We start from the raw sequence: 72,089 nt of genomic DNA, 5'->3' as shown, positions 1-72,089 counted from the left end.
ACATAGAAATATATAGGAAAATCTTTGAAAATCTTCTTCTCAAGAACCACTGGGCTTTAAAGCTGAAACTTATGTGGAAGCATTCTGGTATAATGTAGATTCTAAATTGTTCAAATCATGACCCCCGGGGGAAATGCCCACAATGGGGAATCAAAGTTTTACATAGAAATATATAGGAAAAATCTTTGAAAATCTTCTTCTCAAAAACCACTGGGCCATGAAAATCTGAAACTTATGTGGAAGCATTCTGGTATAATGTAGATTCTAAATTGTTCAAATCATGACCCCCGGGGATTAAAAACATTGCCACAATGGGGAATTTCAAAGTTTTACATAGAAATATATAGGAAAAATCTTTGAAAATCTTCTTCTCAAGAACCACTGGGCCAGAAGCTGAACCTTATGTGGAAGCATCCTGGTATAGTGTAGATTCTAAATTGTTCAAATAATGACCCCCTTTTATTTGCAAGGCCACAATGGGGAATCAAAGTTTTACATAGAAATAATATAGGAAAAATCTTTGAAAATCTTCTTCTCAAGAACCACTGGGCCAGAAAAGCTGAAACTTATGTGGAAGCATTCTGGTATATTGTAGATTCTAAATTGTTCAAATAATGACCCCCGGGGGAAGGGCGGGGCCACAATGGGGAATCAAAGTTTTATATAGAAATATATAGGAAAATCTTTGAAAATCTTCTTCTTCTCAAGAACCACTGGGCCAGAAAAGCTGAAACTTATGCGGAAGCATCCTGGTATATTGTAGATTCTAAATTGTTCAAATAATGACCCCTGGGGGAAGGGCTGGGCCACAATGGGGAATCAAAGTTTTATATAGAAATATATAGGAAAAATCTTTGAAAATCTTCTTCTCAAGAACCACTGGGCCAGAAAAGCTGAAACTTATGTGGAAGCATCCTGGTATAATGTAGATTCTAAATTGTTCAAATGATGACACCCGGGGGAATTTCAGATTTGCCACAATGGGGTATCAAAGTTTTATATAGAAAAATATAGGAAAAATCTTTGAAAATCTTCTTCTCAAGAACCACTGGGCCAGAAAAAGTGAAGCTTATGTGGAAGCATTCTGGGGTAGTGTGAATTCTAAATTGTAGAAATCATGACCCCCGGGGGCATTTGTCGGGGCCATTATAGGGAATCTTTTACATAGAAATATATAGGAAAAATCTTTGAAAATCTTCTTCTATATTACCACTGGGCCAAAAGAGCTGAAACATATGTGCCCATGGAAAAATCATGGGGTAGTGTAGATTTCAAAATGTCTAAATTATGATCAGTGGGGTAGGGAGGGGATGCATTATGTATAACAAGGGGGAAATGTGGTAAAGAACAGAATGGTCAAAGCTTCTCAGGTGAGCGATGTGGCCCATGGGCCTCTTGTTTTAGCATTAAAGTTGTGTTTTGCAACAATCCTTGCTTTTTCTTTGTGTGAGAAGAATTTTCAATTTGAAAGTAAATTAAATGTTTTCATTCCATCCTCTCAGATAATTTTCAGTTGTATATAGGGGGAAAATTTTTTGATGTATCAAAGAATTATGGATAGCAGCTCAAATGATACATTTTTTTCTCGTTATAATTACATAAAAGCCTAAAATCGAAATTTTCTATTGTATCCTTATCACCATGTTTGTTAACTTAAGAGAGAAAAAAATTTGATTAGTGGCGAATTTTTTTTTTCTTATAATGATATTAAAATAATTCTTTTTGTCTGCATACTGTGATTGATTGAATTCCCCCTTTCAAAGTTATGTGTGTTCCTTGGTAACATTTCATTGATGAATCTTATTTGGTATTGTTTACCAAGTTTCAGTTTATTTAAAATAATTATCTGACAAATGACTAGTTAGACTACCATATAATTTTGTTCCAGTAGTCATATTGAAATATGTAGATTTGTATTTTTAAGGTGTTTCAATCCATCTGTTATGTCTTTGCAGTCTTGACTTTTACAGTTTATAGTGATGAGCAATAGTAAATTTAACAGACATTTCGTTGTGAAAATTCCTGAAAAATGCTTATTAAAATACCAAATGATTTGTATAATTCTGTTACATCATTACATGCAGAGATTGTATTGCAAAGTATGGAGAAAACTTTTAAGAATGATGATTTGAAGGTTTTTCTGTTTTTGATTTTTTTTTTTGAGGTAACAAGAAATGTTCAATGTATTTTATTAAAGTATTGTTCCTTGTAGTTCTGTCATAAGCATTAAATAAAGGAACTTGAAATCTTAAATGCTGGCCAGGGAGGCTTTGTATTCAATTCATGTGAATAATATTTAGTAGACTGCAATTACATACAGTCAAGCCTCCTTGTGTTGCTGAAATGTACACGTTATTAAATATTTTTTATCATAATGTGTATTTATGATCCTGTCTCAACATGCAATCCTGATTTTGGTAATGTTGTTTCTTAATTGGAATATAACAACCTGTGATTTATGGTTTTCAAACTTATTTGGAGTTAAAAGATTATTAAATTTTGAAAGTCAACTAGGAATACTTTTCACAAGGTTTTCTAAAAATGTAAGTATGAACAAAGATAATTTTCAGTTGTATACAGTGTGAAAAGATAAGATATAAGACACTTTTCCACACATGCTATGCTCAAGTTTTCATTTAGGCAGCCTGAATTTTACATTATATGTTAATCAGTATACCTAAATGTGATAATTTGATGAACATATTCATAATTTTATGTGCCATGTAGTGGAGGTTCATAAATGACTTGTATAAAGTTTAATATTACCATAAAACTGTAAAAAAAATTGTATTCATTGTGTACTATTTAAATTTGCATAAAAAAAATAACCAAAACCCCAAAAACAAAAAAAACAAAAAAAAAAAAAAAAAAAAAAAAAAAAAAAAATAAAAAAAAAAAAAAAAAAACAAAAAAAAAAAAAAAAAAAAAAAAAAAAAAAAAAAAAAAAAAAAAAAAAAAAAAAAAAACACCAAAAAAAAAAAAAAAAAAAAAATAATAAAAAATAAAAAGTTGAGAAAAAGATTTTTTGTTGTTACAGTAAAAGAAAAAAAAAATGAAAAAAGGGGGAAAAAAAAGTTAAAATGAATGAAAGAAAGTTATTGCAAAATGTTTGATGTCAGAGTAGGGACATTTATAGTCATGTACATATTAAGTGTTTTTTTAATGTTTTTTTCTTTTCAAAATTATATCAAGATGCATTATTTGATTAACTTAAGTATTCTTTTCTCTGTAATAATATATTCAGGTAAGTATTTTATATTTTGTTTATTAATCAGCCACATACATAAATAGAACTTCAAGGAATAAAAAACGTTCACCAAAAATGTAGTTATGTTTTTTCTTCAGAGACGTGTGAAATGATTTTGTTTTTATGCCATATGGATCAGGGGCCTGTTTCATAAACGTTTCCTAAGATATGTAAGACTGGTCTTGCTTAATAATTATAATGAAGAAGATTTGTTACTGAAATTTTAAAACGGAATGAAATATTGATGCGGAAATTTTTTAATATGAAAATGTCAAAATTTTGCAATTAATTTGATACATTTACCTTTTTTCTAACTTGTAAGAAAATAGATTATATATAAAGCACTAAAATGACCAACGACACGAGCAATTAAAATTTTCTGAGAGAAAAAAAGTTAAAAAGTCATACAAACAAAGAAACATAAAACATCTAGCACTACTACTAAACTGTTTCTTTGCTTCCTTTGTATTTATGACTTATCTTTTTCTATAAAATATTGTTTCTATAAATCATGTAAACATAATAATTCAAAACATTGAAATAATCATTTATGTCCATATCATATATTACTATTTTAAACACATTTTAAATTTCCATTGAATGCAAAGTGTATTTAGATAATTCAATTATACAAATTAATATCATTACACTTACCGAAAAAAGTTGTTAGTTATAACAATAACATAATAATATTAGTACAAAAAATTTGTAACCAAGTTATCTGAGTTTGGAACCACCTGTTTTAATGAGTAATATTCTAGTTAAAACTTAGTTACAAAAAGTTTTGTAGACGTTTTTATCTTTATTTCAACAGAAATACAGTATGCAAGTGCATAAAAGTAACAAAAAAGTTACAACTACAAAAGTTACACTTAAGTTACACAAAAGATATAAAAAAGATACAGTAATTTTTTACTTAAACATGTGGAGATAAACGGTGGAAAAAATTACAAAATGTTATTCCCAAAACGTTATTAAAAAAAGTTATAAATATATACATTTTTTGTTGCTAAAAGATGGTGGCAAAACGTACATGATGTTTGCTAGGATAAATTGTATGCCAAGAGACCTTCAAGGGGTGCTGAATATGATACCCTTTCTTTCTGAGTGATTTAACAGGTTCTTTCATATTTTTTTGAGCAGGTCCACTCTAGGGTGCGATGTAATTTACTAGATTACATATTTTATGACGTACACTTGCATTGGTGATGATCAGATAAACCTTAGAGACTGAACTTTATGCAATTTTTATGGATGATAACCAGATTAAAGTTTGTGGAGCATTTCAATTACCAGATAATTAGATACATGTATACTTTATGCCTCTTAGTGACTTGCAATATTATGTTTAGGTGTACAGGTGTATATATCTGTTTTAAATGCTACATTAAATTATATTAATAAGATATAGAACAGTTTTTAAACAAGTCCATACCCAGGTAATATTTTATAACATGTAAGATGTATGGCCAAACCTAGGGATGGACACTAATCAAGCTATCTGATACTGCATCTGAGTATATTCTGTATGATTATAAAGATGAACAGTTGGCATAATACAAGTTACATGTACATTGAGATGTAAGTATAGTTCATAAAGCTCATTTTGCATTTATTTTGATTAATGCCCAATATAAATAGATATTTTTGGAAAAAAAATTTAATATATGTATGTGTACTATATTTAAAAGAGTTCATAAAATTAACAAAATAATATATTATGAAAAATATGCAAAGGGTAATAATTCCTAATACCACAAGTGATTTTGAATTATATTCTGTTCAATTTGAGGTGTGAGTATGAGATTACAGTAAACTTAATATTTTTGTTTTAGGTTTGGAATTAAACATGATTTTCATTCCCCTGGAGTCTTGGGCATCATTGTCTTTGAGAAGACATGTTTTAATATCATGCAAACTTTTATTGTAAAACACTGATTCTCTATTTTCACTGACTTAACACAATTTATAATGTTGGTTTAGTTATTGGGCATCATTGTCTATGGTGACATGTTGGAAAAATTAAATCATCACTGGTAGATCAAGCTTGTAAACACTGTATGGTATTTTCTGACTTAGTACAATATTATAATGTTTTATGGGTTTAGTTATTGGACCAAATACTAGTATATGGTAATAGGGCAAAACAAAACTTGTTAATTTAATAAATTTTGCATATTATATTTGTTACAAGTTTAACACCTAAACCCATCAGAATTATATATCTATCAGAGGTCCTGGAACATCGATTTTTTTTGAAAATGCAATATATAGAATTATAATATTTTTATAATCAAAGGAACATCGAATTTTTTTGAAATGCAAAATATAGAATTATTTTTAAAATACAGACCTCTAAGTTATATTACATTTATATTATTATTATATTATACATGTACTTTTATACAATTGATTTAGCAAATATGTTATATCTACAAGCTTTCATTCATAATTAATACCCCGATATTCATTTTTATTGCAGTTCATATATATCCATTACAGCTCGAGGACAAATCTTTCATATATCTGTACCAATTCATTATAGATTACAAGAACGATGTTTGACTAAACAGAGACTTTGTACCCTCAATACAACCTTCAACAACATTCCCTTCCCCCGGCGTCCTATTCTATCTAACCCTCATGAAAGACCAGAAATTAAAGGCAAATGTAAGTAACTAAAATTTTAATGGAGACAAAATTAGCAGAGCTGATGCCTCTTAGGATAATTTATACATCTGTTTTGGAAATGTAAGCCCAGATTGTTAAACAAGTTCTTTAAGGACAGATGACATAAACAAACTTTGTCAAAATTCCTTGAAATAACAACATCAGTTGTATTCATATGAGTATTTCCATAATATAATTTTTTAATGAAAAAAAAAAAACATTGTATAGATTAATAAGGATGGTTGCAGAAAGGTTGGATTTTGAACATGCATGATCATAGAAAATTTAGAAATTCTTAATATTTAAGAAATTTATTAGCCACATAATTTACATCCAAATAGGTAGAAAATGTATATAAATTAACCCAGAAATAGTGTAAATTATATATAACCTATTTTATGGTGTTTACTTGCATTGATGGTACATGATTAGATATATATGCTTTATAGACACTATTAGAGAAGAAACTTCTCTTTAACTTAATCTGAAATCCTAAAATGGGTGTCACAAACATTATTTGAAATTAATAATAATTTTAAAGGAATTCAGTAGAAATTTATGCAATTATATTATTATCATCACAATCCCTTTCCTCGGCATCCCCATCTATCTAGCACGTTGCAAGATCATACACAGAAAACAGACACGGTGATTAATTAATGCTTTTATGGTGACCAATCTTGCAGAGATGATGCCTCCTATGAGATATTATATAAAACTTTAAGACTGGTTAGTGAAGCTGGTTCTAATTTTACTTATATGATTGAAAGGTGCATTGCACTCCAACTTGAAAGGTAATTATATAACATATTTTGTGATCTATGCTTGCATGGATGAGGATTAAATTCACTTTAGAGACTGGGCTGGATCTTATCTTGTTTTGGATAACAACCAGGTTAAAGTATTTGGAGTAGATTAAATTCAAGATAACTTTAAGTCCTTTAATAACAATTCAAACTTACATCAAGATGCACAAATCAGCTTTAGATGTCATAATATCAATGTTTTCTTTATCATTAAAATCTTATAATTATTAGACTAAAACAGATCTATTTCTAGGAAACTTTTTAATCCTCTTTGAAAATAACCATATTAAAGTATTTGGGGATGCTAATTGATGCTGCATAACTGTTTCCTTTAATTAAAAAGGTTTTGAATAGGTACATAAGCAATTTTACTAAAGGTTTTATGGATGCACAGGTCATCTTAAGCATTATAATCTTTGTTTAATTAGAATTGTATTAAAGTCAGCTATCAACTGGTCTTTATATACATCCTCTGTGAGTTTCAAAAAAAAAAATTTTAATTAGTTTCATTGCAATTTTAAATAGGTGTACATGTACATGTATATCTTTTTGTAAACATTTCAAATTTATGTAGAAAAAGGGAAAATTAATTATTTTTAATCAAATTGTATCCCCATTCTTGCATTTTCTGTAGTTAATGTCAACATGGTCAATTGGGAATTTTGTTTATCATTTGTAAATTTACATTTTTTGAAATTTCAAACAAAATGTCTGATCAAAAGTAGTTTTTCAATAAATATGATAATGTCTGTGATATATTTTAATGCCAATCTGTATTTCTCTGATATTCTAAAATGTTTGCCAACCTATACATTTCCTCTGATTATTAATGATTTTGAACTGTATTCAGTAGAAATAAATGTTCTGTATTTTTCATTTCAAATTTGAACCCATATAAAAGTGTGTGTATGAAATCACCTTAAGTTTTCCTTTTTTTCTTCTTAGGTATGGAACTGAGCATGCTCTCTGATTGTTATCATAGATCAATGATTGACCAAGAGAGAGGCAATCAGTCGGGCACTCAAAATTTTTTCTTGATTTATAAACCTACTGATGTGCTCCAGTTTTCTGTAATCTTGGCCATCATTGACTTTGGTGACATATTGGACAAAATCATCATTGGCAGACAAAAAATGGATACTTTTATCACTTGTTTTGTACAATATTACGCGAGTAATTTTTTTTATCAAATACTAGCTGGTATGTGGCAAGATTTGATAATTTCACGTAATTATTATTATATATCACTTTGGTTACCAAGCGGAGAACAATCAAATGATTATATTATTCTTATTAAAAGAAAAAAGAATTATTTTCAATAGATAAGCCTAAAAATTTTCCAGTATTGAAGTACATATAAAATGAAAGTTTTATATAGCATACAGTTAGTAACTATATGTCGAGTAAGCATTCAAAAGTATTATAAAATATTAATTAATTTTTCAGCAAACCCACACATCGTTAGGGGAGCTTACTAGTATGTTCAACTCTTGGCGTCCCAGATTAAAGGTTTGAAAACAGATTTCTTTTCAAGTACTTCTCAGTCCTTTATTAATAAGAGATGCATGGAAGAAAGATTTAAACTCTATTTTTTTTTTCCTTTTTTAGGTTCGGAATGATCATGCTGTCTGATTGCCAACAGGGATCAGTGATTGACCAAGGCAGAGGAAGTCAGTTCGGTACTCAATCCTTTATGTTGATTGTTATATTCTCCTAAACTTTTCTAGAATCTTGGGCATCATTGTCTTTGGTGACATATTTGACAAAGTCACAACTGGTGGGACTAGTCCGAAAAATCTGACGTTGTCCAGATTTCTTAATGATTTTGATATTTCATAAGGAAAAAATCTGGCACGTAAAATATCAAGATCGTAAAGAACCCTGGACAACATAAGATTTTTCGGACTTTGGTGGAACAAAGCTAAAAAGTGAATATTTTTTTTTCTGGTAATTCTGTTTTTGCAGGTTCATTCAATGGACCAAATGCTTGTATATGGCAAGATTCCCCCATATTAATGAAATTTAAATATTTCTTATCATCTTTGATTCTTTGTTCAAAAGACCAACAGAAATTACAATCAAAGAGAGATAATTTATTTATGCAAATAGGTATATTTCAATACACAAACTGCTTAATTTTATGATATTGAATGATTTGTATTAAACTTAACAGGAGTAAGGAGAGTAGCTGCATGCCAAATAAATTTTAGGATTTTCTATTGTATTTCGATTTGTTTTAATACAAATTACATAATAGAAATGTCATTGTTGTTTAAATCTATTCTATACTCAGGGATAATTCTTTCTAATATCAGTACCAATTCAAAATGCATACTGTTTTGAGTTCTTGTTTATCGGTGTCTTCTTCTATCTAGCACATGTCGCAAGATCATACGCCGGAAACAGATTTAGTGATTAAAATTTTTAACGTATACCTACACATTTTATATTTTTTTTTAGATTGAAAAAGGTCTTGGCAGCGTGTAATAATATACACTGTGACCTTTTTTGTGATCTATACTTGCATAAATTTCACACTATCTTGAAAGACGGGACATTATCTATATTCTTTGAATGATGAACAAGCCCCAGGGCCAGGTTAAAGGGTTTGGAGCATGGGCATTTCCATATAACAGACCTGCTTCAGGTGCCAATTTTTTTTCTTTACAACTTTTCGTAGAATAAGCTTAAAACAGGTCCACTCACAAAACATTTTGAGTTGACCAAACCTGTAGTAAAGACAGGGATGCGCAATACTGTGCTATCTGATGTTGCATCTGAGCTTTTCCTGGATGATTTAAAATACTTTTGGACTAGATCCATAACAATGTTACTAAATGTTAAAAATGCGTACTTGTCATCAGAAACTTCATACATAAATGACAGCGTTTTTTTCTTTTCTGAATTGTAAATATATACCTCTTTTTATTAATTTTGATAGCTATAACAAAATACTATAAAATGACTTTGAAAAATTGCTTTTTACACAAATATATGTACACCTTTCCCATTTTTGCTAATTCAGCATTATGCAAGATTTTAGCAATAATCCAATTGTTCATTGCACCAGCTTAGTTTACATACCGCATCTATTTCTAGTAAGGACATTCTATATTGGAATAAGAATGAATGATTATTTGTTGTTTAAAGTTCCTCTCGAGAACTTTTAACTCAAATGGAGTCCCCTTCACTCGCCGGCGGAGGGCTACAAAGTCGGCCTTTTACTGCGACACGGGCGAAGTACGTTGTTGATCCTTACCTCGCGGGTTCGAATTCCACTTTGGGATGGGACGACTGGTCTTTCAATGAGAAAACCAAGATCCCATGTCGCATTGGGCGCTGGCACAAAAAAGATTCCTCACTGTTTGCCATAAGTATTCAGTTTAGGACAAGGTTTGCAACTCTCCAAGGGCAAGTGGTGGCGTTTCCATATGAGTGAAAAATTCTCGAAAGGGGCGTAAACAACTTATGAACACACAAACAAACAAACTGCGACACGGGACCTTGGTTTATACGATCCGGCTACGTAAAGATCAACCCCTTAAACCCCAGTCACATTACCAAAAACGACCAACGGCCGACGGTTTTTGAATCAGAAATGGAACTGTTTGGGTGGCAGTGGGCAGTTCATGGGCCGTTGTCTTGCCCGATTTTGACCACTCTATTTGTCGGTCGACCAATTTTGCATCAATCGGTCCAAGTTATATTTTTTTCTGCGTCGGCGGCCCATTTCTTCGAATGAAGCAATCCGTCGACCAATCTTCGATCGTCGTCCGACCATCGGCGGTCAGTTTATAAGGTCGGTCGACCGTCGATCAACAATAAGGGTATCCAAAACTTCGGCCGACGGTTAAAATCTAACTGTTGCTCAGAGCTCGATGATCGGGTGACGATTGGCCGACTTATAAATATTTAACATATATGAAGGATACATAACACAAACAAAATTTTGATGCATAGATTAGTACATATTTTTTGAATGGAAATGACATAAATAATAAATCTGTAAAATATAAAGAAATATTAAGTTTTCTTAACTGCTTCGATGTGCGCCTTTTTGTCGTTTTCTATGTTATTCTATTCAAAAGTTTGCGCATATTTTTAGTATTGTGTCACAATCTTACAAAATTCTCTCACTTTACCTTGCAAACATTACTCAGGTTACTTACTTGAATATAGATCTATGAGAAATATTTCTATTTCTGAAGAAAAAGGGATTTTTGTGTTATTTATAATCTAACTCATCGATGTTCCTAGGAATTAATGTGACTGCTCCGTGTTGCCCGATACTCGTGTCGGCCGATCATGTTCTTTCAGCCTCGAAGATACAAGAAAAATTTGATCGCCCGACCACCGGATTTAATGTGACCTATTCGTCACTCTGCGACTCTAAAACCCCAGTCACATTTCCAAAAACGACCAACGGTCGACGGGTTTTGAAGCAAAAATGGGATTCTTCGGGTGACAGTTGTCAGTCCATCGGCCGTTGTCTTGGTCGATTTTGACCTATTTTTTTGTCGGCCGACCAATTTTGTATCCATCGGTCCAAGTTATAATTTTTCATGCGTCGGTGGCCGATTTCTTCAACTGTAGCTATCCGTCGATCAACCTTCGATCATCGTCCGACCATATCAGCAGTCAGTTTATTAAGTCGGTCGTACGTCGTTTGACAATAAGGGTGTTGAAAATTGCACCAGACGGTTAAAATAAAACTGTAGCTCAGAGCTCGATTATCGGGCGATGATTGGCCTACTTGTGACTATTTAACCTATTAAGGATACATAACACAAAACAAAATTTTGATCCATGGATTGATATAAAATTTTTGAACGGAAATAACATAAATAATTAATCCATAAGATATAAAGAAATCTTAAGCATTTTTTGCTGCTTAGATATGCACCATTTGTCGTTTATGCAATTCCATACAAATTTTGCACACATTTTCAACATTGAATCACAATTTTATAAGATTCTGCCACTTTACCTTGCAAACATTACTCACGTCATCTATCTGAATATAGATCTATGAAAAAAATATTGCTGATTTCTAAAGAAAAAAGATTTTTCTTGTGTTATTTATCCAAGTCATCGGTGTCCCTAGGAAATAATGTGACTGCTCCGTGTCGCCCGATACTGTGTCGGCCGATCCTGTTCTTTCAGCCGACAAAAAATATAGTCGCCCGACCATCGGCTTAAATGTGACCTAGGCATTAAGCAGACGCACGACGCGGGCGACGGGACTTGAATGATTGATTGATTGATTAGTTGTTTTACACCGAGTCGACAATATTTTAGCTATATTTCGGCGACGGAACTAAAAAACAATTTCAAACTAGAGGTACTGTGAGCACTGATCTCGCTAAATGATACCCCCGCCATATGATTTTAATGGTGAAGTCCATGTCTCGCTATCAGAGACCTAAATATGTGTCACATCAAAAAGTAAAATAGGAGGGGGAAAAAATCCTGTCTTTAAAAAATGTTTAAAGAAATATGTCTTAAAATTGTTGCCATTTGCTTTACATGTATTATGACAGTGGGGATATTCGATCATTTTTCTGTTATGTAGTCATTTACATTTTGTATACTTGTCTGAATCCATATTTATTAATATCCCCCGCTTGAAAATTGGAAGGGTATATAGTGATCGGGAAGTCCTTATCTTATCCGAAACTCCACTTATACCACTGAGTAAAATTTTGACACTTTCACAGATTCTTACATACTAGTAATGCAGTTGTGCACCTTCTATTTTGCTTTTGATCTGACACATTTAATATTTTGGGTTTCCCATAGCAAAAGTAAGACACTGCCATTCTTTCTTTAATATTGAAGGGTACATGTACCTATCTCTTATCCACAACTTTTCATATACTACTGAATAAAATTTAATGATACTTTCCCAGAATCATTATTACATAATGCATTTGAGCATCTTTTATATCACATTTTGAGATGATACTTATTTTGAATCTCCCACTAGTTATTCTTCTTTACTCTTTACAATAAACAATAGATAGAGGGCAATTTCCCATAGCAAAACATAGACACTGCCATTATATTCATGTGGGAGGCGGGGGTATCTCATTGCTAACAGTACCTCTAGTTTGAAATATGATTAGAAGTGTTCTGTTACTGATCATTAGGGTTTGCAAATTTTCATGCATCTGGGGGACAATCTGCGTTTAACATTTTAAAAACGACTTTCAAACATTAATTTAAGGTCAGAGACGTTCCTCAAAATCTGTTTTGTATATCTTCGTAATGAATGAAAAATATTCAAAATTTTAATAACATTCTAATTTCTAAATCAGTTTCTAAACGTTTTTAAAAAATCCAAACAATTAAACATTTGAAATTGGAAAATTATTTTTCTTTCCCAAAGGATTATATAAGAAAAACTACCCCTGGTATCTTGCAGAAATGCCTGGTAAGGTACCTCAATTTTTTGTGAGTAAACATGTTTAAGTAGCAATACTTCAATGACAAACTCATAAAAAAAATTATCTATTATTAAGGAACGTCTCTTCTGTCCTTAACTTTATTGCGAATTATTAAGGTGCATTCCAGTATATGGTTCAAAGGAGGAGAATCTGTTTTATCGATAAAGCATGTTTTAAATTTGATACAGATATAAACGTTTTTACGAGGAAATCCTTAGCCTTTTTCATACATGTATTACAGTAATGAAGGAGGGGAAAGGGTGTCAAATTAACAAAATTAGGTATAGTAAAATCACATATTTTCGTGGGGTCAAATTTTCGTCGTTTAAGGACAAAATTCATGGGGGTTTGATTTCGCGGATAAGAAGATTTTAGTAGTTGAGCATATGAAAATTTACATTTCGTGGTGGGCATGAATTTGTTGGTCTCTTCATACCCCGAAAACAACAAAAATTAACCCCCACGAAAATTAGTGATCTTCGTATTTTAGTATCATAACACTTTGCAAAAACATATATTGATATTACAACCCTATTTCTAATGGATAAAATGTGATGGAAATAATAGACGAATTTCACATTCCTGAGAGTTATCTCCCGTTGTCGGCGTAATGCTCATTTTTCCCTCTTTGTCCTTTGTAAGTTACCTGTTGATATTTTTAAAATTCAAACGTTCTATGACAATTTCGATCTGTACCTGTATTGCCAGAGTATGGGGCAACATGAAAAACATAATGAGCATGTTCATATAGATTTTATTTCTAGGACCCATAAAGTTGGTAAGGTTATAGAGGGAAAACAGCGTCTTACGCCAGTTGAGTCCGGATTGACCCCGCAAAGGGGAATAACTTTTGTAAATGTGAAAGTCGTCTATATACTCATCTATGTATCTCTAATTTTTAAATCTAAAACACTGAACCGGTTCATTGTTCTTTTAAGCGTCGTGTAGAACATTGAACTGTCCTTGATTTGAATATTTTTATTCAACAGATTATCATTTGCTGCTACATATGATTTTAATCTCTTTTTAATTGAACCTATGTATTTTATATTTTTCTGAAAGATCTTACTTGGTCATTAAATAGTTGCGATTGATTTATCATAAGCTATATCATCTTCGACCAATTATCGTTTAGAAAAGTTAGATTGAATCTGACGTCTTCTTAAACGGAGACATTGAAGCATGTCATTCGGCGGAAAGAATTTGCAAGTATATCACATTTAAATCTTTTAAGTTAAATCATTTAAGTATTTTAGCATGCCCGAGCCAATGCATCAAAGCTCTCAACAAAGTTGGTCGTATATCCGTTTATTTAGCTGTTGTTCATTTGCATGTTTTAATTTGTAAACAACTTGAATTAAGAGGTCTTCTTTAGACCCCAAGAACCAATTACAACAGAAAATAATACTAAACGTTTTGTTGACGTATAACTGATATGAAATTCGCTTTGAACAGAAAAAAACCTGTTAAGCAGAGCTATTAGTACGGTGAAAACTAGGGTCTGATTTGTAAAGATTCTTTCAAGAATAGAAGTCATTGGGAAGCTTTCTTATTAAATGCCAATTTGACCACAACGCTAAATAAGATAATAGGGGAAGTAAATACATGTACTAGTGAATATTGAATAACAACATGTGTTTCTAAATTATGCCTCTCGTATGGGAGCCTATGTGGAAGGTTAATTTTATTAAATGCAAGTCTCCAAACCCCATGGTCAAGAAATCACAAATGTAGTTTTCTAGGGAAAGGGTTTGTATTAATGAAAACACCAGCAGGGAAATATGAAGCCAAATCATAAAGCGTTATGGCTTAGAATTGTAAAAGAGTTGTAAAGGAGTAGGTCAAACTCAAACATATGTCAAGGTCAATTTGTCAAAATCATTGATATTCAGGGAATTTGAGAGGACCTAAAACGAACACTATCTGTTCCAATGTCATGACCAATTTTGACGTATTTAGACAGAAACAATACCAAAAAGGTCAGAATTATTAGTTTTGGTTCAAATCTTAATACCCGCATTCAAATTATGTTCTCAATTAAAATAATCCTAAAATTTGATAGCCTTATTTCGGTGGATTTGAAATTTCACAAAGTTTAGATGGTGGGGTATGTAAGAGTAACCAGTCTGGAAGTTTTAAAGTTCTTTTACGCTTTCCTGACAGGAATTGTCTGCCCCCTTCCTTTGTTTCTTATGAGAATAATTTTTACAGTAAACTCTAATTTTCTGTCAATAACTGTAAAATAGTCAATCTTAGTGAAAAGAGGAAAACAGCTGCATGTTCTAATGAATTTTCTATTTCATTTTATCCCCGTGGGGATCCGGGTTAGAATAGGTCCTCAGTACCCCCTTGCTTGTCGTAAAAGGCGACTAAATGGGGCGGTCCTTCGGATGAGACCGTTTAAACCGAGGCCCCATGTCACAGCAGGTGTGGCACGATAAAGATCCCTCCCTGCTCAAAGGCCAGAAGTGTCGAGCATAGGCCAAAATTTGCAGCCCTTCACCGGCAATGGTGACGTCTCCATATCAGTGAAATATTTTGGAGAGGGACGTTAAACAGTATTCAATCAATCAATCAATTGCAATCTCTAACCCATGATTTGAAAAAAAATCTATCAAACATGGAAATATTTACATGATATACTAATATGATGTGAAAAAATTAGTTCTGCTTGTACTTCTACATATTTGATCACGTTTTTCACTAAGGGTATTTTGGCCACATGTAATGGATCAATGTTTAACATAGCATTACATTTAAATGTTAGACCTCTTATAAAATCTGATATAGAACAGCGATATCATATAGATCCCCATTATTAAGTTTAAATTTGTTCGATCGAGACATTGTTCTCTATGTTCGTGTTAAATGTGAAATAAAATCAGGTAAAATCTTCAATAGAACAGTGTGCACTAGGTGAATGAAGTGAGCATTGTAGCCAGTAGACCTCCTTATGTACAGAAGTTATTTTACACCTTGTGTCACGTATGCTAACACGACAAAAATGGAATGTAACAAAGTTAAGATTGAAATATAACCAAAATGGAAGATTCAGCTCCATTTGAAATTCACAACAAACTTTTAAGCGATCTCATCACAGAATATCTAGATTCTTCAGTTAAATCCGATAGAGAGAGGAACTTTACCAAATGGAAGCTGGCGTTTAGAAGCATCAAGGATTCTCCTTTTCATAGAGATTGTCCTATTTTGTGGGACTTTTTCTTCTTGGAGGACACAAAACGTATTGGTATTGGGGAATACAACGTTTTGAGACGTCTTATGACAGACATAGGACATGCTGGAGACAGAATAGGACAAGCTGAGAATTTAATAAGAGAGTCGTCAAAATGTAGCCGAGGAAAACAACTTGGTGAGTGGAGAGTGGACTTTACTCTTTGAGACAAAGTCTATATGGTTATTTAAACACTTTTAAGTTCCAACACTGAAAAAAAGTTATTATTACAAGTATACAACATTTGGTATTAATAATTTCAAAATATAACTTGTCTCTGAGAGAAAATGATTAATTCATGATTATAATATAACTTGTCACTGAGAGAAATTTATTAATTCATGATTATAAATGTATTTACGGTATTTTGATTCTATTTCATCGAAAATTCATATTGCTGTCCGACTTCATTAAACATATTTTCTGCTACTGAAAACTAGTACATAGACAGACCTGTTTACTGGCTAAGAAGACTATAACAATTTTTTTTTCAATTTACCCCCCCCAAAACAGCAACTTTTTGCTGAGGGGCATAGAGGGAAATAATTTATGTTTAGGGAGACAATAAATTTGCTATTGTCCGAATAGTAAGTAAAGATATGTTTTACTATACCAAAACAAACTTGACATGCGTCACTTTTCAATCCTAATAAAACCAGAAGAGTTCTGAGATGAAATATATGGAAAATTGAACGTTGCGGGTAAATAGTTCGATGACTTTTTAACTTAGGACAGATACTATAAGTTGAAAAACTATTTAAACTTAAATATCCCGATGTTTCTTTAGTTAAATTGACTATAAACTGAGTCTGAAATTTTAATTCCGAGTCGGTTAAAAAATTGATTATTGTTTTAAATCTCGGTTATCTATGAAACGCTATTTATTTAAATAGTATAATTTACAGGAAAGTCCTATGTTTATATAATGTAACGAAACAAATAGAAGGTTCTTTTTTGTTTTAGTTGATCTGAACTTATCATAAGTACGCAAAAAATGACTTTTACATTTGGAAAGTACCAAAAATTTTTAATTCTACTGATTAAAAGTAAATAAATTTCTTATATTTACATTATTTTTCTGATGACTTGCCATAAATTTACGCCGTTCAACTGTCATTTTTAAAGCATAACAGTGTGCACTATATTTTACGTCAAGTTCTGTAGCATGACGTAACAAGGGAGATATTCATGCTTTATCGTGGTACATATATGATGTAGTTCATGAGAACATAAACTGCATTTTATTTTACAAAGAAGCATAGATGAAATTTATTTGAAATGTAAATATTTAAAAATACAAATTAGAATATGTATTTTAACCCTCCTTTGATATCTATTGAAACAAAATTGATATATCTTTCAATTGTTCAATTTTTCTGTTTCTGCATTATATGTTTAAATGCATGACATTTTGTGGGTTTTTTTTTTTTCATATAGTCATTTATAATGTAAATGAATGGCATTTTTCAATTCACATAATCTTATTTTTGTTTCTTCGTATCAAAAAGAGTTAAACTATTGTCAGTGGATTTACATTAATAAAAATTAGAATATGTTTCTTTCAGATTATCCCATTGTACTGAAGTCTCGCGCACATGACCTTTTTTATGGAGACAACGTGATCATTGAAGCCGATGGCTTAAGGAGACCGGAGCTTGACTGGTGGAAAATAAAGGAATCGGAAAGACTTCCAAAAAAGCTAGATTTACGAATGGCAAAGTATAGTGAAAGTACGTGTGAAGGGAATCAATCAACCCTTATCTTGAAAGATGTTACTTTTGAGGATGCTGGACTTTATTACATATGTAATAAAACGGGAAAAAGGCAAAGTAACCAACTCCATTTAAAAATTAAAGGAGGTATAGTAGGATAAAACTGGTTGAATTAAATGATTTGTGCAAAACATTTTTAATATATTTTAATTTTTAAATTAATCAGATACCATATGTATTTAAGAGCATTGGCAAGGATTCTGACTATCGTATGACATTTTTCAAGAACTCGAGGGGTATTAATGGCACTAAACATGTTATATATATTCTGCTTCTTTGAACCTACTAATTCCCGTTTCTTTTTAAGATTTTTCCCAAGTTAATGTTTTCCACAATTCTTAACGCATTTCCTGTGTAAAATATTGATAAAATGACCTACGTAATTTGTCATCAAAATAAGATTTCTTAAAACTCATTTATTTCAGAAATATATACAGTGTAGTTTATATTTTATATACATTATTGTATCGTCATTTCCGATGATAATTTAAAATGTTGTCTGAAAATGTAACTATTGAACAGAGAAATATAATAGCCGTATCTTTTACTTCAAGCACACTGTGATATATATAGAAGACATATGAATGGAAGTAAACATTGTTCATTGATGTTACGTCATCGATTTATCAAAATTGCGAGTTGATTGCCACAGCAAGTTTTTTTTCATGTAAATGTTGAATAAATTCCTTTTCGTATGAAAACAAAAATAGGCCTGCTAATAACAGGGCACGATTTGTACCCATGGGAATACGAACAGATTGTTTGAAGACCTGGCCCCAGGATCATGAAACAAATTTTCAATCGCCTATAAAATATTCATGAATTATGGAATTTATTTCAAAATATACAGATAACACTTTTGAGAAGCAATATCTATCCTTCTGTGTTCAATAAACCAGAAGTGAAAAATAGAATTAGATAGATTACATGATCAGTACGTACTTGTTTCTGCCGACAAAGCAGGTAACAACATTGTCTTCGTTTGTAAGGCTCGTTATATAAATTGTATTTAGAAGAACTTGGATTAAATTTTGCAAGTGGTAATCCTACTTATACTCATACCTCCCTTTCTAAGGAAGAAATTCTTCAAAGTCATTTGTCAGTTCTGAATGTTTTTAATATTCAACAGAGCCAAAATGAATTTGAACTACCTTATATATATATATATAGGATTCCGAAACTTCATAAGAATCCTTACAAAGATACATTGCGGGTTCCAGTAAATGTTCAACCAAACCTCTTTCGTTACTTCAAACTAAGATATTGACAGTAGTGAAGAAAAACTTAAAGAGTACTGTGCAACTATATATTCAGGAAGTGGTGTGATCCAGATGTGGATACAAAAAAAAATCCAAAGATTTTTTTTACAATTTGGAATCATAAAATTTTACCAAAATCAACAGCTTAAAAACTTATGACTTTTCAACTTCATACACAACCATTCCCCACGATAAATTAAAATCAAGGCTTTTTGATACCATGAAAAGCTGCTTCTTCAATACAAATGGAACCCGTAAATTTACTTACCTGGCCATTGGTCATTTACAAAATTATTTTGTTAAAACAGATTCGGATTGCACCCACAAGTACTCTGAAATTGACATCAAGAAGATGCTTGAGTGTCTGATTGACAATATCTACATGTATGTGGTTTTTGGAGACCAGGTCTTCCAACAATCTATTCAGATTCACATGGGTACAAATTGTGCTCTGTTATTAGCAGACTTATTTTTGTATTCATATGAAGCAGAATTTGTGCAAAATCTTATGCATGAACAGAAAAAAACCACTTGTTGTGGCCTTCAGTTCGACTTTCAGATATATCGACGACGTATTGTCAATTAAAAATGGTCATTTCCATTTCTACGTCGATACGATATATCCAGGAGAGCTTGAGATAAAAGATACGAAAGAGTCTGACACATCTGTTTCATACTTGGATATTTTACTTGAAAAGGACGTTAATGGTGACATAACAGCCAGGCTACCGGTATATGATAAACGTGACGACTTTAACTTTTCTATTGTCAACTTCCCGTACTTATGCAACAATATACCTTCATCACCTGCATACGGGGTGTATATATCTCATTTGATTCGATACGCAAGAGCATGTTCTACGTATGATCAATTTATAAAACGAGGTAAATTATTGACAGGCAAGTTGATGAAGCAGGAAAACCAGCAGTCTCGCTTAAAGTCATCATTTCGTAAGTTCTATGGTCGATACAATGACCTTGTTAGCAAATACAGTTAATCATTGCTGACTGACGTTTTTCATACCAATTGTTAGTCCATTATTTATACACTGAAATGACGAAAGATTTTCCCGTTTCTTCTTTCACTATCGTAACAAGGAGCATATGGCGGGTGTGACCGGTTAGCTGGGGATGCTCAGTCATTCATGGCAACTGATACCACCTCTAATGTTTTTGAGGTCCGTGTTTGCTATTTTGTATTGTTTTATGGACTTTGAAATTGAATACTAGTACTGTTCGCTATCTCCATATCCTTCATTGAAAAATATTTTAATTTTGTTCTGTAGACTTCTACAACATTTCATTAAAAAATAAAGATTTTGACCTTAGCTAAGATTTTTCATGATCCCAACGCCTGATCTCAGGAAAACATTGACAATTATCAGAAACTGAAGAATCGTTTTACCAACATCTTCAAGGTACTTGTATGTGCAATCAGAATGTTTTAGCAAAATAAAGTTGCAAATGGCAAATTTTGAAATTTAAAGGGAAGTTCATTAAGCTGGTTTTTTTTTATATTAAAAAAAGCAAATGTCTTGATTTCGACAAGCCTGTAATTTAGCCCTTAGAATGGTTTTATAAAGTTTTGAAAAGTCGTAAATTTTTGTGATGTTGATTTTGTTAATTTGTGATTCTAAATTTTCTTGATGTTTATTGGAGTTATTAAGTATGCAAATCTGATTTCAACTCTTCGCAAATATACTATTATACAGTACTAATCAAGTTCTCTTTCTTTGCTGCTAATATTCTAGCGAAAAATAAAAAAGTGAGGCTTGGTGGTATATTTACAGATGTATTTATGTTTGTAAGGATTTATATCGAGTTTTTAGAATCCAGCATAGGTATGGTAGGTGAAATTCACTTTGATTGCTGGAAAATATATTTAATTTTATATATCAGTTATATTCTATGAAAGGCCTTGTCACAGCAATTACATACATGTATGTGGAGTATGAAAGTCATAACCATAATTGTTTAAAAGTTATGTTCAAGGTAAAAGTTTTCTTAAGGACAGATGATACAAACAATTTTTTTCTTTGAAAAAGATTTGATATCATGTTACAAGTTCAGAAATGTGGATGGTTCTTAGAATTTTTTTCTCCTAAGAACTGGAATATGAAAAAGACTTGGAAAATATTAGTAATATTTTAATGAAAAAACAGATATAGGACAAATCACATTCAGTAAAGGTTTACAGGTGAAAACAAATTTCAGAAAATGTTAACATGGTGATAGAAGTGTAATAAAAACTTAAGAAAAATATACCAAGCCAGGTGAATTTTAGTAAGAAAAGCTAAATGGTAAAAATCAGCTTATGTGATATTGCTAATTTTTTGTCATTTTGATCTTCCTCTTAAAATTCACTTGGCTTGGTATATTTTTCTAAAGTTTATATTGCACTTTTAGCGCCAAGATAACATATTCTGAAATTTGTGTTCTCCAGTAAACCTTTACTGATTTTGATTTGTCTATATTTGTTTTTTCATCGAAATATTACTATTATTTTCCATGTCTATTTCATTTTGTAGTTCTTCTGAGAAAAAATTCTAAAAATCCACTTTTCTGAACTTGTGACATGATATTAAATCTTTTTCAAAGAAAAAAATTGTTTGTATCATCTGTCTTTAAAGTATAGGATAAAAGCTAAGGTCAAGATCAAAGGGTAAAAATGTTTGGTATTTCATGGAAGGTTTTTTCACAAATATTGCTAGGTGAATTATAAAAAGCGTGAGTCCTCTCGTTCAAAAGTTATAACGAAGGTTTAAGTTTTTTAAAAGTAGGTTAAGGTAAAGGGTCAACATTGTTGGTATCCAATGAAAAATCATGTTACAAGAAACACATATATGAAGTATGAAAGCCCTAGCCTCATTTGTTCAAAAGTTATAACCAAGGTTAAAGTTGGCTAAGAGTTTGCAAAACTGGATCAAAATCGAAGGTCAAAGTCAACAGGTCAAATTTGGTGGTACCCAAAAAAGGTCTTGTACAAAGGAATATACATGATGTGAAATTTGACCCAACTTTAACCTTGGCTATACCTTCTTGTATTTCTTGTAACAAGACCTTCCGTTGTTGGTATTCTTCCACACATATGTGGCCATATCCTCAACGAATCAAAAGTTATGGGCAGTGTTAAAATGTTTGCGGACAAACAAACAACAGACAGACACATTGACAGGACAAAAACGATATGCCCCCGAATCTACGATTGCGGGGGCACGATAAAAAGAAAACCTAATGATTTTATCTTTTTCCCGAAAACCATGATTTGCCAATGTTCTTAAAGTTTTACCTTAAATAATCATCAATTATTATGCTAGTTGCTGCAGAAATAGTATATATTATTTAGTATAAATTTTAGAACTTCCTGGTGTTTACGTGCGCACGTCATCTTCCAACATTCAATTGGGATACAATTTCGAAATGCGGTGTCACGTGGTCTCTATTCCACCAGCAAAATCAGCTTCATGGTGGAAATTCTCAGAAGAAAGACGGGAAGAAATTAACACAAACTGTGATAAATATGCAGAAAGTTCCTCTGACCCTCAAAAGGAACCAGTTCTAAAAATAAATAGGCTAGACTACGAGGATGAAGGGACCTACTACTTAAGGGTGACAAATGCAGTTGGGCAAGCGGAAAGTAAGCACTGTGGTGTGAAGTTTGATGAAGGTAAATTCTTTTTTTTTTAATTTCAGAAATAAATTCAAATTAATTAAGTTTATCAGGATAGATAAGAAATACTGAGCTTAAAATAATATGTTAATTTAAGGTTTACACGGTAAATCAGTTTACGGGGAATACTCCGCGTAAAACAGCATGATTTTCGGTTACATAGATTTTGCAGCATAGACTTTGCAGCATATTGTTCTTTTTAATTATTTCAACGTCTTTTTATGTCCGAAACAAAAGAAAAATGTTTTCATGACTTACATGTACACATGTTACAAACAATTTCAAACTTATTTTTTTTTGGTTTGGGTACACTAAGACATACTTGTACACAAATCAAGCTCGATAAAATTTTCGAATTTGTATTTGCACTCAATACACTAATTATATTTCTGTTTTGTACACGATTATTTTTTTAAAGACAATTCAACAAGAACAATCAGATACTTTCATCTTATCCAACTTGGCGGAAAATCTTTAATACATTTTGTTGAAAGAAAAATTAATTCATCACTGAAAACTTACCTGGCCGAAAAGGATGAAGAGCTTGGTTTCTTGTTAACCAAATCTCAAATGGAGCAAATCAAAAGTAATTTAATTCATATACTTTATCATAACAAGAATGGATAAACATTACCAATTTTTGAAGATGCTAACATATTAATGTTCTTTACAAAGAAAAAATCCAAATACATATAAACATAAATAAAAATTGAAATAGAAGTGTTATCATGTGAAATGTATTCTGTTTTGTATTGAACTTAACTGTTTTGAGGCGTATGTAACAAGATATCCTATGTACGTATATCTTGTGTATTTTAGCTATACAGAGTCCAGAATCCTTGGATATTTCTGTGCTGTATATAATACTAAAGAGTATGCCTGACATTCAAAGTCCCACCAAAGGATGGGGCAACCTCCCTGGCGATAACGACATCCTACCGTCAGATGATGTTGAAAGAATTCAAATACATTACGAATTTATGATACAACAAATGGATTCACATACGATGTCATCATCTCTTTTTAAAGAGAAATGGAGCCATCTTTCTCAGGTAAACACTACACTGCAGATACCACCTATGATATTTTAAATATAAGATTCTTTCTTTGGTTATAAGTATTGAAATTAATGTTGCCCTTGGTGCAATGATAATTCCCATACTAAAAACAATAGAAAGCATATTATACTCTATATTCAATACCGGTACTTGCATTACTAAAATGTGAATTATCTACTTGTGCTGACACGTTATTTTGCCTCTTCATCACAATCAACAAAAATAATCCCTTTCATTTCTTTTGGTTTTATTGTTGTTATTAAATGAATCAATTAAGCTAGATTAATCAAATATCTGGGGCAATATTCATAGCCGTAGGAACTATGAAGGAACCGGGAGGGGGTCCCCCTCAATACGGTGAAAGATCTCAACCCCCTTTTCTGTTTGTTTGAATTCCATTGCTAATGCATCAAAATTCTTTTGATATAATATATTTAGACATAAAATGACTTAAACATGTATTAATTTTGATTTAATGGACCAGGCGAAATGATTGAAAACTGCAGAGCACTGTAATATACAGATAAAAGTAACACTCTCAAATATTTTTTGTCAAAAATAATTAAGTTTAAATATCCAAAAAAAAAAAAAAAAAAAAAAAAAATCCTTAAACGAGCAAAATTCAAATCACGGCAAGGCCAAAAATCTTTTACATGTATCTCAACATAATTTTTCTGGCTGATTTTTCTGACTGGTTTGCCAATGCATAGAACACTATAGAAAACATAGCTACGGCATGTATGTGCCTATGTCCTTTCAATAAAAACTACTGATGACCATTATTTGATTGTTACGGTAATTTATGTAGTTGATAGTGCCCCCTAAATGAATGTATGTAAAACTTTGTGAGTCATCAACTCTTTCTAACTGAATTTGCTTTATATAGGCCTGATACGGGTCCACTCAGGCTGATATGACATATGATATGGATTTTAGTTTGTCCCAATCTTCATTTTCTTACCCTTTCTAGTTTTTCTTAACAAAATGTATGAAAAACAAAAAGAGTATGCTACATTTTGTTTAAAATTTTATTTAAGGCTATTCAAAGATTAAGCACATTTGTTCAAGAACGTCAAATCGATGATATTTATTTCTCTGAACTGGACCAAAGTGCATTGAAAAAGAGTCTTAAATCAATCAAAGACAATACAGAAAGGGATTTGAAATCACAATCAGAGAAAAAAAGTGAGTATGAGAAAAAGCTAACAGAGAAAACAAGCAACAACCGTAACAGTAAACAAATCAACAAACAAAGCAGAGAATGAATCAAGAGTTAAAAAAGCTATAAACGAGCAAAAAAAAAAAAAAAAACAACAAAATAAGAAAAACAATAATATATATCCATTCTATGTTTTATCGTGTTTAAAACATATTTCAGTACTCCCAGTCATCGAAATTCAAGGACCAGAATTAGTGAGGTACCATAAAACTGCTGAAATCACCGGCACTATTAAGTCTCCAAACGAAATATTACACGCTGCCTGGAAGAAAGAAAGCAGAAATATTGACATATCTACCCCAAAATATCGTGGAAGCATTGATAATGGAACAGATGCAAAACTCATCATTAAGAAAATGGACACAGATGATGTTGCTAATTATAATCTGATAGTGAAAAATGAATCAGGAATGACAAGAAGCAATGCAATATATCTAAGGATTAAAGAAGGTATATTAGTATCTTATGTAGTCCTCCGCTGTTCTTGTTAGACTGTAGAAAGTTAAAAGTGAAATTTTCATGTCAAGAGGCCTATCTTTATGTGTACCCATTTTCTTAGAAGGAATAAGTAAACTAGACCTGTTGATTTTCCATTCTTCATGTTTTGTTAATTACATGTATACTAGTATATTAGGTGGAAGTTTGCCTTACATCATTACACTTTCCACAGGAGGGCAAAATCAAGCCCTCCAAACTGTCAGAAAGAGCAAACTTTATATGTAATATCCAATTGATTCTTTTGCCTTTTCATTGAAAATATTGTAAATAAAATATATGTCTCATGAAACTATTAGACAAAAGACTCTACTCTGCTAAATTTTAAAGAAAAAGGTATGGTTTCCATACAAATTTTGCCCTGTGATTTTCTAAAACATGAAACTGGTGTAAATGTTGAAAACTAATGCTATTTAAATGATTGGAATTCAATGCAGAAAAATCATACAAGTCATTTTTCTCACATGTGTTTTTAAATGTTAATTATGACGTCATAAACATGTGTATTTTCCCGTATTTTCTTAAAAAGTTGCAGAAGACACCAACTTTCGATGGAATTTTCTTTCGGATAACATTGTCCACAGGCATTGCCCACAAAGATCTTGAAATATGTGATTTGTTATAGAATTTTGCACAAAATATCAAAAAATTAACATGGGCGACGGCTGTGGACACTGTTTTCTAAAGGAAAATCACCCTTGAAATGTGCCATTTTGAGGCTTTTTCTGTTGAAAATGGAGAAATGCTTCACATTAATGACATAATATTTGCAGAATGATAAACCTTCATGCCATATTCTTTCCTGATTTATCAGAGTCATTTATTTAACTAATATTTAAGGCAGTTTCAAAACTTTTTGATGTCATTACATTTTTAGGGCGCAATAAAGCTAAAACCATACCTTCTTCTTTGCTTGAAATCATGACTCTTTGATTCATTATTTTCAAAAGGAAAGCCAAAATGTGAAATTTTGGGAGAAGCATGCAGAATGGTTTCAATTGGAGGGTCTGAAACTTTGCAAGGAAAAGTGAAATCATATCCAAAGCCAGTAACTTTACAGTGGATTAAAATTAGAACTTCAGCAGACATAAAATTAGATATAAAATCTCATAAGTACCAAGGGAGCAAAGATCACCTACGGAAACCTACTTTAATGATCAACAACATAGATTTAAATGACTATGGAATATACATACTAAATGTTAAGAATATCAAAGGCACAGCAAACAGCAAAGAAATTAAACTTGATATTGAAGAAGGTATTCTGAATTTTAATTTAAAATATATGATGTTATAATTATATTGATTTACTTCATCCAATAACTGCAGGAAAATTTGCCTCAATCTCTCAATACCAAATTTGATTCCAGGCTTACCCGTTGCACACATAACGGAAGTACCAGTTGCTCAACAGTTCTTATGTCTCGCTGAAATATGCAGTATTCCCAACCCACTGTACGTAAAGTGGCAAAAGGTGATCAATAATAAAGCGAAAAATATTAACATTTCTATACCGAAGTACAGAGGGAGTTCTGAGGATCTTTCGAGGCCGAAATTGGTTGTTCAAGATCTCGAGCCAGCGGACACTGCCAAATATCATTTAATTGTCAAAAACCCAGTCGGAAAAGGAAGGAGCAATCAAATTCCATTACATGTTAAAAGTATGCATCTTCTTTCGAAGTATATGAATAAATTCATAATTGGAACTAACTAGTATTTGAATCTAGTAGGGATGTCAAAATTGTCAATAATTGATATTCGAATATTCGATAGTGGTATTCGAATATATTCGAATATTCGATAAAAATAAAATACATCTTGCATTATAATATATCTTCACTCTTTTGCCAAGCAATATACATTATTTTATGCCATTTTTTGGAATAAAATCTTATGTAGAGTTTTGTAAATGCAAAGTAGTTATATTCTAAAAATATTTTACAGAATATATGAAGATTTTACATCCCAAATGTGATGATTTTTTCCGGAAATTTCAAAAGACTCTTACAGTACATGTACTTCTCAGATTAATTAATTGTCTTACCAAAGTATACACATATAACCCCTACAGATTTACACCAGACAGAACAATTATGTAATGGAAAAAAATTAAAAGCGATTACTTTTAGCCAATTAATTTCCTGATAATGATTTAAAATGATATAGACAAACAAGGGATCCATGTGTTTACTTTAAAATTGTGTCCTAACAATACAGACTAATTGCAATTACTGGATACTGTTATACCACTATAATTAAATGATCAAATGGATTATTTATATATATATTAATTTAATAGATACACTCTTCACACCATTAAGGTTATCCAAGAGGATTGTCTTTTAATTTATTAATATTCGAATCATAAATTTATATTCGAATATCAACTCATCGAATGAATATTCGAATATTCGAATATTCGTTGACATCCCTAGAATCTACTCTAATTAGAACTCGAATTAGTCGTTATGATTTCATGAAAAATGTTTTATTGTGTAATTTTCCAAATATTATTTTTTTTAAAAATTTTATTTTACCCCTCATCTTTTTAAATAACTGTATGTAATGTACTTTTATATTTGTTTCTGTTAGCGTATTTACTATTTGGTTTGGCAGATTTATAAGATATGATGACCTTGATTTGTCATTTGCTTGGTACAAAAGTAAACTACTAGTATTCGTAAAAAATGCATCTTTTAAAAACTGAAATATCTAGGATTTTGTTTTCTTGATTTCAGCAACCACAGTCAATTAAATCGTCTTTGAAAGTCGATCTAGAGTCAAAGGACGAAACGAAGAAAGATTTAAGCACCTGCTTTTCTGACATTCTTTGTAAAACATTGAATTCCATTTTAGAAGGAATTGGAGACTTTTCAAATCAGGATAAGTTAATGGATTATTTGTCGATGTATGAAAAGCTTGGCCAAAATGTTGAACTATCCAATTATCCGGAAATTCAAGAGATTGTGGTAAAGACTGATAGATTGTTAGAAAATTGGAAAAATGAGACTGACTCATGTCAACGTGAAGACGTGCTCAAGAAATATTTTTATATTGTTTGCAAAATGATGACAACATATAACATAACAAAAGGCAGGTGCAGTCGGGGTTCCATTAACATTGAATTAGAGTTTCCTAACAGGGGAAGTTTTCTGAAATTTGAAAAAGATGTTAAAGAAGGCGACATGAAAGGGAATCTGGAAGACATTCTTCTTTTTCAACCCTTAATGCAAAATTTAGACTTGAGTGTGGAACCCAATGATTTTTTTGTAGGTTTTGGAGACGTTCAAGAAAAACAAAGCACAAAAGGTATTTTATCAATCTTTAACAATTCTATTAAAAAAAAAACTGATTGAGTAAAATGAGACATGTTAAAATAACATAGCAAATTTTATTAAGAAAGATGATAAATTAAATGATACATGTTAAAATAAGAAAAAAATAATGGCTTTGAAAAACATAGTTATTTTAGAACAGATGAGATTGAAATATGTGTTGGATGAATTTGAAATTATGATGTTAAATACGAGTACATGTATATGAAATGTTTAATATAGGAACTGATCTCTTTTATTTGCAATTAAACAATTAGTTGTTGTTTTTTGGGAGTTGAACTATGTTCAGACTCCCTAGGCCATCACGCGGTTTCTAGCGCAGTAATTTCACAATGAATTATCTAGCAGCCGTCGTGGTGTTTCTGTGTCGGCCAATTTACTCCCCTGTGATATTCAATACAAACTTGTACCAGTCTATATAAACTCGAAGAAACTTCCTCAATAAAAATAGTCCATCTCATTTTTCTGAATTAATCTAATTTTCATAAATGATTTGAAAGTAAATGAAATAGAATTTTATTTAACTTAAATTGAATTGCATATTTTTGTCATCTTTCTTGAGAAATGACACGTAAATTTTGATTTCTGTATGAAAAAAAAGTCCCAGTTTTCCGTCATTTATCATTCGGCAATTCTCGGCTGACTTCATGCACTACGCTCCATTACAAAAAGTGCGAGGTAATCCAAGGAGCAACAACTGGTCTAACTGGTTTGACAATGACGCGATTGTCTAAATATAGAGATGTAAACAAAGATGTAAGGTCAAAGGAACGCTATTCTAAGGTTTAACCAAACTTCTTTCAATTTGTTTCAGCAATAAAGAGACAGAACAACGTTTCTTAAAAAAAAAAATAATGCGGAAAATTTCACTGTCAGACATTTATTTGCTCAGACAAGTAAAATGATCTGTTAGACTGGAAAATTTTTGTCAGACCAGATACATGCAAAACATTTTTTTTTATTTTGGTAAATGGAAAAAATAATAGCATTAAAGTTTTATTTGTTGATATTCGATCTCACAATTTGAAATGACATTAATTTTGTATTCTTAATTTCATGAATTTATCAGCATTCAGTTGGACACGTGTACAACACCAAATCTGAACTTGAAAAATGTGTATGTACTTGCATTGCAGTATTACCTTATAAAATGTATCATTTGATTTCATAATTTAATTAAAACAGTTAAAATAAATGAATACATGCGTATGCACAGACACAATGGGATAATAATCCCAATTATCTATCTGTGAGAAAGATCGTTCCTCATGATTACAACTCAATTTTTTTCTTGTAGTAGCTCGTTAAACTATGTCTGATTTTTAATTACATTTGAATCAAATCAAAATCACAAACTTTAAGTGTAACTCGCTAGGCGCAGTTGTTAAAATAGTTTGATCTTAAGATTCAAAGTGAGGTATTAATTGATCCTTACGTCGCAGGTTCGAATCCTGTGGGATGCATTTGGAGATATACTCTTTTGATGAGACATATAAACCGAAATCCCATGTCGCAGTATGTGCTTGCACAAAACGATCCCTCACTACTCTATGGTTTTGAGTGCCGGGTATAGGTAAAAATTTGTAGACTTACATGTAACTAGCTCAATCGACAAGTGGTAGTGTCTCAATTTGATTGAAAAATTATCGAACGTAAAACAAACAAAATGTAAAGTATTCAGATACTTACTTTAATATAGAAATTACTTGAAATTATGGAATAACAAAACTTGATTAAGTTATAAAGATATATACAATTGATAAAATAGATAAGCATGGAGTTCTATAAAAATTTATTTTTGTGTCCGAAAAGAAACATTTATACCCAAAAGAGAATAACAAATACTTGTTTTAATCAGAGGAAGAAAAATGACATTCTAGTGTCTGGTGATGGTAACATCGAATATAAAGAGTGTTTGTTTGTTTGTTTCTTGGGACCAAATATCTTGTACACATTATAAAGAAAGTAGGGGGCGTTTTGATTCAAATCTTTCAGAAATATAAGGGTAGTGTTTGAGTTTGAGTAATATATGGTACTGAAAGAAGTTTGAAACCTCCCACAAAAATAGTATTTTCGAGTTTGGAAAAAAAAATTTTGGTGGTGGGGGTTGTTTGTTTGGTATGATCAAGTTGTTGAGGTAAGAATTAGAAAGAATAAATCCACAGAACTAAACTTAACGGTTCTTGCGCAATAAATATACAGTTTTTTCAATGAATGGCTCTGTAGCTCTCCGGTCTGTCAAAATCTTTTTTCGGAGAGCTACAGTTCTGCAGCTAATTTAAGAGCAGTCCCATGATCTTGGCTATTCAAATGCAATAGAAATTATTTTGAATGTTAAGTGTTGTATCTCTAACAAATCAGTTCTACCTAACTTGAATCTGAAAGCATGAAACTGTTCCTATACTTCCTGTGTGTACTTTCAGATAACGATTTTCAACTCCCGGGAGTACTTTCAGTACTTTGATTTTTACACAGATATCGATTTAATACGATTGCCAGAGAGTGACGTTTTTGCTGCGGCAATTGATCTTGGAAATACATATTCAAGCTATGTATTTTCGGAAATGATTTCAACAAAGACCACTGCTAGTTTGATTAAAAAGAAACACGGCCATCTTGAGAAAATCCCTACTGTTCTTCTGCTAGATAAAGACCTGCAAATTCATTCATTTGGACATAAACCAAGAGAGGAGTACACACACCTTCGAGGACAAAAGGAAGCTGAAAATCTCTTTTATTTCGAAAACTTCATGACTCTGATATATGAAACAAGCACAAAGGTAAAAAAAAGAAGATATTATTTGAGCTATGAGCTAAAAAATGATACTTTTTGCCTCCCATATGAGTAGAATGGCAAAGTACAGATTTTACTCTGGGAGACCAGAAATAATTAATCGATAAAAAAGTTTGAAAAGGTATACAGGTACGACGGCACTATGTAAAATTATCATCAAATTTTATTCAATGGTCTAGGAGGTGCGGATAAGAGATGGGCACCCTTCAATATTATAGAACAAATTGTAGTGTCCCTGTTTCGCGGTGGAAATCCAAAAATTCTATTCGACGGTACACAATGGCAAAATGTAACGCAGAATCTGTAAAAAATTCCATATTTTATAAACAAAAGTGTCCAAAAACAAACCTGAATTAAGGAGGATCTCTACACCTATATAGTATAACTGATTTTTGGTGCATGCATTTGTTTCTAATAATAGGCTGAATGTCCGATAAAATAAGGTTCCAAAGTATTTCAATTTATTTTTTGGAAATATTGAAAATATTTTATTTATTTTGTTAAAACCCTTTCTATCTATGTTTTACAAAGCCCAGTGCTTTACATTTCTCTTCAAAGTTTAATACTATAAAATATTGAAATAATAATCAACAAATTTAAAAATAAAATCAACATAATTTTAATTTAAATTTACAAAAATAGAGAAAAGAAAAACGAAAACAGCATTTTCTTGAGAATAGCTGGTTGGATCTTCTCCAATATCTGTAAAGATATATAATATCAAAGTGTAAAAACAATGAAAAAAAAGAAATTGAACAAAATTGAAAAACTGTCAAAAATTGCAAACATCACAAAAATCCAGGTGTGAGAGATCCGCTTTAAGAGTGGGCTCAAATATCTTGGTAACGTTTTTTTTTATAACCTTCAAATAAACTCGACTATAACTTGCACAAGTATTGAAAAATTGTCAAGCAAGGATATTGAAAGAAGTTAGTATTGTACATGTATTGTTTTTCAAATGAGTTTAAGCATAAACCACCACGTTTCCAGTCATGTATTAAGTGAATTCATGGTATTGAGAAGAGTAGATTTACTTACCGTTTTTATCCAACTTGCATGTGTTATCCAGTGCTAGATATAACAAAACATGGTAAATGGCCAAAAGCGGGTAAAAGAAATTCCTTTAACCAAATTCACACTTCGCCTAAATGCGTCCGTCGACGTCACTTACGGTCAAACCGGAAGTAGTCAGAAAATGCATATTTCTGTCGTTCTTGACAAGTTTTTGGGTAACATATGTCACTGGATGCATAAAACTTATTTTTCCATCCATCGACATCACTTCCGGTCAAACCGGAAGTAGCCAAAAATAGCTTATTTTCTAAGGTTTTGATGCAAAATTGAAATTATAAAGTGACTGGAGACGACTAAGCTCATTGCTTTCTTTTTTTGATGTCACTTCCGGTCAAAACAGGACGGAAGACCTACTAGTTGCTTTGCAACGAGCTTTGCTCTAGTTAAATTTCTTTTCTTGTCATAGCAAAAAATAACATTTTCATGATGATATCACATTTAATAAGAAAATTATTTAAAAAAATGAAGAAAGCATGTAAGTGTACACCGGCGCACGAAAGCAAGCGTATTTTACGTCTCTCATGACGTCATAATTTTTTTTCTGCTTCACATGCGGGTATTAAAATCTGAATGAATATTTTTATAGTGAAAAACCACTCTTGACTAAGGGACTTATTCAAATTCACTTCTGTCCATTTTGTTAAGGAAATTCAAATTTTAGTACAAAATTGGTTGAAAGATCGCCTTACATTTTAGGCAGCAGAGAATACACGTTGTTTGACGACGTTAATGGCCCAGAACGTTCCCAGATGTCTGCGTTTAACAAACAGTACTCTACTTCTTACATGCCATAACTATATTTTTCGTCATAAAGAAAAATTAAACTATCTTTGAATCTCGTGCTGTTTAAAAACAACTCTTTTGAAATCTAGTGTGTAATGTCCTTTCTGAACTCTTTTCCCCGTCTATGACGAATATTTATCATACAAAAACAATTTATTACAGTTCCTTGCGCCGGTTACGCGTTCGACAACGTCATTTACATCAATCTCAATTCCAACAAGACTTTGAAAATCATGACTTTAGTCATCTGTTTCTAATTCAATTCATATGAAATTTTTACATCTTATTAAGATTTTGATTCTGGTTTCAGTAATTTAAATTTAAGTTCAATCTTTTACATAGTACCAAAGAAATAAAGGCAAATGTAATAGTCATATGCGTAAATTATTCCGAATTTTGGTCGTGCGCCGACAGGCCATATCCGCATTCACATAAATCGTCCCAATACACTTAATATCAAAGATATATATTTAAGAATTCACAATTTTAAAGAACATTAAATTTATTATGTCTATGCAAAATTTGGTTAGTATTGGTTGCGTGTTAAAAAAGTTATCAACATTGTCTACGACTTTTTGGGACAACCCTCGTATTATTTAATAATTACATAAGTAGAAATTGAATAAATTGACAAACAATTCATTTTTTTGAGAAAGGATACGTGCTGGGTAATACACTGTATTAATTGAGGCGATACAATGTACATTCCATCCACAAAATTGCATGTTGTGTTATACTCAGTGATTTATCGGTGTTAAGTGAATTTGAATCAGATCAATTGAGATCAAAATTGCGTTTCAACGGAAGTACGCCATGTTGTGACGTTGTAGAGAGCCCCCTTAACGAGATTCTTTGGATGTCAATTGCTCATAATAAAAGTTATTGGTGTACCTAAAACGGTTTTAATTTTATGGCGCTGGTCCATGAATTTTACTTTAGATATTAGTACCTCCTCGTATGCACAAAGCTGAGAAAGATATGTACATCTTTGCTAGATTTTCATAATTGTTTGAATTGTGGACTAGTTCCTTAGATCGATACCGCGTAAAATACGTTTGCAGTACATTTTTAACATTTTTTCTATGTACATTATTAATTATAGAACACATAGGTCATTTTAAAGAAACTAAATTTTTACTAAATACGAGGGTTGTCCCAAAAAGTCGTAGAAAGGTAAAACAGTTTTGTTTCTCTTTGCTTTATTAAATTTCTTTCCTTGTCATAGCAAAGAGTAACATTTTATCATCATGCACTTCAAGTTTCATGATGATATCACATCTTATAAGAAAATTTTGAAAAAATAAAGAAAGAATATAAGTGTAAACCGGCGCACGAAAGCAAGCGTAAATTACGTCTCTTATAACGTCATGATCTATTTGTCTGCTTCCCTAGCAGGTATTAACATTCAATAATTTTTTTTAAAGTGAAAGACCACATTTGATTAAGGGAAATATTTAAATTCACTACTGTCCGTTTGTTTTTACTTGTTTTTTTTTTTTTTTTTTTTTAAAGCAGATTCAAATTTTAGTAGAAATTTAGTCGAAAGATCGCCTTACATTGTAGGCAGCAGAGAATACAAATTGTTTGACGTCGTCCGAGGTCCAGGTTTTTCCGAATTGCCTGCGTGTAGCAAACAGTACACTACTTCTTACATGCCGTAATTAACTATTTTCGGTACAGAAGAAAAACTCTCATTGAATAACGTGCAATTCAAAAATAACTTCTTTATTAAAATCTGGCATGTAATGTCACTTCTGTACTGTTTTTTTCCATCTCTGGTGTATATAAACCATATCCAACACAATTTATGACATATCCGTGCGCCGTCTACGCATTTGACGACGTCATTTTCATCAAACTAAATTTCAACGATACTATGAAAATCAAGACACCAATCGTCTGTTTCTAATGCTATTTAAATGAAATTTTGACATAATGTTAAGATTTTAATTCTGATTTCAGTGATTTAAATTTGAGTTCAATGTATTATATAGTACTAAAGAAAAAAAAAGCAAATGTAATAGTTATATGCGTAAATTTTTCCGAATTTTGTCCGTGCGCCGACAGGCCTTATCGGCCATCATATAAATCGTCCTAATATCATTAATATGAAAGATGTATTTAAAAATTCACAATTTTAAAGAAAATTAACTATATTATGTCTTTACAAAATTTGGTAAGTATTGGTTGCATGATTTAAAAATTATAAACATTGTCTACGACTTTTTGGGACAACCCTCGTATGAACATAAATATCTACACAAGTCAACGAAAAGCGGACCATTTTCTCTTTATCTCTGTGACTGCGTCTCCTTAGCCGGTAACAAACCAAGAATTTTCTGACGGACACTTACATATGAAAGACATGATTAACTCGTAATAACGAAATCTTTTCTTGTAATTACGAGATAATTAACTCGTTATAACGAGATCTTTCTTCGCAATTACGAGATCTTTTCTCGTAATAACGAGATAATTAACTCGTTATAACGTGATCTTTTCTCGTTATTACGAGATCTTTTCTCGTTATTACAAGATAAAAATATTTTTTATGTGGCCCTATTCGTCTTTAACTAGTAATAACGTGATCTTTTCTCGTAATAAGGAGATAATTATCTCGTAATTACGAGATCTTTTCTCGTTATTACGAGATAATTAACTCGTAATTACGAGATCTTTTCTCGTAATAACGAGATAATTATCTCGTAATAACGAGATCTTTTCTCGGAATTACGAGATCTTTTCTCGTAATAACGAGATAATTATCTCGCAATTACGAGAAAAGATCTCGAAATAACGAGATAAAAATATTTTTTTTATGTGGCCCTATTTGTCTTTAACTCGTAATAACGTGATCTTTTCTCGTAATAAGGAGATAATTATCTTGTAATTACGAGATCTTTTCTCGTTATTACGAGATAATTAACTCGTAATTACGCGATCTTTTCTCGTAATTACGAGATCTTTTCTCGTAATAACGAGATCTTTTCTCGTAATAACGAGATAATTATCTCCTAATTACGAGATAAATATATTTTTTTTATGTGGCCCTATTCGTCTTTCGTATTTACATGTATCTCTTCTTTGTCCATTTTTACAGAGTGTGGATAGAAACATTCAAATACCTGACGCGCAAGGAAGGAATGTCAGTGCCAAAATCATCATAAGCCGATGTGCTTCGTATATGATAGAACGAGCAATAAGACATATTCGGGAAGAATTCGCCCACGTTCTGCTGAGTAGCTTTAAGTTTGTCTTTACCTTGCCAACATTTTGGTCTCTAGCAGATGGATTTTTCAAGGATGCTCTAAGTGAAGTAAATAATGCCTTACATTCAATCATTACAAGAATTTCTTAAAACAGTTCTCTTAAAAGACCTTTTCATCATTTCAAAGAAAAGAGCCAAATCTTTACTCGAACATATCAGAAAATAAAATAATATAAACCTTATTTAATTTCATACAAACTTCTTTGAGTTGATACTCAGATGTATTATGAAAAGATGCATGCCAACTTTCAGAAATCTGTTACATATCGATATGTGTGCGTCCATTTAGAGTAAAATATCGTTAATCTATTATCAGCTCTACCTTAATATTTCAGCTATCTTTGGAAAAAAATCAAGTGTTTACTATACTGGAATCTCATGCCGTTTCATTGTCCTGTCAGATAGAGCATGTTGAAGATACTGACGTCACATTGAAAACCGCTTTTCGCAATTTTACTAAGGGAGAGAAATATATGATAGTTGACATCGGTGGTAATTTTTTTTAATGAAAAAGTCATTTGCTTATTCCAGGAATTTTCTCTGTTTATTTGCATGCTTTTAATTTTTAGGTCACCTGAGTAACTCAGGTGACCTATTGCTATCCGTTTTCGTCCGTCGTCGTGCGTCATGCGTCGTGTGTCGTGCGCCGTGTGTCGTGTGTTAACATTTGAACATTTTCATCTTCTTCTCTGAAACCACTGAACCAATTTCAACCAAATTTGGAATACAGCATCTATGGGTGGAGAGGAACCAAAATTGTGAATTTCATGGTCCCCGCCCCCAGGGGCCTGAGGGGTGGGGCCAAAACCACTAAAATGATTGCAATCTTTAAAAATCTTCTTCTTTACTCCTGGACATCAAGCAGGCAAACTGTTGGCATGAATGTTATGAGCATTGAGTTCTCTACTAAAATTGTGAAATTCATGGCCCCAGGGTCTGGGGTTCTGGTGTTAGGGCGGGGCTCTATAGATTGTATAGTGAAAATACATTATTTCTTTGAAAATCTTCTTCTCTGCTCCTGGGTATTAAATAAACTCACTAAGCACATAGTTATGATAAGCAAGAGTGCCTCTTCCAGATTTGTGAATTTTATGGCCCCAGGGTCAGGGCTTCTGGTGTTAGGGCGGGTCTCTATTGATTATATAGTGAAAATGCATTTATTCTTTGATAATCTTCTTCTCTGCTTCTGGGTTTTAAATAAACTTACTAAGTACATAGTTATGATGAGCAAGAGTGCCTCTTCCAGATTTGTGAATTTTATGGCCCCAGGGTCAGGGGTTCTGGTGTTAGGGCGGGGCTCTATTGATTTTATAGTGAAAATGCATTACTTCTTTGAAAATTATCTTCTCTGCTTCTGGGTATTAAATAAACTAACTAAGCACATAGTTATGATGAATAAGAGTGCCTCTTCCAGATTTGTGACTTTTATGGCCCCAGGATAAGGGGTTCTGGTGTTAGGGCGGGGCTCTACTGATTATATAGTGAAAATGCATTATTTCTTTGAAAATCTTCTTCTCTGCTTCTGGGTATTAATGTAGCGGGTATTCCCGGCAGTATGATGGAAAACACCAGTTGAAGTTTTATATATTTATTACGTTGACATCTTTAGCTGATTATAATTCGGACAATTTGGAAATAATGGAAACAATGGATATGTCCTGCAATATACAAACTGCGTCATAAAAATATGTACAAAATAGTATTTCAATTAAATATTCCGATTATAAAATATAAAAATTATCTGTCTTCCCTTTTACAATTAATTATCAACATTCACTATGATAACACACAAGAAATATACTCGACACATGATATAAGGGCGTTAACTCTTATAACACAATTACACTTTAAAATCTTCTGAAGAGTTATCTTTCTTTGATATTTCTTTACAAATCATAAAAATATATATACAGATAGACATACCAATTTATGGAATTGAACTTTCTCCAATTCAACTATACATTTCTTTAATTTATGGTGTTACCTATGTACAATAAATAAAATATTCAGGATTTGTTCTTCACAAAAACCTTTCTCAAAATAAATAATTATTTAGATTATCTTGATTACCAAAGTCTTCACTTCAAACTATTTTCAGGTTTATATACAGATTGATCTTTGAGAAAACTTCATCAGATTTATCAATATCTGAATAAATAGACAGATAACTTAATATGTTAACATTTAAAAGTAAAATATCTTGTTTTCCACATTTTTAACATAATATTATAGAAAACATATGTAATGGCATAAAACAAGTAAAAACTTACATTTCAGGAATTGTCCAAGGTCTCAAGTCTTTGGAAAATAAATTACAGTCAGCAACAAAATAAACTAGGTCTTCTCCATTCAAAATCAGAATTTTAGAGCTTAAACTGAATAAAACTCACTACCCCACAAAGACCAAAACACTAACCAATGAAAACCAAGCATTTCAAAAACTGACCAATAGATATGTGTGTGGTCATGTAAAAGTGTATGTACAGGTGTGGATCCAAAGGGGTGTATATCTATATAACTAAATACCCAAGTTAGTAAAGAAGGAAAAGAATAAAGTTTTAACGGAAAACTATCATTTATAATTTATTTAATAGTTTATTTAGTTTATATTTAATATTTATTTTATATTATTTAAAATCACTCCAACTTTTATTATTTTAAATAAAAGTACCTCTACTACATTAAATAAACTAACCAAGCACATAGTTATGATGAGCAAGAGTACCTCTTCCAAAATTGTGAATTTTATGGCCCCAGGGTCAGGGGTTATGGTGTTAGGGCGGGGCTCTATAGATTATATAGTGAAAATACATTATTTCTTTGAAAATCTTCTTCTCTGCTCCTGGGTATTAAATAAACTCACTAAGCACATAGTTATGATAAGCAAGAGTGCCTCTTCCAGATTTGTGAATTTTATGGCCCCAGGGTCAGGGCTTCTGGTGTTAGGGCGGGGCTCTATTGATTATATAGTGAAAATGCATTTATTCTTTGAAAATCTTCTTCTCTGCTTCTGGGTTTTAAATAAACTAACTAAGCACATAGTTATGATGAGCAAGAGTGCCTCTTCCAGATTTGTGAATTTTATAGCCCCAGGATAAGGGGTTCTGGTGTTAGGGCGGGGCTCTACTGATTATATAGTGAAAATGCATTATTTCTTTGAAAATCTTCTTCTCTGCTTCTGGGTATTAAATAAACTAACTAAGCACATAGTTATGATGAGCAAGAGTGCCTCTTCCAAAATTGTGAATTTTATGGCCCCAGGATTAGGGGTTCTGGTGTTAGGGCGTGGCTCTATTGATTATATACTCAGTAGTAAAAATAATTTTTTTGAAAATATTTTAATTTGCTTCTGGGTTTTATGCCAATATATTTATGATTAAGAAAGGTGCATCTAGCAAATAGTTTTTTTATGCCCCCAGGGTCAGAGGGGGGGGGGTACATAGTCTGAAAATAAAGGAATGCTTTGAAATCTGCTCTTTAGTATTAATCAACCATTTTATGATAAATTTGCAAAATTTTGAATATGTGGCCCATGGGTCAGTGGTTCCTTTAGGGTGAGGTGCACAACTGGGTATAAAGTGGAAGTGCATTTTCTCTTTGTTACTCTGATATACCTCTGGGTATTAAGTAAATGGAGTAAACATGCTAAGTTTATAATTATGATAAGCAATGGTGCCTCTTTAAAAATTGTAAATTGTGAATTTCATGGCCTCTGGTTTAAAACACGAATCAAATTTAATTGTTTGAAAGTTGTTACACAATACTGAGGTGACCTATAAGGCCCGTGGACCTCTTGTTAAAATTACTCGTTTACTAATTAATGCAAAATATCAATTATTACATACAGAACATATCAAATATGATCCTACTTTCAGCCACTTGTATAACAGTTTAACACATCAAGGACACTATTCAAATTTTTATTGAGAGTTTTTGTGTTAAAATGGTACATGTAATATTAATTGCGATTATTATTAAATTGACATTTATTTTTTTCAAAGGAGAAACAACGGATATCACTGTGCATTCGAGAACAAATTTGGCAAAGGGTATAGACAAGGTTGTTTTTCAATATACGGGTCTTGTGGGAGGTAACAATGTCAACGAAAAAATGATAGATCTTCTGAGAAAAAAGTACAGTACGTATTTTTGACAAACTAGGAATCCTGACACCTTTCAGCATCAGTTCCAATCCTCCATACGGATACCAGATACCCAGGAGATACACCTTCATGCTCCAGGAATGGGTCAAGAAATGATTATAAACACTGAAGAACTTGACAGTATTTTTGATGAACCCATTAAACAGATACTCAAAAATCTGAAGGACGTTTTCAATAAGGAAAAAGTCGATGTAGTAATTTTGGTGGGTGGATTTGCAGAATGCATAAGAGTTCAGCCTGCCATTAAAGACTTTTTTAAGGATAAAACTGTCCTTATACCCAAAGAACCCGGCCTTTTTATGATTAAAGGTGGTGTGTTTTATTTAGAGCAGTTGGTAAACCAATCATTGGAGACTTATGAAGTAACGATTTAAAATAAACAGTTAATGTTTCAAACTAAGTTACAATTGTAGCTTTATTTCATAAGTGTATTAGACTTTGTATACCATGTCTGTACCTTACATATTTTAAAAATATACATGTAAAATGTGCCTATTTTCCCGAAAATGTATCTTTAAAACATTTGATATTTGAAATGCATATACAATTTTTAACCTGATCTTTGATAAACAAGTAAAAGAATAGGCCATTCGTGAGGCATTCACCATTAAAAAATGTGTTTAAAAATTATGTAGAGTTTTATTTTGCATGCATGTATTTACTTTAAATTTTTCAAATTGTGATGTTATTTTGTTTTCTGACTGTAATTATTTTTTATTTTTGTTTTTATTAAATTCTCATAACCTTTTACTTTTAAATTCAATTTTTTGATGTAATCTAATTCATAAATGTTTCTTCTCCACAAAAAGGGTCCTAGTTGATTTTTCTCGAAATGTATTTCAGAGAAAATGAGTTTTATGTACTTTTTATAAATAAAATAAATTTCTGTAAAAAATATGTTGATAGATAAAAATAAATTTTTATGGTTATTCCGTGAGCTTAAAAATATACGAAAGGATAAGACAAAGTTTGTTGTGCTAGGTATGAAAATGCTCTGGGAAAAATTTCTTATACCTTGTGAAATAATTATTTTAAAAAATCAGTATAAATTACATTTTAATCCCTGGACAGTTTTTAAAGGTTGATATGCTTGTTAAAAGTAATGCTCAATAATATGAGAGCATAACCTGTGGGTGTGTGGAGGACCCTTAAAAAAAATAATTAATAGGCATATTAGATATACAGGGTTTACAGAAGGTGTGACATCTCGACAGATACATACTCCTCCTAAGCATCTAAGCCAAACTCCCTGTTTCCTGGGGCTAGCGTTCTGCTTTTCATGTTGAGAATTCATATTGTTTTCTGGATTTATATTTTTCATTACCTATATGTACGATAGAATTTATCATAGAACAATTGTTTGCCTTAATTTTTTCTTTATTTTTTTTTAATGATTTATTTTCTCTGAACAGCAGGGGTAATTGACAATTTGAAATGGTTGTAAAAATATTGTGGCGGATGGTGGTATGCTAATTTGGCGTTATAAAGAGACTTTTATATAGCAGGGAAAATTTGTCTGAAAATCATGGCGTTATTGCAAAAATGACGATGAATCGAATGGCGATAATTCAAGAATAGACTGTATATGTATGTTTTATGAGGAATTAGAGATTAGTGACGGTGAATACACTGCATGTCCCTTTGTAGTCCTCAACATTCAAATAAATAATTCGTGTTTTATATAGTCCAACAATAAAAAAAGATTCAGAACATAATTAAGTGAAAATAACAGTCAAGACTTAAGACTTTTCTTTTTTTAAGTGTTAAATCTGACAATTTTAGGAATCTAAGCAGATTTCAAGTTCTCTTCAATTTCTTGTATGTCAAGCTGATTTTCAAGATACAACTGATGTACAATTTTAAACGCTTTGAATTATTTGTAGAATCCCTAACTAGTGTTTTTATGTCCCCGTAAACGAAGTTTCGGGGGTATATAGTTTTTGTCGTGTCCGTCCATCCAGCTGTCTGTCCGTCTCTCTGTCTGTTTAGCCGTCTGTCTGTTTGTCCGCAACAACTATAACCTTGCCCATAACTTTGATTTAGTAGAGCTATGACTTTCATATTTCACATGTGTATCCCTTCTGACAAGACCTTTCTTTGGGTATCAACAAATTTGACCTTTTAACCTTGACCTCGGATTTTGACCTACTTTTACACAAAAAATCCAAACTTTTACTTTGGCTATATCTTTTTAACAGTAGATACCAAGACATTTTTACTTCACATATGTTTTCATTGATGAAAGACCTTTTATTGGTAAGGTACCAACAACCTTGAACTTTTGTCCTTGACCTTGTAGATTTCCGTACTTATGAAAAAACTCTTCCCTTGGCCATTACTTTTAAACGGTAAGGTAGGGCTTTCATATTTCACATATGTAATCACTGTGAGAAGTCCTTTCATTGGATACCAAGAACTTTTGACCATTTGACCTTGGCCTTAGAGTTTGACGTATTTTTAAAAAGCAAACCTTAGCCATCACTTTTAAAAGGTTAGGACTAGTGCTTTCATACATTACATATTCAATCCTTGTGACAAGTCCTTTCATTTGATTGCAAGACCTTTGACCTTTTGACTTTGACCTTGGAGTTTAACATTCTTTTTTAAATTTTTAACCATGGTCATAACTTCTGAACAGTTAGGACTAGAGCTTTCATACTTTACATATGTATATTTCGTGGCAATACCTTTCCTTGGATACCAATTATCTTGACCTTTTGACCTTAATCTTGGAGAATTTTCGTACTTATGAAAAACTCGAACCTTGGCAAGAAGGTTTGAACGGTAAGGGCTAGTGATCACATACTTGACACATGTAATTGTTGTAAAAAGACCCTTCATTGGATACCAAAAACTTTGATCCTTTGACTTACTTTAAAAAAAACCAGACTTTAAAGATAACTTTGAACGGTAAGAGATCCTTGACCTTGGAGTTTGACGTATTTTTAAAAAGCAAACCTTAGCCACCACTTTTAAAGTGTTAGGGCTAGTGCTTTCATACATTACATATTCAATCATTGTGACAAGTCCTTTCATTTGATTGCAAGACCTTTGACCTTGGAATTTAACTTTCTTTTTAAAAATTTTAACCATGGCCATAACTTCTGAACAGTTAGGACTAGAGCTTTCATACTTTATATATGTATCCTTCGTGGTAATTCCTTTCCTTGAATACCATTTATCTTGACCTTTTGACCTTAACCTTGGAGAATTTTTGTACTTGTGAAAAATTTGAACCTTGGCAAGAAGGTTTGAACGGTAAGGGCTAGTGATCACATACTTGACATATGTTATCCTTGTAAAAAGACCCTTCATTGGATACCAAGAACTCTGATCCTTTGACTTACTTTTAAAAAGCAGACCTTAACCATAACTTTTGAACGGTAGTAGATCTGGCTTTCATACTTTACATATTCAATCCTTGTTACAATCATTTGATAGCAAACCCATTTGACCTTGGGAATTGACCTACTTTTTAAAATTTTTAACCTTGGACATAAGGGTTAAGGCTAGGGCTTCCATACTTCACATATGTATTTTTTGTTGCAAAACCTTTCATTCGATACCAGTTACCTTGATCTTTTGACCTTGGAGATTTTCGTACTTATGAAAAACTTTAACCTTGGCCTTCTTTCATATTTCAGTATTGTATTTCCAGTGAGTTTGCATTTAAGAAAAGTTTAATCTTTGCTATGTTGCCATACGGGGGCATCAGTGTTTCACAGACACAGCTTGTTCAATTTATGAGTATACTATCAAAATGATTTGAATTATAAACACAAAAATAATGATATTTCAAATTGAAGAAAAAATTACATAAATTGAAGAATCTGTCACAAATATAGGGGTTTGCTAAGCCAACCTGATAATGAAAAAATGTATTAAGACTACACCAATAAATTTCTTGTTCTACGGATAACTGGCCCCCAAATATTGGGGCGAGCGAGCGATTTGATAATTTTAATATTAATATTTTTATGCACAATAATTTCCAGGCGAATAGGTAAAATAGCGGAGCCAGCGATTATATTTTTTTTTTGTTTTCCTTTTCATTTATAGAGTAAATCATTATAATATCTTTTTCAAATCCCCTAATCCTATAAGACATTCAATATTCCATATTTGTACATAAACAAAACAGTCATAACAATTTTATTACTATGGTTTCTCACTTTAATTATATAATGACTTAACTCCATATATAAAAATGAAAACAATTTTAAAATATACAATGATTCCTTTACATATTTAGAGTTACTGTACTGGTTCTTTATTTCATAAAAGTACAAAATTCTGTAAATAAATCTCCTAATAATACAGAATATTAACTTTCATATGCACCCCAAAACTTTGGTGTTTTCAGGGGTCCATGTTTTTGCCATGTACAAGGTTTGCTTTGTTTAATTACTACATTTACATTTATGAGATTTATCACAGTTAAAAAGTGTTTGTTGCCTCCATCTTTTACATACAGAATTAACCAAATGTGATGTGATCAAGACACATGATCACATAAAACTCGCCAATTCCAGCAGAATTACTGTTATTATTATTTCTCTGTATGTATGCACAATATCAGAAGCTTAACATGGCCCCAAAATTCACATTGTTAAAACAAAATCAGACATAATAGAACCGTCGACAAGTGTGTCTTATTACAACTTATCATTTACAATTAAATGCAAGTAGTGATATATTAAATACAGTAGGCCTAATTCACAAATATATGATAAAATATAATTAGCACATAATACGACTGTTATATATTTTAAAATAAAGTATCAAAGATTTTTATCAAAGTTTAAATATCATGACAATTATGGAAAACTACTTCGGCAAATCGTTTAGGAATATGAATACTTTAATTTCTTCTGTGTGCTTTAAGACAGCTTGGAATAAGTACATGTAAACACAGAATCTGGTAAAGAATTGTCAGCGGTGGAAATGATTCTATGGCTTCATGGAAATTTTATCTTCTTCCAGTTTGCATGCACTGTGGTTCAACTGAAGACCTTTTTGAATGACTGATCCATGTCTGCACTATATGAACAGTTCTCGTGGTTTTAGTGCAGTTTATTTTCACTGTAGATATTCAATCAGGAAGAACCACCAATTCCTCCTGGAGATAGTTGCGTCAACACTCTACAATCCCAAATAAATAAATCAAGTAGCTCAGAAGTCTCCCTAAAATAAAATGGATGCAATTTATTAAAAGTTTTTTAATATACTTATTCCAAAAAATTAAAATGATATATGCATCTTAATCCAGTCTTAATAGCGAGCGCAGCGAGGCGGCGCGAAGCGCCGCTCGCGTAGCGAGCTCAATAGACTAACGTGTACGAACGGAGGAAATTCGGAATGAAATCTGTACATTGTTCCAAGAAATTTTTATGAGTCCACGTGAAAACATTCTTCAATCCCAATAATCCTTTGCGGTGCATAGCAACATGGTGGCTAAAACATAGCAACAAATTACTCGAAAAAAATTACAAACAACGATTAAATGCAATCTCCATGCCACAAAACTATCGTTGGACTTTTTATCTGACGTCATACTTTCGTCACTTAACAGCTCGTGTATTTCCGATTTTGTCGGAAACTTTCGAAAAATTCGGAATCTCGATCCCGATGCCTTGGAAGTGATTTCTTTTAATTCTTTTCTTCCTTTTAATGAACTGAGGATAGGCAGTGCAAGTCAAAGCTGTATATAGGCCTTAATGTTTTTGATAGTAATTAACTGCGCTCGCCCCAACAGTCGCACCATAGAACATATTGTCTTGCACTTACATTTAGGTATCTCCAAAATTTGATTTATGTCCATTGTGGCAACGCACTTTGAAAAAATTACGCACTTTGAAAATTTTTTTCAAAGTGCGTAAAATTTTTCAAAGTGCGTTAAATTTTGGACACACTCAACGCACTTTGAAAAATTTTTTCAAAGTGCGTTAAGAATGCACATAAACATTTTTTACCATGGAGGCATTTAACGCACTTTGAAAAAAGATATGTATGAAAATAAAAATTCTGGAGTTAGATTTTAGTAATAGAGGAAATCAAATTGTAATAATTATATCTTTCGAAAAACTTTTCTAAATTTACATAAACTCATTTAACCTCATTGAGAACAAGGAGAAGACGAGTAGAAGGTCTCTCATCCCAACTTTTTTTTTTCTTAAACATTGTACATAGCCGTCGGTAGCAAATTGAAAGTTGACCCCACAGGTAAGCCCCAATTTTTAATGCATACATGTATAAACATGTATTATGTATATCTTTGCAAAATATTTATATACCTACATGTAACCCCCCTTTCCGGTACTGATGCCTATGCTACACCCAAATATATGTGTTTACATAACTGGTATGACGTTGAAAACTTTCAATAAATTCAAGTTTACATAAAATGCATGCAAACTTGAAAAGAATTAAGTACAGTAAAGCATTTAAGCGAGAAAGAATTTTCAAAGTATGGAAAAATCAAAATCGCTAACTTTCACATCCTGAAGTGACCTCTTCACAGAAGAATTATCAAACAAGTTCAATAATTATCATACCTAAGATTTGCAGGAATATTGACAAATCCATACACCGTTTTTCAAAGTGCGTTAATATGGTCCATATTAACGCACTTTGAAAAGAAATTATATTTTTTCAAAGTGCGTTGACTTGGTCCCAAAATTTAACGCACTTTGAAAAATTTTTTCAAAGTGCGTAATTTTTCAAAGTGCGTTGTAACAGTCCATGGTGGGTTTATATCTGCCTAAACATAACAGATCTGGTCTATCCAATTTTCACAGTTTACCACGATGGAGATATGAAGTTGACTTGTTTCCTTGTCGTAACTATACACTGCTAAAAACATGCTTAAAAATCCACTGGACGCCAGACCAAAATTTTAGTCCCTACGAATCTCGCTAATAAGCTTTAAAAAGTTCGCGCAACTGTGCATCATTGGAGCTAATGATAAATGCGGGTGGTTTCGCCCAAAGCATCTGTTCGCGCCGATTTTGAACAACATATACTGTCAAATTAGATCGACTGGCAATACATCAGAGTGTCAAGTGTCCTTTCTCGTGCAAATTCATCAATGTTGTCTTAATTTTTGACGAAACGTGATATTTTCTACTTTATTCCAAATGCAGACATGACCAAGTATTTAAAATAAAATGAAAAATGGGGTGGAAAATGGAACGAACATTTTCGGAAGCGGGAAATATAAAATAATATTATTATTTACGTTTCTCTAAAATTCGAGCGCGCGGGTCCGTCGAACAAGAAATTTTATTGGTGTGACCTAATCAAAAAAAATTTTAAATGGTGAAAAAAAAAACAACGATACATGTAGTCTATTCGCATACATGTAGTTGAAAACATGCATTTTATCAGCAAAAGAATGCCGGCTTGCAAGAATATTACTGATCAGCACCGTAGCTATGCAGTTTTCTTTCGTTGGTACCTGACTACATTGTGCTGTACATGTATATGACCTTGTGAGTTCACTAGACGCACAGAATACCCTGATCTTTCTGTTGATTACCTGTGTATTGAGTGCGTTCAAGCGGAAATGATTTTCTGTTACGTAGTTGATGTTTATTTCACAGTTGTACAGACCAATGGGTTTGTGTTTATTAAAGTCTTATCACCCTTCCCCCTTTCAAAAAAAAAAAAAAAAAAAAAAAAAAATCCGCCACTGCACACCAAACAAATATAAATCATCTTTTGTAAACGATGCCTTTAGTGCTGAATATTAATAATTAAAATATATATTTTTTTTCATATTTTTAATCGATCGATTTTCAATTGCGGCAAACAGAATTTCTGTGGACGGCCTTACTTCTACAGATACCTCTGGTCATAATTTAATCGATGGACTTTCAATTGCGGCAAATAGAGTTTCTGTGGACGGCCTTACTTCTACAGATACCTCGGACGACATATCGCTTACAAGTACCAAACAGTTGTGAAGATTGAAAAACAAATATTTTATAAAATCGGTGGTTTGATTATGTACCCTGAATTTTTCTTTGAAGTTATATTACCAATATTTAAGAAAAAATTCTGCGTTTTCGTGAATGTTGCAGGATAACCTCCGAGTTCGAGGAATGTTCTTTGAAAGATAAAAGCCGAGGCTTTTATATTTCAAACAACATTTCGAGACCGATGAGGGTTATCTTGCATCAATAATGACAACAAGGACTTTATAGCTATTCTACTAAGAGCTCTACAAATTAGCTGATTGTTTCTTCTATTGAAAAACGAATTAGGTCACTATGTCTCAATAACGCTGTTCCATTAAACACCAAAGAGTGTTTGTTTACCATGTATAGAAAAGCAGACGATTTAAACCCTCGCTGCATTAAAATAGCCTTTTATTGTCCCCCGCTTGAAAAGTGGGGGGCATTAATTTGGGTTTGTCCGTCCGTCCGTCCGTCCGTCTTTCTGTCTGTCTGTAACGCTTTCGTTTCCACACAATATCTCGAGAACCCTTTGAGCTTTCGCAATGAAATTTTGCATAGCAACTCCCTATGGACTAAAGAAGACCCCTATTGATTTTGACGTCTAAGGGTCAAAGTTCAAGGTCATAAATTCGCAAATTCTGTCTGTTATAACACTTTCGTTTCCACACGATATCTCGAGAACCCTTTGAGCTTTTGCCATGAAATTTTACATAACAACTTCCCATGGCCTAAGGAAGACCCCTATTGATTTGAGGTCAAAAGGTGTATTCATGTATGAAAATTCAACGAAAACAGTGCAAAAAAAAAACTACCAAGCTTATTCCTGCAAAATTCTATCAAGGACTATTTACCATTGTTTACATCGCGTAAATAAAAAATTACTGAAAAAGAAATTCACTAACACCACAAACAATATCGGAACAACATTTTTTGCGCATTTTGCATTGGTAAGTAATTTTTTGTCCTCGATCAATCTAGTACATGTATACACAGTGTACATGTAGCTGCACGGACTAATCGTGGTCTCCTTAGTAACTGGTGGATTCTTGTGTATTGTGCGCGGTCAAGCGGAGAGGGATTTCCTGTCTCACAGTGACACTGTACTGGGTATAATTTCACACATTTGTGAAAGACAAAGGATTTGGATTTTCGCAACATTTTGACAGTTTTAAAATATAAACTCATAAACCGGGTGGATTATCATGATTATAATCCCCCCCCCCCTGATGTTAATGACTTTCCCTGTATATGTCGGTCTTCTACAAATACAAAAAATAGGAATGTTAACGCTGTCCTATATGTACTGTGTACATGTCTCTCAAAAATTACGACGAGCTACATGTACATGTATTTCAATGCGTAGTTAATCCCATACGTTGACAGGGGTGGCTATAGAGGTAAAATGGTAGAAATAATATTAATTCTTTTACATATGTATGCATGTATAGCAAAAGGACGATATATCAATTTATTATGCACAACGGTATGCACAACAAAGCACCCAGTTTCATCTGTATACTATTATTATGCGGATTTTTTTTCTTCTCTTATTTTATTTGCACATTAAGAGTTCATTAAGTAACACTTTAAACTGCATACAAATATTTCTACTACTCAGTGTTTTCATTTAACACGCTTTTCTCATGAACATTGTTCGTACTTACAAGTATGCTTTCAAGCGGAAATGCGCTGCAGTTTAAAGTGAATTTTGCCGATTTAAAAAAAAAACACAAATAATAATAATAATAAGAGAGAGAGAGAGAGAGAGAGAGAGAGAGAGAGAGAGAGAGAGAGAGAGAGAGAGAGAGAGAGAGATTTACTGCACATTGCCTATAAACATGTTTCAGAATATCTAGATCTTCCATTTATCGAATATTTATCGAAACATATACTATGCGTTTCATTGTAAAAGTGATATACGGTATATAGTCATTGATTTAGAGAAATAAAGTTTATGCTTATGCTGAGGATATAATTTATTTTTTTTTAAACCTGTTTTAAAAACTTACATTTATCAAACATCAGAATAACTTGGGAAAACAATCATGCGCTATATATTTTTTTTTTTTGAAATTCTTCGGGTAGTACGTTTATGTATCACTGTATGATATTTTTAATAGCACCATTTTTTTTTTTACTCAAAACCTGCAATTTTACAGACCGAACAATATGCAGTTATAGATATTATACGGCCGTACAGGTAAGATCAATCCGATGTGCCAGTCAACGGTAAGTCACACCGCCGCGGTCTATACCTGGCTACAGGTAGGACCGCGATGAAATAACCGCGGGGGTGTATCGCGGAAAGGATCAAAACACCGCGGGGGGAGCGCGGTTTAATGCCTAATCCGCGTTGACCGTACTGTAGGTCACACTTCACAGTACACAATAGATTTTCCGTAAATCAATGTGTCCGCGAACTTTTCTAACAACCCTCGTATGGTCGCTATCAACTCACTTTGAAAAGAAACTTTATTTTTTCAAAGTGCGTTGATTTGGTCCCAAATTAAACGCACTTTGAATTTTTTTTTTCAAAGTGCGTAATTTTTCGAAGTGCATTGTACAATGTAACACTCGTGGAACAGCAACGCTTAGTTATAAAAACCTACATTCATCAGCTACTTTAAGCAATTTACACAGTATTTTGACTCTGATATACGACATATCGATGAGTCTAAAAAAGTATTTTACTTTATAGTCAAATATTTATTTCAATATTATACAGGTTTGATACGTCGTGTTTCTGATCAGAAATATCTTTTATGACATTTGTCACCCCTGTCAACGCGCGATCGGCTTCAGCAATCAAAACATTGAAGAAGAAAGTATTTTAGGGGGTAAAAAATTAAACAGTTTTGTGTGTGTTGGAGTGTAAGTAGCTGTGAATAAAATTAGTAAACAGTTAATATCAATAATTATCTACAGTTAAATATTCATCGAGAGGAAATTTGTTACACGGTCACTGAGAGAATTACCTAGTTAAACTACTTTTAAGGTAGTGATTGTATGGACAGTGATTAGTAATAACTCTGTTTACTAGCTAAGATAGTGAAAAGTGGAGTAGTGGTCGTAAAGATACTTAGATACCTAGTGAAAGTTACTTATGAATGCTTAGATTTACTAATGTTATCTAGTTAATCTACCCAATCCCTAGTAAAACTACTTTTAAGGTAGTGATTGTATGGACAGTAAATTTACTAGTCTTCCCAGTGACTTTCACTATTTATTTTTTTCAGTGGTTTATGTGCAAATGTTAATGATCAAATCGACAACGTTTAAAACGTATCTACCAACATTTGCTGCTTTTGTTATGTAACGGTCCTTGGAAGTATGAACTAAATGATTTTAAAATTAAAACTACAAACATCTTCAAAACGAATATTAACTGGAAAATTTGACAATGGGGATGTGATCGTCAACGACCTGTATTTTTTCATAAAGCGATCGTATAACATGTAAATAAAGATCTTATTTTAACACACTAAATAAGAATAGCACAAATCTGAGAAACTCCTTGTGAAAAGAGTTTTTTTGATGTATAATATATATTTTACATTTAAATTAGGCAGTCCGTCAGAGGAGACTCTAATTCTTGGCCAAATTATCGAGTAAACCTGGTTTGGGTCAGTTTATACCAGGTTATGGCCAAGAATTAAGAGTCATTCCTGATGATTTAATTTTAAATAATTAAACAACTGTAGATGTAAAATTATGTAGATTTTTATGAGTTCAAATTTGCCGCTCAATAATACAATAAGTCATCCATAGTGATAATACAATAAGTCATCCATAGTGAGCAGAAGGATACAACGTACGTTCAACTATGACCTCGGGTCCCCTGCAAATAGTTCGCCATGTTTGAAAGAAGAACGAACGATAACTCTGCATGGGAGATTGGTGATTAACCAGAAACAATATATAGAAAAAATCGATCTAGTCTAACATAGAAGACATTCTAAAAGCAATTCAGGTAAGGAATTTTTATTATTCATTACTAGATTTAAACAAGGATAAGAAAAACATTGCCATACATGTAAGGCATAGCTTTCTAAAGACTCCATTGTAAATTCAAAGTATGCCTTTGTTTGGCAATATGATATTTCATTGGGTTGGCCCAAAACATATGGGGATTGCAATTTGTTTTTGTCTTTTATTTTTATCTGTTATGTGAGCATTTCTCACGGTTACTTTCTATTTAATTTTAAGCTGAATTTTGACCAACATTGAATGATTTAAGATGAGGTTATCATATTATTATATATACATCTGTACATTGTAATATTGTGTGCGTTTAAGCGGGAAGTAATTCATCTCATTTTTCATGTACACCTTGTTTAGTAAGGCAGCAAAGAGGTTAAGCTGCATACACATATACATTGAATAATGAAAGGGGTAGCTTCGATATGCATGGTTTATTTAATAAAATCATTTTCGCCGCTTTTTAAAAAAAAATGAAAATAATCAACGAAAACATCGAATATAACATTTGGACATTGATTGAAGCTGAACACGATTCGTAAAAGGAATGTGTTCACCATTTTTGTCCGCTGTAGCTGCAGACCCTTTACATGTATAAAGGACAGAATTTATTCTCTTTTCAGTGTAATCAGTCTACACCGGTGTAGACGGACGTATGCTATTCAGCACTCAGTAGCGACAATAATAACGTAATGTTTCGTCTCATGCAGGAAAGAAATTTACAATAATAGTTGTACAGGTCAGTGTAGTATACAAACACAAAATACCTAACTGCAATGTAATGTTAACAAAGGTAAAGCAAGATAACCAGCACGAACACGGGTCGCCATTCCATGCCGATACCCGTAACAATAAGGAAGTTAGGTCTGAAGGGTACATGTATACCCTGGTGTTGATGTATCGTACACAATGATATCGAAAATGGCGTATGCCTATTTACGAGTCGTGTTCAGCTGTAGGTAGGGTTCAAGCAGAATTATATCACTTATATAAGAACATTAATCAAAAACCTGTAGTAATGAAAAAAGTTTAGAAACAAACAACAGAATATGCAAATATTAACTTATGTTTCCCTCCAATTAATTTGGCATTGTAACTATCCGGTTATGTTTTTTAAAAAGTTATGCATGGCTGCAAATTGTTCATACTGAAACAAAGCATGGTAACAAATGTATAAAAAACAAGCATAATTCTTTTGTGAATCTTTCTATACTGCTGAAAGCAGGAAGATAAAACGTACGCTCAACTAGGACCTGAGGACTTTTTATGTAAAACCCGAAATTACTTCCTCTCACTTGCGCCTTTTATGACATTTGAAGAACATTAGAAAGATAATTTTTTGTCTCATTACCCCCCCCCCCCCCCCTGCTTGAGAAGTTGGAGGGTATGAAGTAATCGTGATGTCTGTCCATCTGTACGTCCGTCCGTCTGATACGCTTTGGGCTACACATTACTTATCCGCAATTCCTTTCATACTGTTGATCGCCCGCGTGGCGCAGTGGTTAGAACGTCTGCTCTAGAGTAGCGAAGTAAGGAGTCAATTCTTACGTCGCGGGTTCGAATCCCACTGTAGGACGTAGAGACCTGTCGGATGAGACCGTATAAACTGAGGTCCCGTGTCGCAGTAGGTGCAGGCACGAAAAAGATCCTTCCCTGCTCAATGACCCTGAGTATAGTACAAAATTTGCAGCTCTCCACCGGCAAATGGTGGCGACTCCATATGAGTAAAAAATTCTCGAGAGAGACGTTAATCTCATACCGCTGAATGAAACTGAATGAAACTGAATGAAACTTTAACAGAATGCCATTGTCACCTCTTATTTTACTTTTTGATCCGACACATATTTTGGGTTTCTCATAGCAAGGACCCAGGGGCTCGAAGGTCGTATAAGTGTTTTTAAGTGCAATCTTAGGACATACCTAAGTACTACATCTACAAGGTCCTAGCTAAGTCAAACTTAAGTTAATAATTATTATTCCCATTTATAACCCTAGTACTGTAAAAGTACTTTTTTTCTGCGTGGTATTAATTTACGCTATGAACGCGGTTACAGATAATCCGCGGAAATTTGTCCAAGGTTACTAAATATAAATGTAATGCACATAGTGACAGTCAAGAAAATCCGCTTAATTTTCTACCCGCAGATTAAACAGAAATTGAGATTCCGCGGAATTATGACCCCGCAGAAAAAGTACGTCTACAGCTATTTCATTTTATTGACATGATCGCAGTTTCGTTTTTAATTGTATAGTTATTATATTAAAGTTGACGTCATTTCTTAATAATTACATTCGCTGTGTTTTTCTACTAAGCCAACTGTGAAATTGATTTGAAAATCATTTTCGTGTATACTCACGCGTAGAAATATACACGGAGAAACGTGCGTTACCGTGACGTCACAATAGAGCTACAGCGACTTTAGTAAAAGTATAACAATATAGGTCAGCGGGAAATTCAAATATTTAGTATATTTTCGACGATTCCAAACATGTTAAATGTAAATATAAGGAATGTTTTTAAGTTTTGTGTGAATTATTGGTGTGAGAATCACACAGACTTGCACGTAGGCATATTTTTCATGAAGCGCTAGCGCGCTTCATGAAATATGCCTACGTGACAAGTCTGTGTGATTCACACACCAATAACTCACACAAAACTTAAAAACATTCCTTAATTGATTCTAGTAAGGTTAGATTACCGTATATTTCGTATTAAAAATAGAATTTTATTAAAAATTATTCGTAATATTTAAAACCAAATTTTGCATGTTTAGAAAGTGTTAAGGATTCAATAAATGCATGAAGTTTGGGTATCACTCAGGACTGAGATGTTATTTTTTTCAGTTAACTTTTGTTTTTTTTAACTTGCACTCGCTTTTTCATTTTGGCCGGCATGACACGATAACCACACGTCTACCTACTGGAAATTAAACTCTACTAAACAAAAGTACAAAAGAAAAGAAACATTTTGAAACCCCGCCCTCTCCCTCTTCCTTTTCATGCATCTGCGATTGTCAGCAAGCAAAGACTGTAGACATTTTAATATCACAAACTTTTCAAACCCTCTCTCTCTCTCTCTCTCTCGCCCCGTGGGGATCCGGGTTAGAATAGGTCCTTAGTACCCTCTTGCTTGTCCTAAATGGGGCGGTCCTTCGGATGAAACCGTATAAACCGAGGCCCCGTGTCACAGCAGGTATGGCACGATAAAGATCCCTCCCTGCTCAAAGGCCGTAAGTGCCGAGCATAGGACTAAATTTGCAGCCCTTCACCGACAGTGGTGACGTCTCCATATCAGTGAAATATTCTGGAAGGGACGTTAAACAGTATGCAATCAATTAATCAATCTCTCTCTCTCTCGGACGATAGTGAAACGTTGTCTGAATCTGCGATGGTTACATTACAGAAATAATATAATTTTCACATATTCTTTGTTAGCTTTCTAGTCATCATTGTCTAATTCACCCAAATTTTTTCTGTATTGTAAAATATATTTCATTTCATATTTTCACAGTGAACGTATGAATCATGATTACTGTGTACAATTCAATATGACGAAAATCAGTTATAATCTAGGACCCACTTTTATTGAAAAAGTACATGTATACAAAAATAAGATTTTGCATCAACATTTAGGTTATGTTGAGAGTGACTGAGTGATCAATACCCCAACCCACCCACCCCAACGAAAAAATATTATTCTTATATACCAGCATTTTTACCCCCACTTTTGTTCTTGGGATTTTAATTCAAGACACATGATTTCGGTTTACCCAATCAAAGGTTATATGGCAGAACCGATTTTATAAATAAAATTGGCAGTAAACAGGAAATTGCTATAGCCCGTTTCTTTTGAAAACATGTCCTGTGAAAAATGTGTTTCCAGACCTTTCTGAAAGACTTTTATGATTTTCAACAGAAAGGATACCTTAAGTGGAGGGGTTGAAATTATACGTATATTACATGGCTTCGAGGGCAGCATACCAGAAATTTGCCCCTCGGTGACAGGAAATCCCTGGAGTGTTATGTCGGCAGAGGGCGACATAATACTCCAGGGCTTTCCTGTCACCGAGGGGCAAATATTCTGGTATTGCTGCCCAAGAATTAAGCCATGTAATATAGGGTATATAACATTTTTAAGCATTGAACCCAAATCGATCATCGAACATATTTATTGAACACCATGTATACATATGTACGTTGAGTATTATTCCGAAATATTGTGAACCAATGAGAAGGAAAATAGTCTTTTCTTAGAATTTATCTAACAGTTATGAAATTTTCAAAGAATACAAACAATGATCGTATAGTGGTTAAGAGCAAATTAAGAGATTGATCCTAAAATGGCTCGTGATCGTATAGTGTCTCTCGATCCCTCCTAGAACGTTGCTCCGAAGAGCCCCGCTCTGAGAAGTGCGGCCCAGATGAAAACGAGAGAGTGAGCTAGACCTAAGAATATCTCGAAGATCGCCGTAGATAGTATTTATAATGTACAATACATAATAGTCATTTGCATATACGATAAACAAGTTATTTAATAAATAGGTCTAAATCCTGGAATTTTGACAAAACAATTTATAATCTAAACATAAGTTTTTGTAAACTGGTAGTCAGTGTCCTTGTATTAGGCAAAAGTAAGAATAATTTAAATATAAAGTTTAATAATGTTCAGTTATTGTTCCTGGATTGATGTCCGTAAATAGATAAACATCCTGGTATGTTATATAGTCCTTAATCCGATTAACTTGTTTGTTACTTTTACGGAAAAGTCTTACACTTCTGTGTCCTTCTTGAATTAGGGGTCAGTGCACTCTATCACGAATACATTTTAATAAGCTTAATTTATTTTCTTGATTAAAATAATTGTCTCAAAGCCTATAGGTTTACAATATCCCGTCCTGTTTCATGGCAGAATGTTTTCAGTATACTGACACTTGTGTTGATAACCTTTGTTGTATTTAAAGAATTTTTCTCCTCAATTAAATGATCTAATTCTTTTGAATTCAAATAAACAAATCGCAGACGTTGTCTCTACTTTTTAACTTTCGCGGAACTGTTTACGTTTGCTAAGCAACCGCCTCTGTGAATTCGAACCCGACGTAATTAATATGCAGAATGATTGCACGCGAGGGAACATAACTGTGTTCGGGAGGGCAACATAACTGTTTCCGGGGAACATTATACAATTATTGCATGATAGTGAGGGAGACATGAAGATTTCTTCGCCCATGAAAAATCATATTGCCCTCGGGGAATATAGTTTTTTAGAGGCGAAGAAATCTTCATGTCTCCCGAACATTCATGCAATAATTATTTTATTATACCGAATCAATCACAATGCAGAAAATATAAAGAGAGTCCAATAAATAAAATAAACATCTGATGAGAACAATATGAAATACCAATAGGTGTAAGTCACACCACTAGCGTTTCATAAAAAAAACCTTCGTGACAAGTCATTCTGATTTACACACTGCAGTGTAGTAACATTCGTTCCCCACTCATGGAAACACTTTTCTAACTATTTATATTTTCAGATTTTATATAGACATAATTAATCACAGATTTAAACAATCGAATTCAGTATTAATCATCGCATTTGCCGCATTGTGACGTCACAATCGTGGAACACGATCGACGTGTAGCCTGGTTCCCTGTCCCTTTGCTTTACTACGCGCGCTTTCCTCGTGCTTCCTTTGGCAAGGACGAGCCAGGGGACCAGACTAGATCGACGTGAAACACGTTCTGTACACCTCGGCTGATTACATCTAGATGTAGGATAGCGTAGTCAGCCGAGGTGAACCGAATGCGGGAAACACGAAGTTTTGTTGCAGGGCGAACACGACAGTCATATGACTGCCTCAGCCAATCAGATTTCTCTTTACTTGTGTTTATTTATATGAGGTATAATAAAACTGTTTCCGGCGTGATTCGGCAGATTTACAGGGCATATGGATAGAAATATTATATTTGTGATATAATGGGAATACTTCTTCAAAAATGTTATATCATATTTATATTTCACAGAATTTACGGCAAAAATAAGGGCTCACTTGCGACCGATACGCTGGTAAAAAATGTGTAGTATCATCTACACTGACAAACCTTTGTTTGCTTTATATGTGTATTGTTATTAATGAGAGTATCTTACTAAAAGCAACTGATCAATCGTTGAATGAATAGCAACGTTTACGCCAAGTACATGCTTAAACATTATACTTCGAACACGTGCTTCAGGTTAATCTTTGATCATGTTAAATGAGTGAAAAAAACACAAAAAAATTAAAATGCAAAAAAATCTAATGAACAAAATGCAAAGATAAGAAACTAAGAAAGATGTCACGGGCGTTTGTTATTTGTTGTTAAATTGAAAAATTATGTTTAATAGAATGTAGTTTGTGTCAGAAAGGAATAATGCCCTGGTCGTTTATTGCCCTGATTGACCTATTTACATTTAATTCAAAAATATGAAGTAGCCAAAACAAGTTTCAATTAACTGAAAAAATTAGGATACTAATTGTCTATAAGATTCACGAAAGAAAAAAAATGAAAAAAATGTTTTTATTTTGTTTAATTGAAATATAAAATCAACAGGAGTATTATGCCCTGATTTTGAGGTAAAATGATTTTATGTCTTCATAATATGAAAACTTGTAATAAAAAGCATATTTTCATTATATTTGTTTAATTTCTCTAACAAAATTATTTTTCCGTAGGATATATAAGTGTTTTAGAAAAAAAAGATTTATTGGAAATATCTACCATGTCTGGCTTATAAAACGCTTTTGATTAGTTAGAACTGGTACATTGTATAATGTCCAGATTTAGTGCCCTGAATTTTTCTTATGACCTGATTTTTACACCTACATGTATGTCAAAACCTTTTCATTGAAATTAATGGAAACGAGATTTTAAAAAAATAAATTCATGTTCATTTTCAATCATTCAATTTATTTTCTTAAATATTCTTAATTTTAAAGTTGCTACACTTGATATGTACAGATATAGCACATTGATGTACCAGGTACATTTTATTGTAGAACTCCAGAATCCAGAATTCTAGTATTTTGTGCAAAGATTTTTTTACATAATGCAAAATCTTAGAAAACTTTGATCGATTTAGAGAAATGTATAAGAAATACATTTTTAAGAACAATTTTAATTATTTGATGTACTAGCTGCGGTATAGCCAAATTTATTATTTTTAAATGTTCAATAGAAGGGAAAATACAGATATTTTAGATATGCCTATGGGAAAGGTAAAATTGTAAACTTGTGGGTAAAGATAGTTTTTTAATTTGTAATTTCTTGAAAATTTATACATGTTTATTGTTTTAAAAGTTACAAGCATTCACATATTTAAGGAAAAATTTGTAAATTAAAACAATATCTTATATAACAAATTCAATAACCGGTATGTTAGTCAGATGTGTTTCTTTTATATTCAGTAATACGTCAAATGAATTAAGTATGTTTGTTGACAATATGATTTTAAGTATGATAAAAAAATGATTGGTATAAGCCGATTTTTATCTACTGCTATTCTACAGCAAGGTTCAGACTGTAAAACAAAAATATGCACTGTTTGGATAGTCATATATACATTGCTTTTTATTATTTGTCTGATAGTGCCAAAGGGACACAGACCACATGCCCCCTTTTACTACCTCCCATATATGGCTTCTGTAATTATCACCTGTGTAATCCCAGTCAACAATGTTCTGCTGATTGCAGATTTCATAAACAAACCTTACAGAATGTTTAACTACTGGTATTAACATATTTTCAAAAAAGACAAAATTATTAATGTGATTTTGTATACTTATACCTGTAAATTAATGAAAGATTTGATTTTGTCCTAAAATTATTATGTACTAAATAATTTAATAAACTTTCTATAAAAATATTTTCTGAGGCATATTAAGATATTGTTCTAATTTTTTTATTTTAGACAAAAATGTAAAAATATTTGATAGAAAGCTTTCATTCAGAATGTGTATTCATGGATACACAATTTTAAGTTAAATTCTTTCCAAACATGACATTTCCTATGTTGAAAATTATATATCGCATAATAAACTATAATCTTATTATTTATATTTGATTTGGTAATATATATATATTATGTTATAATTGATTTCTTAGACACATGTGTATTGAAATATGAAGTGTGGTAAAGCTTTGTAATAAGTAGAAATACATTTGTATAAATAAGGTCATTTGAAAATACATTTCTTTTTAAATTGTTGCAAATCTTTAGGTGTTAAACTATAAATGATAATTATAAGGCTGTTTTATGGAAGAAAAAAAAAAGAAATAATGTTTTGGAAACAAATTACACCATTCTTTTCTTCGAATACAGTTTTTTTTTAAAGATTATGAAGATATTAAACAATCAAGTAATTTCAAAACATCAGTTCATTAGATAAGTCTTTGGCCATTTCAAAATACCAGCTAGGTCATCACCCTTTCTTGACGAATACAATCATTAGAATTTTATATCATCTTAAAGTGTACGTAATGCTAGTGTAGAATCATCATATGTAATCAATAATTCCCCCGATAATTAAAATATAATATTTAAGTGTGTGGTTTGCAATGTTTATCATTATGTCTTTAAAATTGTTCTGCAGAGGGATATAAAACATAAAAGTCCATAAAACAATACAAAACAAGCGCAGAGCAAACACGGACCTCCAAAACATCAGAGGTGGGATCAGGTGCGATGGAGGAGTGAGCATCCCCTGCTGACCGGTCATACCCGCCGTGTACTCATTGTCATGATCGTTAAATAACGGAAAAATGTTTGTTTCAGTGTTAAAATAATGGACTAACAATTGGTATGAAAAACGCCAGTCAGCATTTGACTCTGATAAATTGTATTTGCTGACAAGGTCATTGTACCGACTATAGAACTTACGAAATGATGACTTTAAACGAGACTGCTGATATTCTTGTTTCAACAACTTGCTTGTCAATAATTTACCTCGTTTTAGAAATTGTTCATACGTAGAGCATGCTCTTGCATATCGAATCAAATGAGATATATAAACTCCGTATACAGGTGATGAAGGTATAGTGCTGGATAAGTAAGGAAAGTTGACGATAAAAAAGTTAAAGTCGTTACGTTTAATTTTTTACCAAATGCATGAATGCATGTATCATGCTTTTTATGTATAGACCTACCTTTTCAGAAAAATATATATTTTATGCGCCCGGATCGATAGATCCAGGGCGTACATTATTTTTGTTCTGTCTATTGTCTGTTTATTTGTTTGTCTGTTGTAAATTTTAACCTTCGCAATAACTTTTGAACCATGGGAGATAGAGATTTTATATTTGGTATGCATACGCCTTTGATAAAGCTTTTTCAAACGACACCAAAGTTAATGAACCTAACCTTGACTGTGACCTATATCCAAAAAATAGCTTTTTCGAACTTTTGAACCATGAGAGATAGAGACTTCATAGATGGTATGCGTAGTCCACTAATTAAGATCTTTCAAATGACATCAAGAACAACGACATTGTGACCTTGACTGTAACCTATATGCTAAAAATAACTTCTTAGAACTTTCACCATAACTTTTGAACCAAAGGACATAAAGACTTCATAATTCGTATGGGTGTTCCACCAATTAAGCTCTTTCAAATGACATGAAGGTTAATTACCTTGTGATCTTGACTTTGACCTATATGCTAAAAATAGCTTTTTCGAATTTGGTTGCAGCCGGGAGCATAGTGTTTCACAAACACATCTTGTTTAGTTTATTATTTTGTTTATAATATATACCAACATTAACAGTAAGGTTATATATAACTTCAAGATTTTCAAGCAAGTAGTATTCAATAATTTAATTTACATACATTTACATGTAAATCAGGTCAATCAGGGCACTAAAAAATCAGGGCATTATACCCCCTGCAAACTTCAAAAGTGATTTCTGGCAATGTATAAAACACATTTTCTCCCAGACTTAATTAAACTAACATCATATATCATTCTTAAAAGATATTTTATCAAATTTCAATATTTAAATAATGTGGAATTGGGTTTATTTGAGGTTTTTGTACTATCAGGTCATTGTAATCCATTGTAATTCTTGAGAAGAATATTTTTAAAAAGTTTCCTACATATTTCTATGTAAAACTTGGATTCCCTATTGAATCAAAAATAGGAAATCAAAGTTTAAAAAAAATATATCGGAAAAATCTTTAAAAATATTCTTCTCAAGAAGTACTTGTCCCGAAAAGCTGAAACTAATGTGGAAGCATCCTCGGGTAGTGTAGATTCTAAATTGTTAAAATCATGTCCCCCCGGATGAATAGGGAACCCAATGGCTTCTTAATCATTTATATCATACATTGGAGGGGGTAGGGGCCACAATAGGTATAACAAGAGAGGGAAAATCTGGTAAAGAAATGCGTCACCAAAATTAGTCAGGTGAGCAATGTGGCCCATGGGCTTCTTGTGTTTATTAAGTCATTCTTTTGTTTGTTATTAAACGTTTCTCTTGAGAAATCTGTACCCATATGGAACCATGTGGAAAAAAAATTTAAATAATGAAGACAAGTAAGATTTAAGGCAATCATTCATTTTAGGACATTCATACATTTCAACAATTAAGACATAAAATAATTATAACTCAGTCCCCTCTCCCCTTCTCCTTCGCAGACATGTTTGATCATGCATAAAAAAAATTGATACTTTGTTTTGACATAAAAATGTAAGTTTATGCAAATGGTTTATGCAGGCGTCACACTGTCCCGAAATTGACACCAGATGGCGATACGAAATTGAAATTTTGAATTTCGCACGAAGTTGCCCCGAAATTGGTCACTAGCTAATCACCAGCCGAAGCAAGTACGATACCTACAGATGGTCACACGATGGCACCCGAAGCACACACGAAGGCTACATGAAAATGTGATTTTTTATTGAGATGTTTACCCGAAGGACACACGAAGGCAATATGATGGCAACAAGACGTCGTATTGAGAGTACGATGCGTTCGAATCAAGTCACGAAGGTGTCACGTGACCTTTCAATGGGTATTAAACCTTCGGCCGACTGTTGGAAATTTCAATTGCTCATTGGTAAACTTTGCGTGATCATAAACTTCAACTTTGGCTCCACTTTCATTTAAGTTAAAATGCCACCCAAGGCTGGGAGAGGCAGAGGGAAGAAGCAGGCTGGGAGATGCAAATCTAAAAAAAGAAAAGCAGAAGAAACTGAGATTTTGGATGTCCAAGAAGACACCACTCAGTCTCCTAAGTTTAAAATTCCCAGCAATGTTAAATACATTGCCCAGAGCCCTGAATAAAAACTTGAATTTAAAATCCCAAACCAAAATTCATACTAGCCTTTGTCATTAGTTAAAATTTTCGAGGAAGTTAAATCTATTGGCCAAGTTCTACACTAAGTATCTTAAGTTAAGAACGCAAATTAGAGGTGGAACGGTTTTAATTTTTCATGTCGTCCGAAAAGTAAAAGTTAATTTAATATGACTTTACATTTAGGAAACTTGGGATTTTTAAACTATCTATATGTTAGGCCTCTATTCAATTAATGAAAAAGTACTTAAAAATACAAGTTTAAAACACCGCACAAATTTATTACTTCATACACATGTATGTAGTTACAATGCAAAACATGTATGTGAAAATATTTGTTTTCATAATCACAATGTTACTGTCTCTCTGTTCATTTTGCTGTCCCTCTTTGTCGGACATTACATGATCATCTTGTCCTGCCTAGGCACAGAACCAGCCACTGAGGTAAAGTAGTGGCCCAAGTATCTTCTAATTTGCCTCCCCTCCTTGGTTCCTGCGTTCCTTGCCTTCTCATGGTAAACATCCAAAAGTACTTTGTCATTTCTCCATGCCCCTAGGATGACATCCTGGTTCTGGTCTTCCACGTCCATCAGGTTGGTGTGGGTGGCTGGATATTTAAGTCTGATGAGATTGTGAAGGATCACACAAGTTGTAATGATTTTCCTGCATGTCTCGGGTCTCTGAGTCATGGTCCCCAGCAAGATTCGGAACTTGTGTGCCAGAATACCGAAGGCATTCTCCACTACACGTCTGGCTCTTGAGAGTCTATAGTTGAATATTCTCTCGTGGTGTTCCATGTTTCTGATGGAAAACGGGTTCATCAGGCGCTTGTTGATCGCAAAAGCATTGTCCCCTACTATATAGTATGGGACAGGAACGTCATCACCAGGTAGAGACTTCTCTTCAAGGAGATTAAACATGTTGTTCGGACTCTCTAGGCCTTTCTTCAATTCTGATCCATTGTAAATACTAGCGTCGTTGCTGGAGCCATCAGACCCGACATCAATCCAAAGAAACTTGTAGTCTGCATCAACCAAGGACATGAGGACAATAGAGAAGAAGCCTTTGTAGTTTCTGTACTCAGAGCAAGTATTCCATGGACAAGTGATCGCCACATGCTTGCCATCTAAAGCACCACAGCAGTGTGGAAATTGCCATCTCTTTTCAAACTGCTCCTCAATGGCAGTCCACTCTTCAGTTGTAGTAGGACACTGGATCACCCCAACAGCAAACTCGGCTTTGATGGCATCGCAAACTTCGTCTATGGCGAGGGAGATCGTGTTTGGAGCAACTCTGAAATTGTAGGACAGGCTTGGATAGTTGTCTCCGCAGGCCAGGTGTCGTAGAGTGATGGACAGCTTGAGACCAGGAGGAAGACACTTTCTATACCATGTGTCCTTCTTTTTTATTCTACCTTCTATCCGTTTCAGGACTTGATCGTAGAGGCCTTTGGGAAGCCTTGTATAGTTGTAGAAGGCCTTCTCATCCTCTGCTTTCAGTTCATTTAATAGAGTGGTATAGTGGCCATAGCGTTCTCTACGCTTTACAGACAGCCATTTCCTGACCCACACAGACCTCTGTTTTCTCCTTCGCCGCGGTTTCCCCGTGTTCTGGAAAATAACAAGCAAAACAAAATAGTACATTGTCAAATGCTACAAACACAAATAAATAGAAACGACAAGTAGAAATGAGACAATTTATACCTGTAAGAGGAGGTGCTGAGCCTGCAAGAGTTCCTCCTCATGTTTTCTGAGGTGCATCAAAAGAAGTAATGCTGCTGCTTTCTTTTTTCTTGTTTTTTCATTATCAAAGTATGTCATTCTGCTAGAACTGAATTGTGATTAAAGGAAAGCTTTGGTTGCTGTAGACGCCTTTGCTCTGTAGATTTGCTGAATGAATGAGGAAGATGCACTGATACCGGCCTTTTATATATGCACGTTAACATAACACATGGGAAACGCTTGAGCTATTCAAATTCGGCTGTCTTCGCCGACACCGTGGTCCCATCTCGATGCCATCGTAATATAATACGATGTCCATACGCTGGCATTGCGAGGGCTTTACGTGGTCGTGTTGACTTCATGAAACAATCGGGCTGGTTCTTGTTTCCTTCGCATTGTCTTCGTGAGACGCTAAATGCCCGATGACACCGATGATCACAGGAAGTAAAGACGAAGATGACACGATTTGACAAGATGCCCTCACGATGGCCTTACGAAGGGCAAAATGGACACACGAATTTAACACCTTCGCAATGTGTTCGGCCAATTTTTTGACAGCCAAAGATTTTGCTACCACTCACGAAGTTGCTGCCGAAGTCTTAGAAACTCCACCGGCGCTCATACGATGGCTTAAGAAACCGTCACGAATGGCCCGATGTGTTTACGATCAGAGCCGAATTTAAACATTTCCTTTATCGTGTGGCCATCTTTGCTCAATTTCGGGACAGTGTGACGCCAGCATTAACGGTGCATCTCTTTGAATGATTGTTATTCCTAATTCCAGGAGGGTGGGTAGACGCGAATTCATAAAAAATGTCAAGTAATATAATAATCATTGATGCAGTCATATTGTGAACATTTTCAGTTTATCTAGAGTGGGGATGACTTCAAGAGATTGATAACCTTTATACTGTACCATAACATAATAAAAGAAGAAACTAATACCCCATTCATACGACATGATTTGCGTACATCAGTATATTTTACACATAAGTAAATTTACTCACATGTGCAATTTTTGCCGTATGAACTGATATACTCATTTGCAAATTCTGCACAGTTGAGTATATTTACACCTGGTCAGGACTACCAGTAGGTGCAAATTAACTTTTGCATACTCTTTGTAGCAAATTATTAGTTCATGGTGTAAATTGTGTCGTATGAACACACAGCAAATTTACTTATGTATGCATTTTGTTTTGTTTATTTTATAAATTTCCATTTCAAGTGTTGTTTTGGTTGTGTATGCATTGGCGTGTAAAATATCAGTCCGTAAAAATGGTGGCTAGATTGATTGATTGATTGTATATTGTTTAACTTTCCTCTCGAGAATTTTTCACTCATCACTGGCCGGTGGAGAGCTGCAAATTTTGTCCTATACTCGGCACTTAGGGCCATTGAGCAGGGAGGGATCTTTTTCATGCCAGCTAGTGCGACAAGGGACTTCGGTTTCATCCGCAGGATAAGGTCTTCTCGTCCAACAATGGAATTTGAACCCGCGATGTAAGGTTCAACTCCTTACTTCGCGACTCTATAGCAAACGCTCAAACCACTGCGCCACCGCGGGCGACTAGGTGGCTAGAAACAAAACTATTAAACAAGGAGCCATTACCCCCTCCGAGATAAATTTTCGAATTTGGAAAAACGAGGGCATCTTGCACCCTTTCTGGTAAACCTATGTTTATGTCTATAAAGATATAGCTGTGATCGCAAACAAGTGCCCCGTAGGATCATTAATTAGTGTCCTTACTATTCAAGTTCTCTTCTTGGGAATGCTCCGGAGCTATGATAGGAACATGCATTCCATCAATCGCTCGCGGCCCATAACCGTTTAGCTCTTGATGACTTTCTTCTACCTTTCTCTGTTTTTAATTCAGGCAAGCTACCTTATATTGTTACAGGAATTTCAGTAAACTAGTGAAAATAAGCATTTGTAAGTTACCTCATCGGCACCTGATCTCATCATGAATGTCCAGGGGTTCGTGTTGATTTCCCTTTAACATATTTGCATTGTTCAAAGATTTTTGAGATCGATCACTGTTAGAATTTTTCACCCTTATCATTCTACTGGAAAATGAATAATTATTATAATACTCAAGCAGATATTTTATAATGGCCTCACACACTGATGTACTGTAGATTTCCCAACAGCAAAAATATTTTTAAGGTGTTTTATTTCTGCCGACGACGTCAACTAGTAGATAGCAAGTCACCTTTTTTTTTTTAATTTTTTACACAATCTCTTCTACACTCTTTGGGATGGAAGCCAAAACATTTTCCAACAATAAAGCAGTATGAGCTGTATTTTTTTAGAAAATTATCTTTGTATTAAAATGTGTCATTGTGAGTAATTTGTATATAATTTAAACCCTTATGATTAAACCAAAATAAAATTTTTAAATTGTTTGAGAAGAAATGTTTTTGCACAATGGAATATATATATAGCATCATATATGAAATCAACAATGCACAGGACGACAATAATGTCATTTTGCTTCAATTAAAGCTTCAAAAAAGTTCTTCCATCGCAAATATGAACAACTGTAGTTTACAAATGTTCTATTTTTCTATCATTTAAATAGTTGATTACAAATTTGCAACAAAACTTTCCCATGTCAATCTTGCAGCTCATATTGATAATTTAAATGTTTTCCTTCTTCGTGTGTAAATTCTTATACCATTCCTTCCCCTTAAAGTAATTAATTAAGTTGCACCAGGAAATGAGTGGAACGCCCCCCCCCCTAGTTTCTTTGAGGAGGATTTAAAAGTTAGTCTTATATAAAAACAGTAAGGAAATGCCCTTTCTCTATAAAAAAAATAACAGTTCTGAATCTGTCCATCTGTCCATCTCCTTAGTTTATATGAAAATGTGAGGATTAACTTAACTTAAATCTCGTCTGAATGGGGTAATATATAAGTTATGTATCGTCAAGTTTCCTACTATTTTTGATTAACATGATCATTTGACATTTCATGGACATCCTTTTGAGATCGGACCCCCCTCCTGGAATTTGCATTTGTATATAGTATATACTGAAGCAAATAAACAATGACTTCGAAGTCCCCCCTCCCCTGTTGATATCAACCCTACCATCATTTTTGTTTGTTTATTTTCGTTCTTTTTTGTGCTTTCGGGAAATTCAGGGTTTGGGTTCTTTTTGACTGAGCTTTAGACCACCCCATCCCCCCTTCCGGGAAAAAATCTTGATCTGCTTCTGTAACTTACGAAGGACTATTTAGTCAACAACAAGAAATAACTGTTGTGAAATTCGCTTATTGTGGCATCCGATAATCTTTAATTTGATCATTTTTAATCTTAAAACTAACCATTTGCAAAATGAGTTTATTTTACCCCAATCTATATTTGAACCTGTAAAACCGACTCTCATAGGTCCTGTCAACATAAGGAAATATAAAAGAAATCATTTAAACACATCCATAGAACAAATGTGGAAGGGGGTTGGGTCACATTCTCTCTGAGTAACACACAAGGTATCACATTACTCATTTTACATTTGATTCCCTCGAAAATTTTCAAGGATATGTGTTTGTATAAAGCCCTCACCTATAACTATCCAACCTTCTCCCCATGAATAACATTCTTCACGACTATAGGAGGTGGAAGGGGCACAGGCCAGAGCGTGTTCCAGATTATTTTTTTTTTTTGGAAAACCTACACCTACTTTATGCTTTTTATCACCTCTTTAATAATTTAGTCTCATATATTTATTTGTTTAAGAATTTTGACTATGGAGTTTTACTTGTAAGTACCTTCTCAAACTGAAAATGTTTCGATTTGTCTCCTCCCCCAAAACTAAACTTACTAGTTCAGGGGTCTGTTTTGTACAAACACGTGTGTTGGTAGACGGGGCTACTTTAGGGGGCACGTGGGGGAGCAGTGTTAGCAAATCGGACGATTTTTAGTAACCGGCTACTCGCTTCATCTTCCGATCGAGTACCCGGTTACTCAGACGATTTTTGGTAAAAGTATCAATATCTATTATTAATCTTATCCTAAACTTATCGGTAGTAGTAATCGGCAAATATACTGTATATGGACATTATATTCACAATACACACATACGATATCGTCAAAGATTTACGATTTTAAAATAAAGAAAATAATGAATTCGATACACGGAGAAGACAAATAAATATGTCATCGTCAATCACCATTTTACACTTTCCTTTTCAGCCCCCGAAATATATCGCAATCAAGGAGAATAATTATTTACATACTCTATAATTAATAGCCAATATGTGGAGTGTCCATATGGTATGAGCACGAACGATATTTTTATAATGTAGAATGGATAACTGCTACAGTCAAACAAAGATTAAAAGATCAGTATATTCAAAAGTGGAATAGTGAAGTTCAAGAATCTTCAAAAAGTTTAAATTATAGAATTTTTAAAACCAATTTTGAGTGCGAAAAATATTTAACACTGTTATCATTTAAATTTACAAAAAAACTTTTGTTAAGTTTAGAACCACAAATCACCACCTCCCAATTGAAACAGCGGTAGATTGAATGGTACTCAAAGAAATGAAAGAGTTTGTAGCTTATGCAGTAGTAACCAGATAGGAGATGATTATCATTATATTTTAGAATGTAGTGCTTTAAACCAACTGAGGAAAGTTTATTTGAACCAAAAATTTTGCTGTAATCCAAATATCATCAAGTTTTGTGAAATCATGTGCCAAAATGATGTTGATTCTGTGAAACAATTATGTACATTTATTTCTAAAATTAATAGTATTGTCTGTTCTCCTTAATTATCACCTTCTGCTTGACCCACTGTATTATATGTATATATGTTTTATATGTTTTGTACCTCATGTACCATTTACATGGTTTTGAGTGAATAAATTGAATTGAATTGAATCATTAAATCGCTGGTTTCCGAATATTTTAAGATTAGGTGATTTAACAGATTTTGAATCAGCTATTCTTCTGTTAAACTCCAAGCTTATAATGTCTGCGGCGGCATCTCCTTAAATTATCAAATGAGGTAATTATAACTCAGGCCTTCAAAAGATATATATACCCCAAGCAATCAAAGCTATCAATTATATAAACTGTGATAACTAATCAAAACAGTTTGATCCACTACAACCATGCAATAGATCAAGTCTAACGGTATCTAAAATGAGGGAAATGTGTAAGTTAGTATACCGGTACATTTATAAATTTTATAAAACATTTATTTTCTATGCCTTTACTATGTAGAATGTATTTTGTCCGAGTAACCGAATAGCAGTTTCACTGACCGATACTCGCATCGTTCGACGGTTAACCGGTTAACCGGGTACTCGTTGCCAACACTAATTTAAAGTCATTAATAATATTCAAACATTAGTCTTGTCCTTTCTTTTAATCCCCCGCTTGAAAATGGGTGATACATGTATTAATTTGGGTCTGTCCGTCCGTCCGTCTAGCTGTCTGTAACGCTTTCGTTTCTACACGATATCTCGAGAACCCTTTGAGCTTTCGCACTAACATTTCGCATATCAAATCCCTATGGACTAAAGAAGAACCCTTTTGGTTTTGGAGTCAAAAGGTCAAAGGTCAAGGTCATAAATTTCGCAAATTTTGTCTGTTATAACACTTTCGTTTCCGAGTGATATCTCGAGAACCCCTTGAGCTTTTGCAATGAAATTTTAGAACTCCCTGTGGTCTAAGGAAGATCCCTATTAAATTTGAAAAGTCAAAGTTCAAGGTCGTGGATTTATGCATTATGTCTGTGTGTAACACTATCCTTTCTGGGCGATATTTCAAAAGGATTTTGAGTTTTTGCAATGTAATTTTA

General features: G+C 32.9%; 2 protein-coding genes across 2 annotated transcripts; one reads left to right on the top strand and one right to left on the bottom strand.

Annotated features, from left to right (window-relative positions):
- Positions 1-15,488: 15,488 nt before the first annotated feature.
- LOC134267884 (uncharacterized) lies at positions 15,489-37,218 on the top strand. The gene is made up of 11 exons (XM_062750094.1): positions 15,489-16,539; positions 17,967-18,260; positions 22,791-23,099; positions 23,521-23,688; positions 23,922-24,154; positions 25,198-25,345; positions 25,539-25,829; positions 26,825-27,133; positions 28,731-29,183; positions 31,685-31,989; positions 36,961-37,218. Exons 1-11 carry the CDS (start codon positions 16,212-16,214, stop codon positions 37,216-37,218), a joined length of 3,096 nt encoding a protein of 1,031 aa, XP_062606078.1. The 5' UTR covers positions 15,489-16,211.
- A 26,840-nt stretch (positions 37,219-64,058) lies between these two features.
- LOC134267877 (uncharacterized) lies at positions 64,059-66,470 on the bottom strand. Its single transcript, XM_062750090.1, has 2 exons — positions 66,262-66,470; positions 64,059-66,168 (listed from the first exon to the last, which is right to left on the bottom strand). Exons 1-2 carry the CDS (start codon positions 66,376-66,378, stop codon positions 64,957-64,959), a joined length of 1,329 nt encoding a protein of 442 aa, XP_062606074.1. The 5' UTR covers positions 66,379-66,470; the 3' UTR covers positions 64,059-64,956.
- Positions 66,471-72,089: the final 5,619 nt, after the last annotated feature.

The sequence above is a fragment of the Saccostrea cucullata genome, unplaced genomic scaffold, assembly GCF_032062105.1.
Source record: "Saccostrea cucullata isolate Sc308-1 unplaced genomic scaffold, CSIRO_AGI_Scuc_v1 ctg839, whole genome shotgun sequence".
Classification (NCBI taxonomy): Eukaryota; Metazoa; Mollusca; class Bivalvia; order Ostreida; family Ostreidae; genus Saccostrea; species Saccostrea cuccullata.
This window is presented reverse-complemented; position numbering and strand designations above follow the sequence as displayed.

Bases quoted from the DNA above. Each gene is read 5' to 3' on its own strand.
- LOC134267884 (XM_062750094.1), top strand. From the start codon at position 16,212: ATGGAAGATTCAGCTCCATTTGAAATTCACAACAAACTTTTAAGCGAT. The intron at 25,830-26,824 runs GTATATTAGTAT...TATTTTCAAAAG, and splicing joins ATATCTAAGGATTAAAGAAG to GAAAGCCAAAATGTGAAATT. The intron at 27,134-28,730 runs GTATTCTGAATT...ATTCCATTTTAG, and splicing joins TAAACTTGATATTGAAGAAG to AAGGAATTGGAGACTTTTCA.
- LOC134267877 (XM_062750090.1), bottom strand. From the start codon at position 66,378: ATGACATACTTTGATAATGAAAAAACAAGAAAAAAGAAAGCAGCAGCA. The intron at 66,169-66,261 runs GTATAAATTGTC...GTTATTTTCCAG, and splicing joins CTCAGCACCTCCTCTTACAG to AACACGGGGAAACCGCGGCG.